Source organism: Papio anubis, chromosome 3 (genome assembly GCF_008728515.1).
Source record: "Papio anubis isolate 15944 chromosome 3, Panubis1.0, whole genome shotgun sequence".
Taxonomy (NCBI): Eukaryota; Metazoa; Chordata; class Mammalia; order Primates; family Cercopithecidae; genus Papio; species Papio anubis.
This window is the reverse complement of record NC_044978.1, coordinates 33,826,954-33,899,042: the sequence shown is the minus strand read 5'-3', so window position 1 is coordinate 33,899,042 and position 72,089 is coordinate 33,826,954. Positions and strand designations below refer to the sequence as shown.

Here is a 72,089-nt window from a genome sequence, read left to right as displayed (position 1 = left end):
ATCCACTGATGGTAGAAACAAGTGAATATTCCAGAAACAAAGTGGAGATGGTAGGAAAGGATTGTTTGCTTCTAACACATAAAGTAATGTAAGAGGATACTGAGTGAGAACAAAGGGGGAAATATGGTCATAGTGTATCATTAGAAAATATTTATAGTAAACTTTATAATTGTCTTTCTAGATTGTAAATGCTGTCCTCCTCAAGAGATAGTTTTTATGTCTTGATCTTATTTCTAGGTAAATATTATTTTCTATGGTTACATAGAGATATCAAGATCTATTGGAAACTCTTGATCATTACAGTCAAGATTCTGTTGACCAAAATGGACAAAATCATGTAAGCAGATTGTGCTACACAATTTTTATCTACAGGAGTTATTTCTATCCAGATGCATTTTTCATTACATAAGAAGACAAGAAAACTGAGAAAAAACTCTAAAAAATAAATTCTTGCTCAGCTAAATTATGCTTAGAAAATATTCTGTCATTTCAACTAAAAATACCTTGGTTTTTATGTATGGCTTTTTCCCTGAAAATGACATTAAAAAATCGTGGCAAATATATAAATATTTTAGTTGTATATTGCATAGTAAAAGTACAATTTATCATAGAAACCACTCACTTCTATCAAAATAGTCTAAGGAAACAGGTGTAGAATAGATTATATTCCATTTAAAACATTGCTTGCTTTATTGTTTTTAAATAGGCTTCTGTGAAACTGCACCCGCTGGGAAAAAAAATGAAATCAGAATGAATCATACATCCAAAGGTCATTGATCTAAAAATATAGGTCTTGTAAAATGAATAAACATATTCTATTTTGTGAAAGTATCAAGTGAGAGGATTTTAGGATCCTTCCAAATCATTTAAGTCTCCCAGGTTGTTAATTAATTTATCAGGAACAGAGAAGGTAGCCACTGTAGTGCCCTGTCCTCCTGGGGAAGCAGAGTAGATAAAAGGTGATCCTGCTGAGGAAGGATGGAGATCAAAGGCCTTAACCTCTCCCTAGGAGAGAGAGAGAAGCATATGTGCAAATCAAACAGGAAAGCTCAGCCCTAACTCTTGATTGCTTCCATTGAAAGCAGACTTAGTAGGCCCTCAGGAAATACCGCCTATGATGATGAGAAGCATGCAACACTTCCGGCCCAGAACAGAAAATTGACTAATGAAAACAGAACTAGCAGTTGTTGACATCCAAATATTAAACAAAATTCTGAAAAGAAATGAAAAACAGACGTTTCTCATGTAGAGCCTTCCACAGTTTTTATAGAGAGGGAGAATGATATTAAGAATACCAGGGGTCTACCTGTGTTGCTGGAGGGAGCTAACAAGAACGTACTATTTGCCAAGTGTATTTTTCTTTTCAGATTTTTTAAACTGAGCCCTTAATCAGCAGACAACTTTCTTTGATGAGTATTAGAAGGTACATAAGGCTGGGCGCGGTGGCTCACGCCTGTAATCCCAGCACTTTTGTCAGACAACCAGGCGGATCATGAGGTCAGGAGATCGAGACCATCCTGGCTAACATGGTGAAATCCCGTCTCTACTAAAAATACAAACAATTAGCCAGGCGTGGTGGCGCGCACCTGTAATCCCAGTTACTCAGGAGGCTGAGGCAGGAGAATCGCTTGAATCCAGGAGGCGGAGGGTGTAGTGAACCAAGATCACGCCGCTGCACTCCAGCCTGGGCAACAGAGCGGGACTCTAGCCTCAAAAAAAACAAAAACAAAAAACAAAAAACAAAGAAACCCAAACAAACAAACAAACAAAAGTATGTAAGATGTATATTGTCGAGTTTTGGATAGCTTGATGTAAATAGCTGCCTTGCATCACTGAGACTTTTTTTTATAGTGGTGATTTGGTGTGAGAAAAGAAAGAAAAAAGTGTTCTAATAGTGTTTTGATAATACTGCTTATTCGTGAATAAATGTACATATTTACAGTGGAGTAATCAGTGGTCGGGGCAGTGAGATCTGTACACCCTGGATGCAGGCTATTTCAGGATATGCTGTCATTAGAGAATTAAAAACAATAATAAAACAAATAAAAGCCAGGTGACTTTTATTACCACTACGTGCTGGTAATTGTAAACATTAACAGTAATAAAATACTCTTCCCAGCCAGACTGAACCCCTCCCTCTACTGACTTCCTCACACCAGGGGATGTGTGTACATGTTTGTGTGTGTGTGTGTGCATATTTATATACATGAAAAGCTGCAGGCACACTCACATAAAACGACCCACATGAATATCTCACTTTATTAAGAAGGAGCTTATTCACATGTAAAATGGTAGAATGACCCTCTAAAGTTCAAGGATAACCTGGTCCAGTATTCAACACTAGCTTGCCACAAAAGCTTGTTATGTCATTGAAAAGATAACTTTAAAAAAAAAAATTTTTTTTAAAGAAAGTCTCTTTATAGCATTGATTTCTTAACCATGAGCTAAATCTCCATTTAGTATTTGAAATTGTGCAAGATCATGGATGCAAACTAATTTTCCCAATGTCACACATTTTGTAAATGGTAAGGAAGGAAACTGAATTCAGGTCATCTCAATTTAATACATTACTATGCTTCTAATAAAATACGATTATTTCAGCAAAGTGTTTTGTTTTCCCAAACTCAGTAAATGATTTCTTTTTGTTTAAATCTTATTAACTCTTAAATTAATAAAGGTAGATGTTTAAAATTCACTTAGAGTTCTTTGACTTATATTGAATCAAGAAAAAAACTATTTTAGCCAGGCGCGGTGGCTCACGCCTGTAATCCCAGCACTTTGGGAGGCCGAGGCGGGCGGATCACAAGGTCAGGAGATCGAGACCACGGTGAAACCCCATCTCTACTAAAAATACAAAAAATTAGCTGGGCGCGGTGGCGGGCACCTGTAGTCCCAGCTACTCAGAAGGCTGAGGCAGGAGAATGGCGTGATCCCGGGAGGCGGAGCTTGCAGTGAGCCGAGATCGTGCCACTGCACTCCAGCCTGGGCGACAAAGCGAGACTCCGTCTCAAAAAAAAAAAAAAAAGAAAAAAGAAAAAAACTATTTTAAAATTAATTTTATTTAAATTATTTTTTAAAAATTTCCTCTAAAAAAATGGGATACATGTGCAGAATGTGCAGGCTTGTTACATAGGTATATGTGTGCCACGGTGGTTTGCTGCACCTATTGACCCATCCTTATGGATAGAAGAATCAATATTGTGAAAATGGTCATACTGCCCAAAGTAATTTATAGATTCAATGCTATTCCCATCAAACTACCATTGACATTCTTCACAGAATTAGAAAAAACTATTTTAACTTTCGTATGGAATCAGAGAAGGCCCCATATAGCCAAGAAAATCCTAAGCAGAAAGAACAAAGCTGTAGCATTACACTACCTGACTTCAAACTATACTACAAGGCTACATTAACCAAAACAGCATGATACTGGTACCAAAACAGATGTATAGACCAATGGAGCAGAACAGAGACCTCCAAAATAACACCACACATCTACAACCATCTTATCTTTGATAAACATGACAAAAACAAGCAATGGGGAAAGGATCTCCTATTCAGTAAATGGTGCTGGGAAAACTAGCTAGTCATATGCAGAAAACTGAAACTGGACCCCTTCCTTACACCATATACAAAAATTAACTCAAAATGGACTAAAGATTTAAATGTAAAACCCAAAACCATAAAAACTCCAGAAGAAAACCTAGGTAATACCATTCAGGACATAGGCATGGGTAAAGACTTCATGAAAAAATGTCAAAAGCAATTGCAACAAAAGCTACAATTGGCAAATGGGATCTAATTAAACTAAAGAGCGTCTACATAGCAAATTTTATTTAAATTCTAATCCAAGCTTTCTTTGTACATACATGAGGACTATCAAATTGCAGTTCCCCAAAATAACTTGTGATTTGTCTCATTTGTTTATGAAGACATAAAAATAAAATACTCATGATCACAAGTGTCTACACACTTGCATGTATGTGTGTGTATATATTTGTGCTATCTATGATACACTTAATCAGTCAATATCACATGGGTTCTCAGTCATTAATTTCCATAAAACTGGTAAAAAGTAAAGTTCAAGAACCTGCATTTTCACTAAGACTGTCGGAGCATAATTTCCAAAATACCTAATTGACAAATACAAATATTTAAAATGTTTAGTAAGGGAAAATCTGTCTTTAATATTGAATTCTTTTTTTTGCTACAAAAACGGCCCTAATTTAATTAGTTTTAGAATAAACATGGGGATAATTTTCAATGTACTGATGGAAACATTATCTTACATAATCACCCTGATAAATACGTATTCAGTGGAATACAATTGACTGATATACAGTTATTGGAGAAAATGGACACATAAGTCTAGGTTTATATATCATTTTGTTCAGTGCTTCTGCAGGGTGCTGTGGGAACACAAGTGAAGGCCACCTATATCCAACTGGGTGTTTTAAAGTGTGGCCTAAAGTAGATTGTGAAAGTGAAGAATTTAGCTAAAGGAAGAAAGGGGGAGTAGAGCAAATGGTGACTCAAGCAGAGGGAAACATCCCGGGTGATGTCATGAAGGTACGATGGAGCATAACAAGGCTAAGGAAAGCAATCTGGTAATATCTAACACATAGGTTGCATGGATCAGTGTGGAGGAGTTAATGCTAGATGACAGAGAGTAGACAGATGTAGTGTGTTAACAAAAGAAATTTGAATTTATGTTGCATCTGTGGGGAAATAAGGCAGAGGCTAATAGTATACAACCCGAATCTTTTTTCTTCTTTGGTCATAGCTTGCCTATATTTCAACCCCGCTCAGAACAGGATGTAGCCATATGACTGAGTTCCAGGAATGAAAAGTGGCAGTGATAGGTGCCTCTCCTGTGGGAGTCATCTTCTGTCTCATTTGGATGGTGATGTTCTGAATAAGCTTGGCTGTCATGTGTTGAAGATGCCAGAGCTGCTATCAGCCTGACTGATACCAGCGTAACACTAGATGTAAAAGATGACATTACCAGTGCTCGGGTTATGACAGCTGTGTCTAATTGTTAAAGTAGTTTGGGCAATCCTAAATTGGGAATAAATTGAAGGATTGTAATCTGGGTTGTATTATAATCTGATTTATATTTGGGAGCTATATCTTTAACAGGAAGGATAAGGATGGAAGGAGTCATTTGGGAGGCTACTGTAGATAATCCATATTTGAGATGGTGAGGACTTGAACCAAGGAAGATGATTAGAAAGTTATATCTGGCTCACCTTTCCTTCCATCCTCACTCCCTCCTTCCCTCCTTCGCTCCCTCCCTCCCTCCCTCCCTCCCTCCCTCCCTCCCTTCCTTCCTTCCTTCCTTCCTTCCTTCCTTCCTTCCTTCCTTCCTTCCTTCCTTCCTTTCCTTCTTTCCTAATTTTTTCCTTTACTTCTTTCTAAATCTGAGGTAAGGTTGCATATATATGCCAAGTAAAAACACAATGGCAACTGGGATAAGTGAGTAATTCACAAACCCAAGACCTTTAGTAGGTAAACATGTAAGAGCTGGTGATTGATTAGGTGTGGAGGATGAATAAGAAGAAGAAACCTAGAGTGACTTACAAGCCTCTGACTTCAGTAATTGGTTAGATACTGTGTAGGGAATTTAGAAAAAAAGCATTGTTAGGAGGAACAGTAAAAATGTTCTGTATTAAGCATGTTGACTTTGATTTGGCTGTAAATCACTGAGGAACCAAGGAGGATGTCTAAGAGAGAATTCTATTTGGAGTTCAGGCTGGAGGTCTGGGATGTTGACAATTTTTGCACTGTCATTTCTGTATGAAGCAATAAAAACTAGGTGATGAGATGGTATGGGTCCTCAGACTGATGATGAGAAATAAAAATTTATAGATAAACAGAATAAAAAGAGATAACATCAGAGAGTGAGAAGACATGAACAGGGAGGTTAGAAGGAGAGCAAAATAGCATGGTAGTAATCACCAAAGCTGAAGAGAGAAGTTCAAGATTCAAAATTCCACAGAGAAATTAAGATAAGGACTAAGAATAATGCATTAGACAATACCTCAAGGAGGTTATTGTTAACTTTATAAAGGGCAATTGGAAAGAAATGCTGGTGACAAAGCCTGATTGCAATGTATTGAGCAATGAATGGATGGAAATGGAAACCAAAAGTACAGACACCCCTTTTAACAGCTAATGGTTGGGCAATAACTACAGAGGGACATTGCATCAAGAAAGAGATGGACTTTTTTTTCTTTTTTCTTTTTGGCTTTGGATTGAGAACCCATTATCATGATAATACTATAAAAATAAGAGAAACTTTTAAAGATATGGAGGGAGAGATGACACATGATGGAGTGAATCCCTAAACTCATGGGAGAAGAAAGGTGAATAGATTAAACTTGGGCAGGTAGTGCTGCCTCTTTCTCTGCTGAGAGAAAAGAAAGAAAGTAAGAACTGTAAGTTTATGCAGACTATGGAGCAAGCCACCCTTTGATGGTTTCTCTTTTCTGTGATATAGAAAATGAAACCATTTGCTGTGAGAGGGAAGGTGATGTAGTAGTGGATTTTGACTTTAAGGACAAAGTTTGGAGAAATCCCCTGAGAGTAGTGGGAAAGCACACAGACTAGGACCTAAAGGGAATTGCTAGGTTGCACCAAGGACCCAGGTGGAGTTGGATACCAAGCCTTTGCCGGGGCACCTACCTCTTCTCTTGTGTGATTTTTTTTCTACCCTTGGCAGCATTGTTGGGATCCATTGGCAGAACAGTCATCTGATTGTTTCAATCCAGGGTTGAGGCTCACAGAGCTTTGTAGATGAATGAATAACATAGCAAAATATATAGTAATGATGAGTGAGATCTCTGCTAAAATGTCATGTGTGGATATAGCTAATAATTTTGGCCTGTAAGTTACATTAGATTGTGTTATATGCAGTGTGGAAATAATGCTTTGGCACACAGTATGGAAATACGGTATCAAAGAGGCGAAAAAGAAAAGTCTGCTTTAATGGTTGACTTTCAGAGCATGAAACTTGATTTAAAATATAACGGTGTTACCTGTGTATTTTACTACTCTCTTTAGTCTTTAAGAGACGTCCTAGACTAACGTTTATCTGCTTAACCGATCTTCCAGAAGACAGCAGTGTGTTCCATCCTGACGTGCTGGTTTGTCTTCTTATGAAAACAGCCTAAGTTCTTGAACTTGAAATGGTGATAACATATTTTCACTTTTCACATCTTTTGGGTTTTATTTGGCTCCACTTTGCTCTTAGGAGGGGACAAAGCACCAGAGGGAATACACACATATATTTGAAAATTTTCCTCTTGGCTTTCTTAGTTAACCTACTGCTTGTGATGCAAAATCATTGTATCTGATTTAAAATAGTTAGAGTGCAAAACTTCATAATCATAAGAAACGTGGTGCTAAATTTAAACTGGGAAAGTACTTTACTATCAGAGAAATATTCTATTTTGTTCTCTTAGTAATAATAGAAAGTGACATGTCTTTGCCACTAGCTGACTTTTGCATGTTTCTTTTCTTGCCAATAGCCACAGGGTTCTATGTTGATCCTGATGGATGGTGACACATATTGGTAATTATGTTGACATGAATTCTCTTGACCCCCCCCTTCATGGGTAGAGTGTGGGGTGGGATTTTTTTTTGTAGTTTTAGCTATGTGCCAAACTAAATATTACATACTTACTTAGTGATTTATATGAGAGTCTTTTCACATTTGTGCTGTGATGGCTTAGTGTTTTTTGTGTTGAAAAGTATATTTATGAACATATATCTGTATATATGTAGGTAGGTATGTATGCTTTGGGGCTAACATTGTAACATTAGCAAATTACTACAATTGATAAAAATAACAGTGTGGTTATTTAGTATTTCTGTGGCAGTTGCTATGCTAAGTAAATTATATATGATAGAATTTCATCCTCAAAATAAGCCCAATAGTTCAACTTTATTGATACAGAAGCTAAGACTCAGAGGTATTGTAACTTGTCGAGGACATATACCATTAGGTAGACGGGTCAGAGATGACCCTAAAGTCCAGATTTCAAACACACACTCAACTACTCTTCTTAAATTTTTCTCAGAAAACCTTGTAAGAGTGAGTGCAGTTAATTAAGCAAAGAAAATGTACTTCCAAATGGTATATATTTGAATTTCATAATTTATGGCATCAAATGGCAAAGCTTTGTTAACACTTGTCTGTACTAAATGATTCCATGAACTGTTCCTTAGGAAAAATAGTTGTAATTGTAAGCATTCTTAAAGCTATATCCTTTTTTTCCCGTTGTTTCATAGATTATTTGATACTTAGCTTATATGTGTCATTTATGTTTACTCTTTATGTACACGAACAAAGATGAAGAAATTGTAGATGAGAATCAAAGGTCAGTAAGAGGTAAATATTATCTGATCAACTTAACTGTTATGTTGAAGGTTATTGTATGGAATTCTAAGGTCTCCAAGAGACAGTTGCTTTCTAAAAGAAAAGCTAGTAAGAAATAATACTTATTGAATGAGGTTAATCAATGGAATATTCCACAGTGAACTCTGATTTATAACTCTATGGATGATTTAGATGTGGAAATACAAAAAAATAAGGGAATAGTGTCTCTACCTTCTGAATGGAGTGAATCAGATACCACTGTCACAATGTTCTGCATAAAAAGGAAGAAAACCACTTTGTTATATTGACACTAGACTAAGCATTTCTGGTTTTGTTGTTGAATTTAATATTCTCAAAACTCTGTGAAGAAGGTATTATTGTACCCATTTTAGGTGAGGGAGTTGAAATTTGTAGAGATTATAGTCAAGATCGTACGGTAGTAGCAGAATTTGACTCTAAAGTCTGGTCTTGACCCTATGTCATGCCATCTTCCAAGGATTATATAAAAGAAGCATTTCTTGGTAAGAATTGATTATTGTGTCTTCGGCCCTGTCTATGAGAAGTATTCTAGTTTGCTTAGCAGTCACCTCTGCTGCCACACTAAAAACCCATGCATTGATTTTTATCAGCTTGATGCAATTGCCCTTTTGTATCCCCTGATTCTAGATCTACAAAGCAATCTTTAAATGATAACTTCATTTTCACTATATATGTTTCTTATTAGGTGAACACTACATAAATCATCTATATGAGTAAAATTTGGGATTGTCTTTATGCAACAGTGTTTTATACATTTGGGTAATGTATGTCAGTTTTCCATTGACTTATCAACTCTATGATACATGACAATGTTTTTATACCTGAAAAGGTAAGAGCCAGCTTCTGAACCACCATGATCATCATGAAGTCAAAACACCTGTGAAGGTTGGCCTGCACCAAACTGCCATGTTTAACTTATCTTCTTATCTTAACACATCGCATAAATAATTTTGAAAAGAAGCCTGAGACAGTCGTTCATGGTTGTTAGTCAAAAAAAACCAAATCACAAATGTGTGAGAATAAAAGAATACGGAGAATTATACTTGGAGTCAGAAAAGCAAGAACCAAAACTTACAAGCCTTATTTAGATTCAATTATTTTAATCATCTGCTCTCCAAACTGGAATTTCCCACGACACTGTGAGAAGTTCCTTGTGGATAACATACCTAAAAATGTTATTATAGGAACCAAGCCCCTTTAACACTGATAATTTAATTTCTGAAGTTGGCAAATTCCATAGAAAATATTACACACTTGCTTGTCAAGTTTATTTGCTGGAAAAATAAACTCTCCAAAGAAAATAAAGTTCAAGATGACATTGAAGAGAATTTTTCTTAAATGAGGTTAATGATATTTGATATGGATGTACTTTACATTCTCCAATTATAAATAAATTATAAATGATTTGCACCTACTCCTCCCTCCACCTCCGATATTGGAAAGAAAACAGTAAAGAAAAATAATTTAGTTACCCATGCTGTGCTATTTTTATTTCAATCTATCTAATAGATAGAGAGTATGTTAGATTGAAAGTACAATAAATAATTAGAATTATCCTGTTTAAACAGACATAATTTTAACCCTAATCCTCATTTTCCCTCCACATAATTAAAACCAAACTAAGCTTCTTGACAGGGGTAGGCAATGATAGATTGTGGTGAAGAGACAAAAAGCTCTCTTATGTAATAATTGCATCACCTTAACTAAGTTTCTTTTTTCTTTTTTTCCTTTGAGATGGAGTTTTGCTCTTGCTGTCCAGGCTGGAGTGCAATGGGGCAATCTCGGCTCACTGCAACCTCCGCCTCTAGGGTTCAAGCGATTCTCCTGGCTCAACCTCCTGGGTAACTGGGACTACAGGCATCCACCACCATGCCCTGCTAATTTTCTTGTATTTTTAGTAGAGATGGGGTTTCTCCTGGTCAGTCAGGCTGGTATTGAACTCCCAACCTCAGGTGATCCACCCGCCTCGGCCTCCCAAAGTGCTGGGATTACAGGCATGAGCCACCACGGAGAAGGGCAGGGAAAGGTCAGAGAGACCTTCTAGCTTCTGCCATATTTTCAAATTCCTTTAGCTTAAAATATTCAGTATGCCAAGGTGTCATCTTTCAGGGTAGAGTGCCCTGAACCCTATTAGTACATAGAAAATGTTCCACTCAATGTGAGATGTATAGCTCATGGCTTTCTTTCATTGATAGCTGTACAGAATTTGTCTTTCCACTGATTTCCCATTTGATTTCCACTTCTCTATCAGTACCACTTTGCAAGAATTCATTGTAACAATGTATATGCAATGGTGCTGTGGCTTAGTTGTGTTCATTACTGACTCCGCTTCAGCACTCTCCTCTACTCCCAGTTCTCCCTGCTCATCACCACTTATGGTGACTGATATTATTGAAAATGTCAAGATTTCTCATCTGTCAATGTATACAAAAGCTGTGCTTCTGCCACATTCAGGTGCTTTGGGGGTTAGCCAAAATAAGATAAGGTTCTTATATGCAAAGAGCTCACAGTCTAATTGGGGGGAAGGAGACACTGAAAAACCATAAACAAGTATAAGAATGCTAAACATACAATGGGAAAACTCAAGAAAAGTGCTCCCTTGGGGAAAAATAGTATTTCCGAGCACAGTTGTGGCTAAAATTATTTCTATTATTGAAGTTATATCAAGTGTATATATTTCTAATCAGTAACTACCAAAATCTTAATAGGCTTTGAAGGTAATTAGCCTGAAATGTGCATGATATATAATTAAGTTTTAAATTTTAGTGATCCTAAAGATCCTAAGATCCTAGCTCTTTGAGATATTATACAGAATAAAGGCCTCTGTACTTTTCTTGCTTAAAATTTTTAAAATATATTTTCTAGTTCTTTTCTGAGGTAATAGGCAAGCATTTTATGACTTGCTCTTTTGGCTTATTACTACGTATTCCCACTTTAAAAAAATTATTATCCCTTAAAGGAGAGGTGGCCTGTCTTACAGTTTCTTCTTTATCTTCTGCAGCCATCCACTAGTGCAGATTCAAGTGTCATGAAATCACTTTCATCTCTTTTATTATGATTTTCTGATAATAGTCCCTCTCATGTGGAGAAATGACGGCACTTCTCTCCTGATAAACCATTTAGAATTCTGTATTCCTAGAGGCTGAAGGGCATTGAAGTTCAGCTCAGACAGGCCACTTTGGTTATGGGAACTAGACTCTGGTTACTTTTATATTTTCAAATATGATACTTTTATCTCTCAGTAAGTTATTTCTAAGTGTATACATAAAAAGGATAGCTTTTTAATCTGTGGCTTTCAAACTTACTAGCATCATTACATCTTGACTTTTGCTAGATTTTACGATACTTCTCTTAAAGAGATCTCCTATTCTTAGTGTCTTTCAGTGACTTAAATGTCTCACATGAATCTAAATAATAACAAAAACAATGAACCTATTTTGTTTTCAATATTTTTGAACATTCATGAGGATACTTGAGATGGATAATAAAAATCTTTCATCATCCCACACCTGAAAATAACTTGTATTTTTGAACACCTACTAACTGCCACATAATACACTGTGTCTTAGGTGCACTGCAGAAGGTAATTGTTAAAGGTGCACTACACCTAAATTGTTTTAGGTGCACTACAGGTGGTTCTTATGTTAAAGATGAGAATACTAAGGCTCAGAGAAGTTAAGTGATCCATCTGAGGTCATTTAGATGGAAAGTAAAAATGTAAATTAGGAACCATTTTCCCATTTATTATTTCATGTGGCATCTATTTATTGAGTATGTAATATATGATAGGCACATTTTTATACATTGGAGATATAAGGGTGAGTAGAAAAAGATATTGTCCCTTCCTTCAGAGGTTACAACAGAATACAGAGGTAGGGGCATTATTCAGGTCATCATATGAGTAAATGTAAAATTTCCTCTGTAATATGTGTTAAGAAGAAAGGAACATAATTGTGTTTTAGGAGGATTGGTGACATTCCTAGAGAGGAATCACAGAAGGCTGTCCAGGAAGTGGCTCTTTAAGGGTAGCAATGAGAAGGAATTTGGAGGGTGTTCAAGGCAAAGGCATTGCTGTGAATTGTGTCCCCCTAAAAATAATATTTTGAAGCCCTAAACCCCAATGTAATGGAATTTGGAGATTACCCTTTGGGAGATACTTAAATTTAGATGAGGTCAGGAGCAGCCATCATGATGGGATCAGTGCCCTAATAAGAAATAAGGAAAGGTACCTTAGAATTCTCTCTCTCTCTCTCTCTCCCCGCCCCCCACTCCCCCCTCCCACCCTGTGCACACACAAAGAAGAGATCATGTAAATGAGAACATACAGTGACATGGCAGTCACTTATAAGTCAGAGAGTCTTCACCAGAAACCAACCATGCTAGCACCCTGATCTTGGACTTTTAACCTCCAGAATTTTTAGGAAATTAGATTCTGCTGTGTAAGCCACCCAGTCTGTGGTATTTTGTTATGGCAATCTAAGCTGACTAATACACATGTATGCAAATATTCTGTGTGAGAAGATACCTTGGCCTGTCTTGAGAGAGAGACAGCCAGTGTGAACAATGCAGAGCACAAGAAGTAGCATGGTTTAAAATGAGCTGAGGAACCAGATACAGCCAGTGCATGGAACCACTTTAGGAATACAGCTCTTTATACTGAAAGCACTGGAAAATCACTGAAGAGCCCATAATCTGATACATTTGTATTCTGAAAAGATCATTCTGGCTGCTGTACTGATGGGGAATAGGATATAGGAATGGTGAGGAGCTGGGCAAGATCCAAGACTGATTCCCAAGTTTCTGTCGTGCACAGTTTGAATTCATTGAAGAGGAATACCGAACAGGGAACAGGATCGGAGAGAAGGATGGAAGACATGAGACAGTATATAAACTCAAACTTGCCTTATTTATACCCTCAATAATAATCTCTTATAGCTCAGAAACAGGAGCAAATTTAAGGGGGAACATCAAACGTTCATTTTGCAGGTGTTGGTTCTGAGATAACCTTGGAACATGCGAATAATGATTTCAAGACAGTAGTTGATATACCGGTTTGGAGCTTTGAGAAGAGTTTAGGGCCAGACATATGTTTGTGGGTATTTGCTGCTTACATAAGAAAACTGAAAGACTGCTAGAAATCTTTGCTTCTCTTTGACATCAAGATCTCCATTAGAGTATATTATCTGAATTGATTCAGAAATCTCACTGGCACAGCTTGGTGAAGCAAGTTCTGACTACTGGGGTTCAATCCCTGCTCTACCACTCATTAGCTCTCTGATCTCAAGTTTTGGTTCTCATGAATAACAGAGGATCAGTTTAACTTAATTCAGGACATTGTTTGAGGATTAAATATGAAATATCTGTTTCTGAGTAGGTGTTCAAAAACATCATAGGTTTTATTGGCATGACTTGATAGAAAACTTCAATTTTAAGGCTCAGGGCTTATCTTTCCTAACTCTCTCTCCTTGCATTCTCTATCAAGCATTCCTTTCTCAGCACGTTTCAATCTTCTCATATCTCTACTCTTTCGGAAGTGCCTCATCTCATACCACCCCTTGGTTGTACAAGTCTTCCATGAGAAATTTTACCCATGTTCTTTAGAGTTCCTGATCTATCCCTTTACATCAACATTTGAGCATGATCAGTGAGATTCCAAATTAGTTTCTCAGTTTTCTCTGTACATTTATAGCTATGACTTAGAGGCAAATATAAGATTTACTACCTCCCCTTTGTAGTACTATAAAATTGGTTACAATTCAGATTTCCCGGTATATCTTACAATTGTAATTATAATTTGTAATGCTTTAGCAGAACTCTTCTTATTTTTTTTTATGTGAGCCTTAATTTTTTTCCTTGAAAAGATTTTTAATCTTCTAAACATTTCATAAGCTACTGCTCCAAAGCTAACTATTATGATGCTTTCAACTTATGCTGGGTGATTTTATTTTTTTATGTTTGTACCTATCTTATTGGGTGTTTGTGCCATTCTGCATACTGCACATAGTTCATCTCAGGCCGACTCTGGCTCACACTGACATCCTCCTCAGGCACTCATTTCCTGTGTAATGTACTCTCTGCACTCAGTTTTGACCCTATCATACTAGCTCCTCACTTTTCCCATTCTGTCTTCCCTATTGCTGCTCATGATTTTGTTCTAAAACACAACTTAGGCCACTTCTTTGATTAAAATCCTTTATAGTTCCTCCTTGGCTTCAGGATATAATCAAGATAATATTACGAGGCATACAAATCCCTTTATTCCCTGACCTTTGCCTCCTTCCTTGTTCTCATTTTCCTTTTCTTCCCATCCATCTTTCCACCACCCCAAATTTATATGGATATATAGTAGAAATGCAACAGGAAAAGATAAAGCAAGAAATAGTGAAAGTAAATGTTAAGGGGCTGAAATGCTAAGTGTCCATGAAACTCTTCATTGAAAAAGTGATGTTTTACTACATAGGTGAAGGAAGTGAGGGAGTGAGTTGTTTGGCCATCTAGGGGAATAGAAGCAGAGACAAAGAGTGCAAAGGCCCTAAAGTGGGATCATCGCTGGCGTGTTTGAGTAAAGCCAGGAGGCCAGATGACTCAAGGGGGTGAAGGGGAGAGGTATAGTAGTAGGAAGGGAAGAAAGTGGGATGAGTTCATGCTGGCAAGTAGGTCAGAACAAGGGCTTTGGATTTTATGTAAACGAGATGGGAAGAAATTAGTGGATTTTCAGCAGAGGAGTGGCATGGTTTGTTTTATATGTAGGAAGGATAACTGCCTGCTGAATTATAGGCTGAATAAAGATTAAAGGGCTGCAAGGGTGGAAGCAGAGAGAGATTTAAGAGGCTTTTATAATAATCCAGGTAAAGTGGAGTGTGTACTGGACCACAAGGGTAGAAGGAGAAATTGTTATAAATAGAAAACTCTGGAATTATTTTTCCTTTGGAGCCAACAGGATTTGCTGATTACAAATGGGGTGGAGGGAGAGGAGTTAAGGATGATTGTGAGGTTACTGACCTGAACAACTAGAAGTATTGCATTGTAATTAGCTGAAATAAGGAAGACTGCAGATAAGGGAAGTTTTGGGGGGAATATTAGAACCCAATTGTGGAAATGTGAAGTTTCAGGTATTTATTAAATACCCTAGTGGAAAGATAAAGTAGGAAGTCAGACAAATGGGTCTAGACTTCAGATCGAGGTTGGAGATACACATTTGACAGTAATCACCAAAAAGATGGTATTCAAAGCTATGTGAGTAGGTGAATATGGGGCATGAATACACAGAAGTGAAAATGGTTCAATGACTGAGTTTAGGAGGACTACCAAATTCTAAAGTTGGAGGAATGAAGAGTAGGTAGCAAAGGAGCAGGAGCAGGAGCTGCCAGAGAGGTAGGTAGAAAACCGAGAGAGTATGATGTCCAGGAAGCCAAGGGAAGAAAGCATTCCCAGGTAGAGAAATATTCACTGTGCCACATGCTGGGATGAGTCAAGGATAATGATGACTGAGAGCTGAATTTAGGAACATGGAGATTACCAGTGACTTGATAACAATACTTTATGTGAATTGGTAGAGGGTCAAAACCTAACTGCGATGGGTTCAGGAGGCAACGGAAAGGGAGGAATTGGGGATACCAACTATAAGAAACTCTATCCAGAAATGTTGCTATAAAGAAAGAGTGAGAAATGGGGAGATAGCAGGATGGAGAAAGGAATTCAGAACAAGATTTTTGTTTGAAGATGGGAGAACTAACTGTACCTTTGTATATTCATGGGAATGATTCAGTAGAGTAGTAAACAGTCATGCCATCAAAGATAGATGAGTTAGTTCATTCTCACATGGTTATAGAGAAATACTTGAGACTGGGTAATTTATAAAGACAAGAGGTTTAATTGGCTTATAGTTCTGTAGGCTGTACAGGAAGCATGGTAGCTTCTGCTTCTGAGGAGGCCTCAGGAAACTTTCAATCATGGCAGAAGGTGAAGGAGGAAAGATGTTTCAATGGCCAGAGCAGAAGAAAGAGGGGCTGGGGAGAGGTGCTACACACTTTTAAGCAACCAGATCTCATGAGAACTCACTCACTATTGTGACAACAATACCAAGGGAGAAATCTGCCCCTATGATCCAATCACCTCTCACCAGGCCCCACCTCCAACACTGGGGATTACATTTCAACATGAGATTTGGTGGGGACACAGATCCAAATCACATCAATAGAAAACAAAAACAAGAAAGAGGGAAACAGATCTAATGGACACATGAAAGGGTTGGGTTTAGATAAGTGATTCCTTCACAGAAATAGGAGATAAGTTAGAAAATTACAGGCACAAAGAGAAGTAGAAGGAAACAGAGTAATAAGAGCTCTTCTGACTGCTCCAAGTTTCTTGGTGAAAACAGGAAACAAAGTCATGAGCATTGGAGAAGAGATTGTGGCTGCTTGAGAAGAGAGGGGAGTATGACATCTAGAAGAACAAGACAGTGAATAAACTGGCAACATATAGTATAACCACCAGGCTGCATTCGGGGCATGGTTTTGGTTTTGGTTAGGGTTCAAGAGTTCAGCACATTTGCATACTTTCCTTCTGCTACATTTACCTGGATGGTGCAGGCATAGAATAGGGAGGAAGCTGATTTAAACTGGGTTGAGTTTTTGCCAAGGCAGTGCAACTCAGCCACAGTTTGACAGAGTTGAAGATGAGAGCAAAGGAATGATCTGATGACAAAATATAAACCAAGTAAGGAGGAAAATGAGGACACAAAGGGAACAAGTGATAGTGAATAGCAGTAGAATCAACAGACCGAAAGTTGCAGCCGGACAGAAAGTTTTTGGAAGGTGAATACTAGAAAATAAGATGGAAAAATAGGAGATTACATTAGTCAGGGCCCTCGTGGAAAACAGTTGGAATACTCAAACTGGGCAATTGAGGAAGTTTAGCAAAAAGACTATTTACAAATATAGGTCAGAGCTAATGCAGCCTACGTGGCACAATAGTGTAGCACCCTGAGAATACCAATGGGTCACCACCCATAAGCCTGAAGGGGCAAGAGGACAAGGGTGCAACCTGAAGAAGGTCGCTGTAAGGAGCAAGTCCTCTGCCAGGATCCCAAGATGGCCCACATTATTGGGCAGTCGGGGATTCTGGGAATACAAGACTGATTTCACTCTCCTCCTGCCCTCCATTTTTCTAAAATGATTCCCATTAGCCCAATCCATCATGGAACCAGAAGGCAAGAGAGCTTTTTGATGTAATCTGTATAAGACACAGAGCAGGAGAGGGGAGTAAATTTAGGTTCAAGCAGTGGGGAGAATAGATGTAAGGGTGAGATGCTCTCTAGTGCAGGGGTGAAAGTTAGGATAGTTTTTGTTATGGACTGAATTCTGTCTCCTCAGCATTCATATGTTGAAGTCCTAATCCCAAATACCTCAGAATGTAACCGTTCTTTTAGACAGAGTCTTTACAAAGGTAAATACATTGAAATGAGGTCATTAGGATGGTCCTAACACAATATGACTGGTGCCCTCACAAGAAGAGGAGATTTGGACACAGGCATGAGGATAAGGGGGACAATGTGAAGACACAGAATGAAGATGGCCAACTGTAAGCCAAAGAGAGAGGCCTGAATCAGATCTTCCCTCATGACCCTCAGACAGAGCCAACCCTGCTGACATCTTCACCTCAGACTTCTAGCTTTCGGAACTGTGAGCAAAGAAAGTTCTGCTGTTTCAGCCACTTGATCTGTGGGACTTTGGTACAGTAGCCTGAGCAAACTAATACAGCTTGAAGGTGAGATTGTTGATTATCAGTTATTAGTAATGGTGATGGTTATTGGAAAGAGCAGCACAAGATAGAGAGAGTTAGGAGCATGAGGAAAGGTTAAGGTTGTAATTGTTTAAGATTCAAATTGTAAGCAATAATTAAGAACGTTAAACTGCCAAAAGAAGAACTCTTGGATAAAGTGTTTTTAGGTATCTAAAAAGCTACTGGGTGAGATTACTCTGAGCTTGGGAGAAGAGAGGCTTACACTCAGCAGGAAACGTTTCATAAGGGAGGAGAAGGGAAGGTGAAGGCCATTCGGTGGGTTGAACGATGCTGTGAAAACGGGCAATCCTCACCTCCAAACTCCTCTGAAATAACCTCTCACTAAAACCCATGATTTTGTGACACAGATCCTGCTGCCTTTCTGGTCTTTATTGTCTCTATTTCTCTACTAGTTCCCCTGCCTGTTTCTTTGAGGTTCATATTATACCAGGATCCTCTTTCTGCCAGATTCCCTTCTCTCAGTACAGGTATTCCTACCTGGCTTCACCTATCCACGGTATTCTGATGGCATCGGAATGTATATATTTACCTCTTTTTTAAAAGAGATTGGTGTCAATCTGCATGGTTTTGGTCCTTCAAATGAAACAAGTACACATGTGAAGTTATTGTTTTTTCCTCAAACTCATTTCTCCTCTTTTATTATCCACGTCAATAGCTTTACTATTCATCCAGTCACTTAAGCTAGAAACCATGCTACCATCTTGAATTCTCCCATGTCTTCACTGACACTCTTATTTTAGCTCCACTTTCCCCCAACTTGCCTTTATCTAATTGATTAATTAGCTTTAGAAACATCATTTATATCTCTTTGCTCTACTGTCTCTCGACATTCTTCCTGACATTCTTTACTCAAAGCACTAATCAGCTTTCAGATTCACATGCATAGGCCAAGGCAAATTTTAAAAAGCAGATGGTGCTATTCAGATATGCTACCATAATTACTTTCTTCTTCCATCATGAATTGGCCACCCAAGAATAGAACTATAGTTTCTTAAACACTAAATAATTCAAAGCAATATGTTAAATATTTTAAATATAGAAATAGTAAAGATGATGCATTCCTTTCCCCTGCAAGTCCTTTGCTTGGTAAACATAAGGACTAAAAAGCATATAATTTTGAGGTTCTAGATCTAGCATTTAATCCCTTGTTTGTATGAATTCACTTCTTTAGGAATTTATCTTTCCATGAAATCATCAATTCCAGGTTTAGAGCTATGAGAAGTATTATGACTGGAAACTAGGTGGTTTATAGTTCAACTCTGTAGAAATGCTATCTTTCCTCATACTAATTTTTTAAATCTAATGCTTTATGAAGATTAAATAAGATGGCATTCAGATTAATATGCACCCAAGGAGAACAATGTAAATATTTCTCTAATGTCGGCACTGTGAACACTTACTTCTTTCAAAACATTCAGGTTTGGCATCACTGGGAATTACTGGAGAGACTAAAAAGTTTCAGAATATGGATTCAGATTTCACATCTCATTTACCTTGAAATGAGATCAAACGTTGCACAAAGTGTTATTCCTAAAAATAGACCTTTTAACATTCTGAATTAAAAGCATAAAACCTGAAGCTAGAAACTGGTTCTGTAATACTGATCCCAGGAAAAGACTTTGCTTATTCTGCTAAAAGTCTAGAACACAGTTTAAAGTGGAAAAAATTAAACTTCACTACAAGAACCAGTGTTTTCATTGGAATCTATTCCTATCTTTACTGGTACATTTGTAAAAGTGTGTTGCATAACTGTTGAGAGACCTGACCAGGTAAAGCTCTGTATAACCAAAATATAAAATCAAATAAATATAGTTACCTGTTAGTCCATGACAGTATCAGTACCTCTCAGTCTGACAGGTATTGTCATTGTAGTTTGAGATATCAAAAAGCAATAATATTCAACTTTTTATCTGTTTTTATAAAGATTACAATATTTTAGTAATTTAGGAATGGCTATTAATGTTCCAATTTTTTTTCAACATTTAGTCCTATATGCCTTTGAACTTTCATAAATGGCTTCAAACTATTTAAAAACTAAAGCTATTTTTTAATTAAAGTAGAAAAATTGGGAAAAGGGACTAGAGTCATCCAGTATAAATGATCTTTCGAAAAATTTTGGCACAAAGGGGAAAATGGGGTCAAATAAGGTTTTCTTTTCTTTTTTTTTTTTAAGATGGGAGAAATAACTGCATACTTGTAGGCTGATGGAAATAATATAGTAGAGAGAGGAAAATTGTAGAAATAGGAGATAGAGGGAAGAATTGCTGGCGAATGGGATCTAGGGCACATGTGGTGGAATTAGCTTTAGATAAAAACACAGATGTCTCACTAAAGACAGAGTCCACAGGTGCGAATGCTGTAAAGATACGAAGAGGGGAATTGAGAAATACTTTTCTGATAGCTTCAATATTTTCTTTTTCTTTTTTTTTTTTTTTAAGACAGAGTCTTGCTCTGTCCCCAAGGCCGAAGTGCAGTGGTACGATCTCGGCTCACAGCAACCTCTGCCTCCCGGGTTCAAGCAGTTCTCCTGCCTCAGCCTCCTGAGTAGCTGGAATTAAGGGCACATGCCACCACGCCTGGCTAATTTTTGTATTTTTAGTAGAGACGGGGTTTCACCATCTTGGCCAGACTGGTCTTGAACTCCTGACCTCATGATTCACCCACCTTGGCTTTCCAAAGTGCTGGCATTACAGGCTTGAGATGCCTCACCGGGTCTTGATAGCTGCAATTTTTTTTCAGTGAGGAGAAAAGAAGTTTCTCCGCTGAGACCAACGACGGAGGAAAGCACTGGAAGTTTGCAGAGAGGATACATGGGAAGGCGTCCATTGAGGAGAGCGGGAAAAGGAGTGGACTGGGGAAGCACAGTGGGACCACCAGGCCACTTTATGGAATGTTTGAGGTTCACACACAGCAAGTATTTCACCAACCCCATTTAACTGCTCTGGTGCAGCAGGGAATAGGTGGAAACTTGGATTAATTAGCGCTGTGACTTGCCAAGTGAGATAAAAGCAAGAGAGTTAAGGATGAAAGCATGGGAGTGACTATAATGACATTGGAATTTAAACTGGATAAGGAGCAAAAAGGTAGAATCATAGGAATGGTCTTTTCAGTGCGTTTTGAGGATTTTTGAAGTCCGAGACGTAAAGGGAATGTGCAGGAAGGAAAGGAGATGGTCATAAACGAAGTAAAGGAAATAGAAATTATAACAGGGCTGTGTTTTTTAGTAATGGCAAGTTAGGGTTGTTGAGACAGGTGGAAGACAATTTTTTTTTTTTTTTTTTTTGAGATGGAGTCTCATTCTGTCATCCAAGCTGGAGTGCAGAGGCGTGATCTAGGCTCACTGCAACCTCCCGGATTCAAGGAATTCTCCTGTCTCAGCTTCCCAGAAGAGATCTTCATGGGAGAGAAGCTCTAGGAACTGAGAATGCAGGAAATTAGACGAAGTATAAATTAATAGCCAAGAATTTAGACAGGATTGGGGAGCCAGGAACAAACATTTCAGATATTGGGCTTTTGATGGAGTTGCCACGGATGACAGCATCAGTGAGAAATGAGATTTAAAAATGGAGGATTGTTCGAGGACGGAGGAGGGATGATCTGAAAGCCACAAGGAGGACAAATGGAACACCTACCCCTATTGCAGGCTGGAAGGTAAGAAGGTTGCAGGAGAGAAACAGACAAAAAACTCATGTCTTGAGAGTGCTTTGGGAGAGACATTTCCTCAAAGAGGAACATTAAGAGTAAAAATATAATATAATTACTATTGTCAATGAAACTGTTAACACTTAGAAGATAGGACAGGCTTGTAAATTTTTTTTTCTCCTGCAGCATCTGGCATAATATGTTGCACTTAGTAGGAAATGTTTGTTAAATGGATTTCATTTTATTGCACTATCACTTTACTACTGCTGTTTAAACAATAGCTGGTTACATTGGACTCAAACTCACAAGGTAAAAGTATAATATAATGAGTATTTTATTTCATGCTGCTAGAAATATTTAGTAACCACTGAAGGGGCAAAAGGAAGATGAAAATACGGCTGTAAGGAATTTTTGGTTAATAATGTTGCTGGAAGGATTAAAATGACAAAGTGAGACTAAATACTTTGCAAAGAAGGCTATCTCAAAAATTTTGTAGGTACGGTGGTAGGTGAATTAGGTGGAGATACACACTGATAGAGAACAAATTATACTATGATACATACAATAAGTTAAAACTGAACTACAATTATAGAAATCCTAAGGATAGCATTCACAAGGCATAAGATCAAGCAGTAATCCTGATGAATTTGCAAAGACAAATAAATAGAGCTAAGAGTAAACTTCCTCATTTTCGCCCATGATCTTCCTCCTTAAATATTCTTACTAAGTAAATTGCATAAATCTATATATTTTTGTGAGATATCAGTGAGAAATATTTAAGTACATATAGTTACATTTTTTTCTTTTTTCTGTATCCTAGGAAAATTGGATTGAAAATTGATAAATCCATTTCCATTCATTAGATGGAGTCTTAGTCCTTTCAGTCTGCTACATTAAAAAAATATCAAAAACTGGATAGCTTATAAACAATAGAAATTTTGTCAGAGTTCTGGAGGCTGGGAATTCCAAGATCAAGATTTTAGCAAATCTGGTGTCTGGTGAGGGCCTGCTTTCTGGTTCATAGATGGCACCATGTCCTTGTGTCCACGTGGTGGAAGGGGCAAACAGCCTCCCTTGGACCTATTAAAATAGAAGCACCAGTCCCAAAAGACCCTGCTTCTAATTCCATTATCTGAGGGTTTAAGATGTCAACATGAAAATTTTAGGGAGACACAAACGTTGAGCCCATAGCAAATGGTATCTTCAGTGGTAGCTCTTACTGAATGGTAGAGTGAAAGCAAGGCAAAAACAGAAACATAATAAAAAGGCATTCATATATAGGCTTAGGAAAGGATGAGAAAATAAATAATATTTTAGTTTTTTCCTGCCTCTTTGATTTCTTTAAGGTTTGTTGATAGGATTGATCAATCATTCCAGACATAAAACATCACTGTTGTAAATATTTTCGAGTATCTTTTTATTCTCTTTTTTTATATACACATTTCCAACAAAATTGGAATCATAATACTCATACCAGTTTTGTATATATCTTAACATTTAATAATTATTTTTCTCTTAAACATTTACATCATATGATTTTAGTGACTAAATATAGTTATGAGTTTTAACTGCTTTCTGTTATTGAGTGTTAAATTTGTTTCCAGTAATGGGTATTTATGGCTTTTCCCTAAAATGATTTTCTAGAAGTATATGCCTTTAAATAGATATTTTTGAATTATATGCGAGAAAATTTTAAAAGATTAAAATGTGAAATTCTTTTTAGCTCAAGGGGATATTTTTTTTTGAGTGTACCTAACGGTAAAGAATTGAGTGAATGTACCCATCAGTTCATTGCACATTATCATCATTAGTATTAAGAAGAAGCCAATCTATTCTTTTTGGTATAGTCTTCATCCAAGATTTCAACTTCATTTCTCTCTTCCATAGAAAACAATTCTTCTGGTTTGATATATGTTTTGAATACATATGCACTGTTTAAAAATAATCTTTGTTTCATATCTAGCTGGTAATTTATTAATTTAATCTGCTATTTACTTCATATAAATTATATCCAAGAAATATTTCATATTCATTTGCTGTTCAGGCAAGTGTGCTTATATCTATGCATGTTTATGTATGTCCATCTGGTTTATTGGTTCTAACTGCATTCTGGAGTTCATAATGTATATCCACCACGTTTTAATCTTAATTTATTTAGTAATAAGCACTTTGTTTCCCTCCAAAACACCAGCTCATAAACAGTGCTCATGTATTCTCAGACATGCTCCGCCTTCTTATTACGACAGTCAACGCCCACAACAGTCATGAATCTCATTGAGAATTTCTATGGGACATAAAACCTATAAATTGGTAGGGTAGGTCATTGGATACTTGCATTCTTAATTTGACTAAATATTACCAGATCGCTGTTCAGAAAATCTTCACCAGTTTGTAAGAACACAAGCAATGCCTAAGAATTTGTTTCCTAGTGGGTGATATTTTGATATCCTGTTGTTTTATGGTTCTGTTTTGGCAGTAAAGAATAAAATTTATATTATATTTGTTTCCTATATAAAATGAAGAGAAGATTTGTTGTTACCCAAGGAATTCTAGCTCTGTAAGATTAATTTTAATGCTTAGATTGATTTAAGCATTGCTTCACTGGGGATAATGAAGATATCCATGAAATTACTAAAGATGTTGGCTAAATCCGATCATATTTTAAGAAAATAATTTTAACAATTGTTAGGCACACTTCATTTTCTGTTTCCTTTGGTAATTTTTTTTGAGACACACAAACACACAGAAAAATGATGAAAACCGCAGTTAAGAGAAGCAGTAAATAGAATCCAGCATTAAGAAAACTCAGAGGTTGTAATTGACAGAAAAGGACTTTAATGTAGCTATCATAAATATATTGAAGCACAAAACAACATGCAATGATTGTAATGAATGAATCGATATGAAATGTCATCTGAAAAATAGAAACTAAAAGAATCATCAAATAATAGTTCTAGAACTGAAAATTGCAACACACAAATAAAACACTCATTTGATGAGATTAACTACAGATTGGAGAGAACATAAGAGACGGCCAGGGAATGTGAAGATAAATTAGTAGAAATTATCTAATATGAATGACAGAAAGAAAAAAAACTAAGAATATGAACAGAGTCTGCAAACTGTGGATATTTTCAAATAAATGAAAGCATTAAAGAAATGCTACAGTGAGTTACGATTATGCCACCACACTCCAGCTTGGGTGGCAAAGTAAGGCCATCTCAATATAAAAGAGTGCTACACATAGGTTTTCAGGCTGAATTAAAAAATAACTCTGGATAGTTACTCAAATCCACAGGAAGAAATGAAAAGTATTACTAATAGTAAAAACATGAATATTTTTTCTTTTTCTTTTCTTTTATTTCTTTGTTTCCTTTCGCTTCCTTTCGTTTCCTTTCCTTTCCTTTCTTTTCCTGTCTTTTCTATTTTTTATTTTTATTTATTTTTATTTTTTTGAGGTAGGGTCTCACTGTGTCACCCAAGCAGGAGTGCTGTGGCACGATCAGGACTCACTGCAGCTTTGACCTCCTAGGCTCAAGCAATCCTCCTGCTTTGGCCTCCCAAAGTGTTGGGATTACAGGCATGAACCACCACACCTGGCTCAAATATGCATGTTTAGAAAATATCTTTCATACTTCTCTTACTTTTAAAAAAGTTAATTTACTATAAAAATAAAAACCGATAATGTGTAATGGGTTTGTAACATATACAAATGAAAAAGATGACAATAATACCATCAGAACTGTAAATGCAGATACACTGGCTCAATGTTCTTACTAATTTTTTTTTTTTTTTTTTTTTTTTTTAAGACAGAGTCTCACTCTGTCACCCAGGCTGGAGTGCAGTGGCGCAATCTCGGCTCACGGCAAGCTCCGCCTCCCGGGTTCACGCCATTCTCGTGCCTCAGCTTCCTGAGTAGCTGGGACTACAGGCGCCCGCCACCACCCCCGGTTAATTTTTTGTATTTTTAGTAGAGACGGGGATTTCACCGTGTTAGCCAGGATGGTCTCGATTTCCTGACCTTGTGATCCACCCGCCTTGGCCTCCCAAAGTGCAGGGATTACAGGTGGAAGCCAACCACGCCCGGCCTCAATGTTCCTACATTTTTTATGAAGTAGTATGACAATACAACTATGAGTTCTTACTAAAAAGTCATTAAAATAATTAAAATAGAATACAAAAATACTTCGTTAGCTAAAAGTGGTAGAAGAGGAAGAACACAGGACTAAAAAACAAATAGGACAAATAGAACACAATAGCAAAACAGTAAACCTAAACCTAACCAATGATTATGTTAAATGCAAATAGAATATACATTACAATTAAAAGGCCAGCTTGTCAGACTGTATATAAAGTAAAACCAAATGGTGAGCTTCGTTCAGAAGAAAGCAAGTAGCTTAAAAGAAAGGAATGTAAAAATATATGCCACAGAATAGTAAGTATCAGAAAGTTAAAATAGCTCTATTATTATCAGAAAAATCAAGAAGGAAATTTCACAGTGATAATGGGCTAATTTTTGAGGGAGACGTATCCATTATAGATGAGTATGCACCTAATAACAGAGCTTCAAAATACAAAAGCAAAATGGTTAAGATATAGGGAGAAATTGAAAAATCCAAACATATATTTGAATAGCTTACACTCCTTTTTAGTAATTATAGAAAATTAGACCAAGATTTCCTACTGAATTCTTGGTCTAATTTTCTATAATTTCAGTGCAGGAATAAGACATCTGAACAATTCTACTAACTGTCTGGCGTAATGGAAAATAATACAATAAAAATCTGAATGTATATTATATGCAAATTAAAAAGATTAATAAGAGATAGGATATTTACAGAGTCTTAAATATCTCCCTACTAATTACTTATTAATTATATAGGGTAAATAGTTAATTTATGGTTAACAATTTCAGTGGTTGACATCACCTTAATGAAGAGATCAATGTTCTCTTCACCGTATCAGGACAAACTGACACCAAGTGCTTACTGACATGATGCAGTGAAAAGAATACAATGTCATTTTGTGAATCAAATTATAAGGAATCATCACAAAGAAAAAACATTGTGAGACATATTCTTTAAAATAGCTGATCTACACTTTTGAAAACTGTCAACATACAGAAAGCAAAGAAAATCTGTGGAACTATCTTAGAGTAAAGGAGTGTAAAGAGACATAAGCATGACATGCAGTGTGATCCTGGATTGGAACCTAAACTGTGCAAAACAGCTCTGTAAGGCATTATAAGACAGTTGATAAATTTGAAATATGATTTGTGGTTTTATACTATTGTTTTTGTGTTTTATTTCCCAATTTGGTTAATTTTTCTCTGATCATATAAAGAGAATGTCCATGTTCTTAGGAAATGTTGTTAATAATTTCATCTTCCCTCTTTGAATGCCAAACCTCTAAAATAACTGATATTTATACTTTGGTATTTATCATTCCACATATTTTACTGGGTCAGTGCAAAAACACATTGGCATACATGCACATATACATTTTTTTAATAAAAGTGGCACTACACTATACACATCTGTTGGAAATTATCTTTTCATTTTTCACATTTAAAACATATATTGGGCATCACTTCAGATAAAAAAATCAATATCAATCTTTATTTTTAATCATAGTATAATATGACATAGACTGAGTAAACCTTAATTTATTCAAGCAGTGCAATCTTAATGGAATTCAGTTTGTTTTCCAGACTTTTGCTATTATAAACAATACTGTAATAAACTCCTTGCATTCAAGTGATTTTGATTCTTTAGGGGACATATCCCAAAGTCTGTTCGGTTGATATGCATATTTTAAAATTGTCTGTGTACTCATTTTTAATTTTATAATTCAACTTTGGCAAAAATATGTGTTACAAATAGTGAATTTTCTGCAATTATTAATTTAATAAAACAATGACAATCAATAATTAACTTTGTATACTGAACATATTCTAAATATCCCTGGCATCAAAACCCTATAATTAGCTAAATAATATCTAATTTTCTAAAGAGAAAAAGAGAACAAAAGTACAGTTGAATGAGAGAAATGTTTTGGAAAAAAATATTTCTTTATTCACAAATAAATGAATTTTTTTTACTAACAATTTAACCTTTCACCCCAATCACATAGATCAATATTGAATACTAATTTTCTCTTGGTAGATGATCAAATCTCATTATTTTGGCTTCTGCATTGCAAACATGAACATCTGACTGGAATGTCCACTGAAATCATTTGAAAAACTATCATTTTGTATTTCATTATCAGTTTTTACACTTCTCTTCTCCATTATGAAATGTTACGGATTAAGTTCTGTCTTCCCTCAAAACTCGTATGTTGACATCCTAACCCCCAAAACTTCAGAATGACACACTATTTGGAAATGAGGTTTTTGCACATGTAAATTATAGTTAGAATGAGGTCATACTAAAGTAGGATGGGCCCCTGACTGTTGTCCTTTTAAAAAGAGGAAATTTGGATAGAAATACACACAGGCTGAACATCATCTAAAGAAGTCAAAGATAGGAGTGATGCTTTTACAAGCCAAGAAATGCCAGAGATTTCCAGCAAATCACCAACCAGACGCTAAGGCGTGGAACAAATTTTCCTACAGAAGGAACCAAACCTTCTGTCACCTTGATTTCAGGCTTCTAGCCACTATGACTGTGAGACCATAAATTTCTGTTGTTGAAGCCACCCAGTTTGTGGTACTTTGATATGGCAGCACTAGTCGACTAAAGCAGGAAGCAAAGAAGAAAAGATGATCTAAGTTGTTTCTCAACATTTGATTCCTAGTGCATATTAGCATTTGGCATATTTAAACTAGAAAATATCAAGCACCATTTTAAACTTTTTCTAATATAATTTACTTGCATCTGCTTTATATTTACACTTTATCTAGTATCATCGGTTTGGATTGTAGAATCCCAAATAGTTTCACAGAAACTACATAATTGAGTCTTAAAATAAACGTTTTGGCTATTAAATCACAGATGGTCACCAGAAAGCTTACTGTGATTTTCTACCCTACCACAAAAAATTAAATTGGTGTTTTTTCCATGGTGTTATAATTGTGGAAGGGAAATGAGGGAACACGATTTATAAAAGTGGTTTTTACAGGTATTATTTTTTAAGTTGCCTTTAGTATTATTTTCTTTCCTTCAGAACGTTTACTCTTTTTGTTGTTGTTGTTTGTATTGTTTTTAGATTTCAGTAGCATACTGTAAAGGTTTTGGAATGGTTTGTAGCATTTTAGCATATAATGGGGCACAAAAGAGGTTGTCTTCCACCTATTTAACTCAGGATCTTTTGTTTTGTTTTGTTTTGTTTGAGACGCAGTCTTGCTCTGTCGCCCAGGCTGGAGTGCAGTGGCGCGATCTCAGCTCACTGCAAGCTCACGCCATTCTCCTGCCTCAGCCTCCTGAGTAGCTGGGACTACAGGTGCACACCACCATGCCTGGCTAATTTTTTGTGTCTTTAGTAGAGATAGGGTTTCACTGTGTTAGCCAGGATGGTCTCGATCTCCTGACCTCATAATCCTCCCTCTTCAGCCTCCCAAAGTGCTGGGATTACAGGCGTGAGCCCCCGTGCCTGGCCCACTCAGGATCATTTTTATCTATAAGGCTCACATGCGAAAAGGATGTATTTTAGGCAAATGCTTTATAATAAACAACTCTGATAGTTTTCTAGGACCTGAGCTCTCATGAACACTGATGGTGATAATCTGTGATAATCTGTGTAGACACAGAGAGAGGAACATGTTCATAACAAGAAGATAAATAATTGAAGAAATGATTTTCGAGTTTTTTTTTTTTTTTTTGACATCTCCATAAAATCAAATCTGAGCTTTATTGTGGTGAGAACTGACATTGTGGGAAAAAAAAGGTAGAGCTTTCCTATTCCCATCGATATCTCTTTAAGATAGCAAAGGAGAACAGGAACACAAATGACATCTCCAAATAATTTCTAAACTTCTTGGCATACATTTAATTTTTGTCACTTTCACTAATAATTTTTAAGCTTTCTTCCCTAGTTTATTTTCCAGAAGAGACTTTTCATGAACAATGTGAATACCAAATTATAGTAGAATATGCAAAATGCAACTTGAATTGATTCATTTCAAAGGCAAATGTGTAGTTAAATATTTTCTCTTATTGATTCTCATTTAATTATGAAGTACTGTTTTAATTTAATATTTTGTGGCCTAAAGACTTTAGAGTATATCATATTACCGATTTAATTGTTAGTTAGAAACAATATACTGCACTATGCTTGAATTTAAGCAGTAATACCTCATTTTAAGAGCTTTTTATAAGTGTTTTGCTAGAATAATTTTTCAATGACAATATATCAGAAGAATATAAAAATTATTCTATGGATTCACTCATAGTTAGACCTTTAGTGTATTTTAAGGTCAATACATAAAGTAAAACAGGAACCATTTTTAAAACATAAAAAAGGCTCAATCATCTATAGTCAAAAATGGCCTTTATAGAAGCATAGAATACTGACTTATTATATTTTAACTGCATCAATAACAGCAGCAGCATTATCAAGTCATAGGTCACATGTTTAAACTTGCTGGCCATGTTTTAAACTTTGCCAGTTCTTGGAGATGGTGTTTAATGTAGAACTTATATTGAAATTATGTTGCACACACTGCTTTATATTGGGTGTCAGCAAATCTCTTCATATGGTATTGCTCCTCCCACCATGTGAGCAGTTTGCAAGAAGATTCATCTACGCGTGCTCCATCAAACTCAGCACACAGCCATCCATGTGTTAGGCCCTCAGGAAGTGCTCATAGAACAGAATGTTTCTGGGATGGAAGGAACTGTGAACAAACTCTTAAGAGATCAGAGTTTTCAGTCTGGTTCTCCCCCAGGTGAATTTCCTGTCCTTGTTTTGTTTACAATATCTCCTTAGTTTGTAACCCAAAAAATCTGAGACAGGTCTCAATCAATTTAGAAAGTTTATTTTTCCGAGGTTAAGGAGGTGCCGGTGACATAGCCTCAGGAGGTCCTGATGACATGTGCCCAAGGTGGTTGGGTTCAGCTTACTTTTATACATTTTAGGGAGACATGAGACATCAATCAATATATGTAAGATGTACACTGGTTTGTTCAGTCATAGGTAGATAAAAGACAATTCTTTTTGACAAGTCTTTTGCGTTCTCTTGAGTCTCTGATTAGCTTTTCACTGAATACGCAATTTACATGTGAGAGGAGGGTAGAGGAATAGTCACTTAGGCCTTAGGCTGGCTTAGTGAATCTGCATTTTTACGTAAACAATAGGGTAGAGGAAGCAATCAGATCTGTATTTGTCTCAGGTGAGCAGAGGGATGACTTCCTGCCCTACAGCTGTGAAGATGAGCTATCAGTTAAATTGCCAGGGTGAATTCAACAGAACTGGAATTTCACCCTGAAATGTCCTCAAGGTCTTTACCCTATTTCTTGTGAGCAAATTCCTTGTGGGCGAATTGTCAGGCAGGCAGGTAGCTTTCTTAGCTATCTTTTTTAGGAATAAAATAGGAGACAGGTTTGCCTGACACAGTTCCCAGCTTGACTTTTCCTTTTGGCTTAGAGATTTGGGGGTCCCGAGATTTATTTTCCTTTCACAGGTTCCATAGCTGGAAAAAGCAGAAGAGTGTACTAAATAGTTTTAAGTTACTTTCAAGTCTGAACGGTGATTTGTGAGTAGTCCTCTTTTGTACTGCTTCTGGAAGTTTTTTTGTACAGACTGTTTCTTGCAAGCTTTCCCATTACTTCGAATATGCATATCTTCAAACAGGAACGGATTCTGTGTATTTTTAAAAATCTTTTGTAATTGTCTGTATTTAGGCTCTCCTGTGGAGAGTTGGTACCAAATTATAAGCTTTTATTCTCAGCCTAGCATTTGTGTAATCTATAAGTATATGTAAATGTCGGTTTCCTTGAAAAACTAATTTGTCAGTTCCTTCTTTATTTTTTTAACTAATGAAAGTTTTCTCTAGCTTGTTGCCAGGAGAATTTGGTATTTCAGATGTCAACTTTTCTGAAAGTAGTTTTGTTCCTTTAACAGGGACTTCAGCAGTTGTTTTCAATACTCAAACTGATGGGGAGAAGCATAATAGTCTCAGCTGTGCTCCCACAGCTGGTAATTGAATGTTTCTAGCTGGCCTTGTGATGAGCAGGGCAGCCGATCTCTGCCGCCAAAGGATGCCGAGAGCTGGAAACACAACCACCAGCTTCTCTACATGCTGGTGAAAACAATAACGATGCTTTCTATGCTGGTGAAGATAGAGACTGCTTTGCAGAAATAGTATGCCTTGAATACTTTTCATTCCAGTTTTATTTATAAAATGTGTGTGAAAATTATTGGAACGATTAGTTTGCTATTTAAAAATATGGTCACATTGAATCATACAAAGAATTCTATCTATCTGTCTGTCTATCTATCTATCTATCTATCTATCTATCTATCTATCTATCTATCTATCATCTATCTAGAATCTTCATCAGGACTTCTGAATGTAAGTGGTTTTCCAGAGATAAGTGGGTCTAATTCCCTTAGTTTTCTACAAAGACTGCTTAAACAGAAGTCAGGAAACTTATCCTTATTACCCCTGAGAGAAATGGTGCATGAAGGAAGGACAGGTAGAATGAAAAGGAGAGAAAAGGAAAATAGCCAAGAAAGAAGGGAGAGATTTAAAACGATTTAAGAATATGTGGTAAGAATGATGGAAGGCTGTATTAACTGTCTCATTGATGTTCAGACACAAATTTTATTCCTCATTCTTAAAGAACTGAATAAGATAAACTGCAAGAAGTTATCATTTTCTGGAAATTTCCTATATCCTTATGTATAAATGTCTTATAACATTCTTAGGTAAGTTTTTTTTCATCTACATGATGTTTGCAATTATGCCTCTTAACAAATGCACCTATAGTTCAGTAACAGCGATTCTGACACAGCTCAAATTAAAGATTTGTTATTATTTCAGCAAGCAAAGTAGATATCCATCATAAGATTTTTGGTAATTTAGACTGAATGATTTACTTTAGAACTATGTTTAACTCCCCTCCCACCCCACCAAAAGAACATTTTAATGGCATTATATTGCTTTCAATAAACCTTTTGGAGGTAAGGAAAAGATATCCTTAATCTCTGTCCCTAGAAAGTGAGCTCACTGACCTAGTCTCCTGGGTATTAAAGAAGGCTGAATGTACACATCATACAAATCTGGTCAGAGAGAAAAATTCAGTGTGATTTGGGATTACTCAATTACAAAGGAGTGGGTGTCACTGTAGGTATTGAAAGAGGGATCATGATTATTCCATTAACTCTAACCATTATGTTTGGAAAAACGTATCAAGGCAAAGAAAAGAATAAGCAGAAACTTCAGTTTGTTGTTTCAGAATTGTTGACTTTAAAAGAACACAAATACATTAAACAAACAAACATGGAACCAAACAAAACTTTCAACACCCTTAAGACATCTGTCCCAGGGTATTTGTATTATGATTCAGGACTTATTCCTATAGTGATTTTCATTTTTAGGTTAAAATTTAAATGAGTATCATCCCCTCCCCTTAGTTTATTCTTATAAAGATACCAAACTCAGCCCTCTACACAGTGTAGGAACACAGTGGTCATTGAGAAGTCAGCTCCCTGCAGATGTAAGCACCCTTTCTTACCGTGGTTCTTCTTTCAGCACCAGGCACCTAACATAATACTTTGCAAGCAATATAGACTCTTGTGTGAGTAATGTTAGAAATTGTTTTATATTTTAAGTTAAAACAAAACTGCTTATCATTCTGACCCTCAGGTTCTTGCTTTACCTCCTGAACCCTCAGCAGATAGTTCTAATCCGCATTCTTCCAGATGACTGTGCTTCAACCATTTGAAGGCAGTGGTCCTTTATTTTCATGTTAAATCCACTCATGTAGATAAGGTATCCCTATTTCCTTTCATCTTTCCCTATAAGGGAATTTTCCAAATTGTCACTGTCTCCATCCAGAGAACAACTCATTGAGCAAGCAGGACTCTCGGTAATAGAACTGCCATGTACTTTAAACCTATGAATTTATTAATAAAACCTACAATAGCATTTTCTTTTCAAAGATCTTCATTACAGTAATTTATTTTAAGCCCCAAATTAAATATCTCTACTTATTTGTCACAAGCCCCACTCTTAGACTGCTTTTTCCCACTGTGACTTTTCTGTGGCCTAAATTTAGAGCTGTATATTCCTCCATGCATTTCTCTCTAATTTCATCTATTTTGTTTTAGTCTATCATTTCAAGCTGTTTGTTTAGTGATGGCAAGTCTGCAATTTACTTCCTACAACGTTTTACAGTAAAAATTGCAAACGTTCCTGTGAATTAGCAGTAGGAGATCATTATCCTTGATTTCTTTGGCCCTTTATAGAGATTAGTGCACTGTTGGTAACAGCAAGTGTCAGGAAACATGAAAAAAATATGATTTAATTATTGAAACTGTTTGGATAAAAATGAAAAGTTTCTTGTACAATGTCATAATTGAATCCATTGATGTCCATAAATGTAATTAAGAAGTTTTGAGTTTTGAAGTCTTTTTCACTTTTATGAGATTTTAGAAGAATTATTATTTCTCATTATTTTTACAAGTCTTGCTGGTCTGATGCCAAAAATTGAATTGTATACTGTAGAATCATGGATGGCTCTGCTGGATTCTGACTCATGCCCTAAATTAAGAAATGGCTCTGAATGTTGTCTCAAGGGTAAGTTTTGCTTCTGCATTTGAGCTACAAATTAAGAGACAGATTTTGAAAAAGATGTTGGGCCTTGAAGAACATTTTCAAGGACAGAAGGGTGAAAAGACAAGTGTTGTTGGTAGATCAGAAATGAGATGTGAATGCTAGACTACAAACAATTTGTCTTTCACAGAAAAAACAACTATAAGCAAACAAAAAAGGCCACTAAACAACCTTTCGGATTCAGCCAGACTCCAGAAAAATGTTGCACATTTTGGTTGTTTGTTTTTTTCCATATCTCACTTTCAGCATTAAATATATACATATTTTATTGACCTGATTTTAGTCTTGCTAATCAAAGCATCTTACAAAATGTCTTGATTTAGGTTCCTCAGCTTTTGTCTGATATTTCAAAAGCTATTGTGTGAGAGCAGAGGTTTTACACAGTGTTACTGGACTCAAGCATCTGTGTTTAAATCCTTTCTTCAAAGCCCAACAACTGAGACTTTGAGCAGGTTAAGCTCATCCCTGAACTTCAGTTTTCTCTATGTAAGATGGGGTTTTCTGTAGGTATAAAAGAAAATAATACATACAAAGCACACAACAAAGTATCTCTTACATAGCAAGTATTAGCAAATTGCATCCTTCCTTTTTAAATTTAAGCATCCTCCAACATTCTTCTGATACTTTACCTCACTACAGATGAATACAAGAGATTAGTTTTCAAATACTTGTTGAAAACTGTTAGCAGTGTTACTGTAATACCAGTGAAGACTCAGTCTAGTACCCAGTTGAATTCCACTCAATTTTTGTTAGTTGCTTTGGTTTGCTTTGTTATTGTTGTTTGTTTGTTTGCTTTTGTTTCTTAGTGACATGAAGAAAATTAATCTGACCCCTTTAAAAGTTAGGAGAATTTCTTATCTGATCCAGAGGTTCATTAATATTGAAATGAATTAGATACTATTTTAAAATAATTGATAGAAGAAAAAGGTCTTCTCTCTGCAGGGAGGAAAACAATAGAATCAATGAAAGGGAGCCATAAAGTGCTGTGCCTAGTGATTGTCGGTATGAGCCAACCACAGGTGGGAATCTCTTTGGGTAATAGAAATGACTGACTTCTTGACATCATTTAGTAGAATAAAGAGGAGGAAGAACTGCCTACTAGGGTTTTAGACCATTGGGTAGAAACCTAGAAATAGAAGTGCCATTGATTGCCTTCAGAATGATACTTCCAAGAAATAGGTAAGAGTAAACTAAAAGTTACATCTTTCTGAGTCTTAATCCAATCAGACTGTAACTGATGACAGAAGCTACTCAATTGTGACTACATGAGTTCTAAGATTAATTTTCAAAAAACTGCTCTCCTTCTCCTAATGGTTTTCATCACCATAAATGCTTTTTCTTCCCTAGATTTTCTCTCCATATTCCAGAAATAGGAACAGGCAGCAGGATGTGGGCTCTGACCTCAAACCACACAGGCTTGCCCACTCCAGCTTCCCAGAAGAAAGTACCTGTCTTTGACAAAGAAGTCAATGAAGGTTACTTTAGAACCCCAAACTTTCCTGTTCTGAAACAACATGACTCATGCAAGACACAGAAGGACTGCACTAGATTACCATGGGTGTGCTCTTAGTCATTGCTGAGGTTCCCCATGGAAGAAAAATGATGTCAGTCATCTCACCTGCTAGGGAGATTTGAGTCCTTTCTGGGTCCTTTCCCTTCTTCATGACGGTCCTCAGTGTGCTCTTGCTCAAGTCACCCTTTCTCAACACAAACCTCTCAGGGGCCAATTTAATAAATTCATTCTCAATTACCAACAAAACTCTGGGGTAGAAGATACATTTATACATCATCAAAATTTAAATCATTGAGTGACATGAACAGGCTAAGAATATTTTTCGAGACTAATGATCTCCCTGTCACTAGAGACACTGCTGAAAAGGCAGCTCTCCTGAAGTGTTAGGGTCCATCCTACAAATTTACATAAATAGAGGTTGTTTCCTTTGGTCTTTAAAAGACTCCTGTACTACATCGATTTTATAACCTGTTAGGGAATTAAATAGTATCCTGTTGGGGAATGAGTCTACTCTGCTCTCTAGCATTTTAGTGTACTGATTTATATCATTTTAACCCAAATAAATAGTACTTCTTAACTTTTCTGAGTCATGGGCTTTTTTTTTTACTAGAATCTGGTGAAAATTACAGATTTTTGTCTTCAGAAAAATGCACATAGATAATTTTGTAATGAATTTCACATTGTCATTGGACTCTCTCAAGTATATCCATGAGCTTCAAAAGAAACACAGCCTCCGCTATTTCAAAGGCATGAAAAACTTGTGTCTAGGACAGGTAGTTCTGACAAGTTTTTCTCATAGGAAACAAAGGGCTGATGTTCACCCAGACAATGGTGCTGGCTGTTCAATGTCAACACCCATTTTAACTGCAGAGCATCCATTCTGATAGTTCTGTGCCTGTGCCTTTCTATTTTTAGGTGTGTTTAATTTTGTCTTTGCATACAGGAAACATGGATGAACATGGCCAGGGAGAGAGTAAAAGGATGAAAGAACAAGGTGCCTACCATGGAGGATGCAAAAGAAATTTTTCCCCAAGGACTGTAGTCCCAGGTTAGGCATGCTCCAGCCAAAATTTTTCTCAGAGTTATCCCACTTCTCCTATATGCCAGGAATCTCATTAGGCCTGAAGCATGCAGAAAGGGGCATAATTAGTCTTTGTTCAATAGAAGATCATCTTCTGGAGGTGATGGGGCTTTACTTTAGGTCCATAGAACCCATTTACTAAAACCAAATTGTCACACTTCACACATTTCGGTGTCCTTTATTTCTAACTGGAATTGTACTTGACTAGCATTTTTGGAATAATTTTGTTGGCAGTAGTTCTTCTGAGTGAGTACTACAACAAAGTTGTATAAGTCTAACCATTTTAGAATCTACTCTAACCCGAATGTCAACTCCAACAAGAAAACCCCTAAAAGGAAAGAAACTGCTGCCAACTATTTGATGGTTTGACAAAGTGTGGCTGTTTTTCTAGGCTGTGATTTATTTAAATTTTGCAAGCCCTTATCATCTTGCAGGTTTTAGGCACTTTGGTGGTGATTCAGATAAGGTTAAATGAGTTGCTTCCAAAACACAAGACTCTTGGGTGGAAATACGGAAAGACTTAGCGCCAGGATTTCTGATCTTTGAACCAATGCTCTGCCTCAGAGTTATGGGATTCAGGAGGAATTATTTGACCTCTTTGACCTGGTTTCCTCATGGGAAACATTTTGTTGATGGTGATTTGCTTGCCTCATAGAAGGAATCATGGAAAAAACAATGTTAAAAACTTTGAAAGTTCTGTTTCATTTTACACAATGATGCTAATTTCTTTTAAATTAACTTGAGTTTTTTTTTTTCCTCCATCTACACAAGTAATTACCACTGGATAGCTAGATTGAATGTCCAGCTCTCACATTAGGTAGAGATGTTAAACACGCACGCACGCGTGTGCACACACACACACTCACACACATTCACACACCTCTGCCTATCATGAAGCACAACCATACTCATTTTAAAATTACATTTATTTTATTTTTTACTACATTTTTTGAGAATGTGAGGACAGAGGTTAAGGGCTTGAACTTCCTTGTATCCCTCAGTAGTAAAACAAGACCCCTGGGGACATGTGTGCCTGTCACAGCCTGTACCCCACACCCAATGCTCAGACTTAAAGAAAATGAGAATGGCTTCTTCCATCACCCTTTTGACCTTCTTAAATAATACTAATGTTCATTTAGAAGCTTTAAAATGGCAAAGAGGGACAATGAATATGCTAAAATATTGCTTTGTCTGTAGTTGTAAATGGTGAGCATGAAAGCAACACAAATAATAAATCTGGTTTCATATATTTTGTCTTGGTCACTGGAAAGTCAAAAGTCAATCTTGGCCCAAATTTCTCATCTACAAGATAGACTTGGAAGAGACAATTACTATTTTTTGCTATTCTTTTTTGAGCTAAATGTCTATGCATTGCTAGGAAATGTCAGGCTTTTTGGTCTTTATATGGTAATAATTTATTTAAAGACTTTAATTGAAATTAAAGAATATTACTTAAAGTTTTTTCCCATCTTGGTACTTTACAGTGTCAAAGAATGAAGAAGAAAGAAAATGCAAAAAACAACAACAACAACAAGAACAACAACAACAACAAACTATACGAAGCTGAATAAACTCAGTGTCGTGGCAAATGGCAAATGCCATGTTCTTTCCTTTTTCCTTTTTTTTTTTTTTTGAGACAGAGTCTTGCTCTGTAGCCCAGGCTGGAGTGGAGTGGGGTGATCACGGCTCATTGAAGCCTGGAACTCATGGATTCAAGTGATCCTCCAGTCTCAGCCTCCGGAGTAGCTGGGAGTACAGGCACACACCACCATGCCTGGCTAATTTTATATTTCGTAGAAACAGTTTCACTATGTTGCACAGACAGTGCATATGTTCTTTTCATATGTCCTTTCTTATTGAACACATAAACCAAGTACAAATTTACCAGATGTCATAGACATGTAAATGTGATTTCACTTTAACTATGAGCCATTGATTCCAGGGTATTGTGTTTTTTAGGATTTAGGTTTCACATTCTGATTTTATCTTCAGGAATTAATTGATGTATACACTATATCACAAAATACATAGAACCTATGGTCAAATATCAGAATTGATATTCTCTGAACTGAGTTACATTGGAGAAAATCTCAGAGCTTTATGTAATGGCTCTGTTGCAAATTTACAGTCTTGAAGCTCAGCTGAGCACTTTAGACTGCTTATAAATTATGGAGAGTTGGGAAGAATATTTGAAATCTGGACTATCCTAGAATAGCTGGGAAGAAGTTTAAGGTTCAATGTAGGGTGGGAGGAAGAGACAGCTGTCAAAAATTCTAGCTTGGGTAACTGAGACAGAAGATGCCAGAAGATGAGGTATTTTTAGAGGAAGGATGATGAGTCAATTTGGGACACACTGGATAGGAAGCACTTGTTGGACATCTAGATAGAGATGACCAGTTGAGAGTTATATAAAATGTGTAACTCAGAGAAGTGGTCTGGGCAGCCCTCAGAAAATGAACTTGACTTAAGCCATTTGAGGAAGAAAATGAACACAGTTTAACAGTTGCATTGAGCAGGGCTCCCCTGTGGGCACAAAATTAGAATGAAAATCATATGTAATTATTCCCTTAGCCTAGCCTTCCATCGGAGCCACTGACTGCAGTGTGAGGTCTCTTTTAGTCTGGATTCTGAGTGCATAGTGGAACTTCAGAGGAGAGCAGAGTCTGCTCAATTCCTCTTTGGGCAGGAGAGGGCACAGAGTTAGCAGTGACCTGCAACCAAAGGATAGTTTCCTCACTGTAAGGAAAATTCTGGACAATAATATTAAATGATTGCTCACAGAAAGATGGATTTAAGTGCTCTGAAAACAATAACAGCAATGCTTTGGCTTGAAAAAAGGTAAACTCTTCCGAAATTAGAGAGATGTTTTATATAGACCAAAAAAGGTAGTGAGAGAAGCTGTCACACTGACTGATAGTAATAACTGACATTGGACATTGCTAGGTCTGGGAACTATGCTGAGTGCTTTATGTATATTAACTCATTTAATTCTCACTAAACCCCGTGGAGTAGGTACTGTTATCATTTTATAGTATGAGGAAACTGACACCCAGAGATTTTAAATATTTTACCCAGGGTTAAACAACTAGTAAGGGGCAGAGCAAAGACTTGAATTTAGGCAATCTGGGTTCAGAGATCATGACCTTGTAATACACTTCCTGTGTTAAATCAAAACAACCCACTTTGGTTTCAACATACCACATGCAAGGTTCATACCAGTACAATTTGCGCCATAAATAGAGCAAATGCTATGAAAAGGCTGATAGATAATAGGAAGCTTTAATATCTATACTCATTTAATCCAGAGTTTTACTCCCCCTCACCATGGAGAAACTATGCAGCGCTATGAAAGAATGCTCAACAGTGTTTTGTTTTGTGTTTTTTTTTCCCCAACTATCTCCTCTGCAGAACTCTGTGCTAATGACAGAATTTGCATACTAATGATAATTGCAACCAAGAAAGCTGTATTCTCTTTCTACTCGAGGCAATTGAATAAAGAAGTGCTGTGAGGCAATTATTGCAGTTAGTTATAGAAAATTCTCTGAAAAATAAGACCAAAACATATATACTCAAATTCAGTATGATTGCACTTATCAAAATTATTTGCTCCTTTTAAATCATCATAATAGAATTATTGCTCTGGGTTCTTTGACTGTGTTAACCCAGTCCTCCCAATGGCTCTATTATTTAGGTTTATATTTTTCCATTTTATGGATGAGAAAAAAGAGAAGTTTAACTACGTGCCCAATAATTCAGGTATAAACTTTAAAAAGGTTATTAAGAGATCATTTAGATCGTATTTCTATTCTTTTATTTTTATTCTATCTTTTGATTATTATAAAACTAATTGCAAATGCTGCTAGACATACTTTGCTGTTATAATTTTACTACATATGATGGAACACTTTTACCCTACAATTTCAGTGCCCTTTTACTTGATTGTGGCAAAATTCTTTGCTAATGACACCTGATTTTCTAATTATTCTAATGACACCTTAACATGCATGACTGTGCTGTTGGGTTACTTTTTCCATGGGAGTTTCACTAATTCCATTTACTTGCCAGTCGGTGTACTTCAACACTGTTAATTTATATTAGCATTAGAAACCCATTGAGAACACAAGTCAATACTCAATTCAAAACAAGGTGACTTTAATTTAATTTCTTTAGGTATAAGAAATCCTGAAATCTGAACCACGATAAAAAACTGCAGGATTGGAAACCTAGATTCAGGACAAGACAACCAAAATCATAAAGACTCCTTTACAACTTCATAGTTTGTGCAGTCTTAGCAAATAATATTATTTTCATGATCGGAAAGTGTATTTAAACTTTAATGTAAGGTTTTATTTTATTTTGTCTATTTTTTATTGGCCTTACAGACAAGATAATTTTATTCTTTTCTAGTTGCTTTAATGTCTTTCTTGTTTGATATTTTCTTTTTTTTTTGTCCAGTTATCATGATTGTTATTTAGAAACAGACTTTTGAAGTGTGAGTCTTAAAGGTGACTAAGTTCAGAGCATAGCCAGTCCTCGTATTTATTGGTAATTGACTTTTTTTTTTTTTTTCCTGATAGGGTCTCTTACCTGTTGCCCAGGCTACAGTGCAATAATGAGATCACAGCTCACTGCTGCCCCAAACACTGGGCTCAAGGTGTCCTTCTCTCTCAGCCTCCTGAGTAGGTGGAACTATAGGCACGTTCCATCACACCCTGCTAATTTTCCTTTTTTCTTTTTTTAGATATGGAGTCTCACTATGCTGGCCCGACTGGTCTCAAACTTCTGGGCTCAAGTAATCCTCCCATCTGCCTCAATTTCCCAAAATGCTGGAATTACAGGCGTAAGTCATCACACCTGGCCAGTAATTGACTCTGAAAGTAATACACAAAGATTGGAAAGTGATCTAAGTTCTGAATTCAAATATTAACACATGCATTTTGCTATTTCTTTGTTTTTTAATTGCAGTAAGAACAAATAACATGAGATCTGTCTTCTTATCAAATTTGTAAGTATATACTAGAGTAATATTAACTACAGGTGCAATGTTGTACAGCATTTGTTCTACATGATGTTCTACAGGTGTCTGTAGAACTTATTCTTCTTACCTAACTCAAACTATGCCTGCTAAATGACAAATACCCATTTTCCTCTCACCCAGCCTCCAGCAATCACTATCCTACTTTCTGTTTCTGCCACTTTTACTAAATTAAACTCCATATATAAGTGGAATCACATAATATTTGTCCTTCTGTGACTAGCTTATTTTACTTAGCATAATGTCCTCAATGTTCACTCATGCTTTCTTATATAGCAGGATTTCTTTGTTTATTATGGTTAGATTATATTCCATTACATGTTTATAACACATTTTCTTTATCCATTCATCTCTCAATGGAAATTTTGGTCATTTCCACATTATGGCTATTGTGAATAATCATTCAAAAGAACAGAATAGGGAGCCAAGAAGGAAACTCATGCTTATATGGTCAATTGGTGTTTGGCAAGGGTCCAAGAATACTCAATGGGAAAAAGAGAGTCTCTTTAATTAATGATGTTAGGAAAACTGAATATCCAATGCAAAATAAGAAAATTGAACACTCCTCTCACACCATACATAAAAATCAACTCCAAGTAGGTTAAAAATTAAAAGTAAGACCTAAAACTGTAAAACGCGTAGTAGAAAACAAAGCTTCATGACATTTGTCTCAGCAATTATTTCATGGGTATGACACCAGAAGCATAAACAACAAAATGAAAAATAGACAAGTGTGATTACATAAAACTAAAAAGTTTTGCAAAGCAAAAGAAATAACAGAGTGAAAAGTCAACCTATGAAATGGGAGAAAACAATTATAAACTATATATCTGATAAAAGATTAATTTCCAAAATATATAAGGAACAACTTAATAGCAAAAAAGCAAATAAGTCAATTAGAAAGTGGACAAAGGACTTGAATAGACATTTCCCCCAAAACGATGTAAAAGTGACTAACAGGTATATGAAAAAGATATTCCCACTAATAGTTAACTATTCTCACTAATAGTTAACTATTCCCACTAATAGTAAAGCATCACTCCGCCGCACACGGTGGCTCACGCCTGTAATCCCAGCACCTTGGGAGGCTGAGGGGGGTGGATCATGAGGTCAGGAGATCGAGACCATCCTGGCTAACAGGGTGAAACCCCGTCTCCACTAAAAATAAGAAAAAATTAGCCGGGCTTGTTGGTGGGAGCCTGTAGTCCCTACTGGGGAGGCTGAGGCTGGAAAATGGCATGAACCCGGGAGGCAGAGCTTGCAGTGAGCCTAGATCGTGCCACTGCACTCCAGCCTGGGTGACAGAGCGAGACTCCATCTCAAAAAAAAAAACATAAAATAAAGATATCATCACTCAACATCATTACTCATCAGGGAAACATAAATCAAAACCACAATGAGATATTGTTGCATAACTGTTAGAATGGCTATTATATAATTTTTAAAAAACTGGTGTTGACAAGGATGTGGAGAAAGTGGAAGACTTGTAGACTGTTGGTGGGAAAATCAAATGGTGCAGCCACTATGAAAAATAATTTAGAAGTTCCTCAAGAAGTTAAAGATAGAACTATCATATAATCCAGCAACCCCACTTCTGTATGTTTGTGCAATTGAATTAAAATCAAGATCCTAAGAGATATATGCACTCCCATGTTTATTGCAGCATTAATCACAATAGCCAAGACATGGATTTGAAAGTTATTAATATGTCAGACAAATTGTCCAAAAGGAGCTTTGCTCGGTAAAGAAACAAAGGGAGAAGGGTGGAATTTGTGTTTCTCAAGTTACTTCAATTTTAACTATTACAGTGTTTTGAAATTTCTCCAGTGTAAACATGCATTAAACACAAATATAACAGCCAACAAGTTTGACGGAGAGTTAACCAACTTTAACTCAAAGCATCATTTTCAAATGCCTCCTCTACAGTGTTCTTTCTAGTGAAGTAAATGTTTGGTTATATGAAGAGGTCCTTTAGTGATAAACTTTTACAATAAACATGAGTAATCTACATAATCAAATAACTATTGAAGAGTCAGGCTTCTAATTTCATAATATTACCAAAGTAAATGTTGATGTCCTAAATTGTACTCAGGTTTTGTTCAAATATGAGAGAAGAACTTATAATGTAATGGAGAGAATTATTGGTCCTGTATAGATGATCTGAGGAAACAAGATGGAGACTGCCACAGCAGCAGGATACTAAGGAAATTAACTCAATCTTAGCAGAGAGTTCTAGTTGTCTCTTCAGCATTCCTGACCCTCCACTGTCCTTCTTAAGAAGAGAAATCAATTTTTAACTGAGTTCCTTGTCAGCTAATGGTCATATGACTATGTTCTGACCAACAAGATACAAGTGGACATGTATGAGACTTCTGGAAAACTGTTTATAGAGAATCTACTTCTAGAAGGAACATATTTTTAATTCTCTTAGCTTTCTTCTACTTAATCTGCAACTCAGATATGAGAGCTCAAGTTTCAGCAGCTATCCTGGTCCATGAGGAGATTTTGAGGGTGAGAACTATGTGGAGGGATGGAGGGGGAGAATGATTGGCACTAACCTACTAGCTCTGAACAACCTATTTCCAGACTTACTGTGTAATGTGACATTTTTACCTGGATGGCACTGTTTGTGCAGTTATTTAAATATTTTATTACTTTCCACTCTCTTTACTTAGAAAGTTCTAAAACATGAACAAATGAAAATGTGATACAAATGATAAAACAATACAATTGACACAGTTCTAGGAAGAAGCAAATTCTTAGCTTTAATTGTCTACCCTTTAGATTGATGTCATCCAATTGTCTGCTTAATTATGAAAGAAAATAAATATGTATAAATGGTAAACACAAATATATATGCAGTGCTTAAACATATTTTTGAATATGTTTAAAATTGTTTATAAGGAGTAGTTTATCTTTTGACTTTTTATATGGAGTTTTTCATAGAAATTTTTAAGAATTAATTATAAATGAAAACAGAAAACTCCTGTAGTTACTTCGGGAATTTCATGCTTTATAATGATGGTGTGACACTCAAAACAATTTTGAACATTTCTTCAAAATTAAAAGAATATTTTGTGAAAACTTGTAAGTGGTGACAAATACTCATTCTTTAGAGTGGATTTGACTTCAGAACCAGCCTTCAGTCACAGATCAAAGAGGAATGTTACTGAAGAAATCAGACAAGTTTGGTCACAAAAGTATGCACCTGCATGTCTTGTAAAAGAGCTCTGAAATTGCCATGAGAAAAAAAAAGCATTTTTTGAAATTAGTGTCTGGCTTCCAAAGTGAGTCTTGTGAAGGAATATTCATTTGGTTGTATAATTTACAAGCACAGTGTGATTTCCAGATGCAGTTTAGTAAGTTTCATTTTTTAAAAACAGGCTTTTGTAATGCAACTTTTTTCCTCCTGTCCCATTGCAATGTCTTTATTTATTTATTTATTTATTTATTTATTTATTTATTTTTGAGAGGGGGTCTTGCTCTGTCGCCCAGGCTGGAGTGCAGTGGCACCATCTTGGCTCACTGCAAGCTCCGCCTCCGGAGTTCATGCCATTCTCCTGCCTCAGCCTCCCGAGTAGCTGGGACTACAGGTGCCCGCCACCATACCTGGCTAATTTTTTGTATTTTTAGTAGAGACGGGATTTCACCGTGTTAGCCAGGATGGTCTCGATCTCCTGACCTCATGATCTGCCTGTGTCAGCCTCCCAAAGTGCTGGGATTACAGGTGTGAGCCACTGCACCCAGCCTGCAATGTCTTTATCTATAGCTTCCCACACCTCCAAGATTTTCCCACATTTAGTGTTCAGCATATCCGAGTTACTGGCCAAGGGTAGCAATTACAGAAGAGCTGTCAGCATCGCAAACTTATGAGGACTTCAAAATGTCATTGCTTAGTAGACCCCTGCTCTCTCTACTTGTTCTCTCTCAGAATCAATTTGACTTAGGATCCAAGATTTCTAAGATAGCCACCAAGGAATCATTCTGCCTAGATTCATAGTTCTTTTTGTTCTCTCCAAAATTAACTTATTCCATGGGGTCATATATCATCTTTGGTCCCTATTCCTAAGTTTTACAACTTTCTATTTGCCCCTCTGGATCTTTGACTTCTGTGAATAAAGATTCCATTGTCCCTTTATATTCACGGCAGTGCCCTCATGAAGCCTGAGTTGTTTCCATAGACAAGAGATACACTGACCATATAATTCAAAATCCTAATGGCATTTATTCTCCTGGAAATATGACTGAGTCTCTTGTTTCAACTCTCTCTGTCTGTCCCATGATGGTTTGAGGTAAAAAGAGTCTGTTTCCTCCTGTCTATACGATCTTTTCTTCACTGATAGTTGTTCACGTTAAAAAGTCTGTGGCTTTCTTTAGAAACAAAATAAAATCCAAATTTCTTAACGAACTCCACATAACCCTACATGAAGTGGTCCTTGTGTTACCAAAACACATTTGGTCTAGTTCCTGCTGCTCGCTGCAGAGAAAGCCAATCACTGAGATGATGAGTATTGCCAAGGAAGAAGGCTTTAATTGGGTGCTGCAGCTCAGGAGATGGGAGATCAGTCTCTAATCCACCTCCTGACCCACCAATAGTAGGAGTTTAGACAGCAAGGAAGAAATGTAACAATGTATAAGAAAGCGGGAACTAGGAAGGGGCAAGGAATCAGTCATGATGAGTGAGGGGTTGGCAACTCATTATCTGGATGTGGTGATCTGGTGAGTCTCAGTTGTTTGATACTTCTTGAGATTCCTGGGGACCCTTTCCTGAGGAAAGAATTCAGATAAAATAAATATAAGTTTTAAGCTTTAAGAACAGAAGGGTCAATTTCTATGTTTATCAGAAAGAAAAAAAAAAAAAACTATTCTATGGGACTATTGGATGGGTTTCACTTTCCTATCACTTCAACCTTAAGTTCCTCCATCCTCCCTCTTAGTCCCTAAACTCCATGTATTCTGGCCTTGTTTTCTGCTGCTAAACACACCAAGTTTGTTCATAATTTTCATGTTCTGTACTCACTGTGCCTTCTGTTGGAAATGTCTGATTTTCAGATCTTCTCTTAGCTGCCTCTTCTTAGGATTCAGATTCCAAGTCTCACCTTCTCTAAACATTGTAGGTAAAGTAGTTACCGATCCTGCCCTCTCATTTTTCATCTTCTTTCTTCACATAAACCAGAGGCAGCTGGACACTTTAAAATGTTTTTTTCCCAAGTTTTTATGGCCTGCTCCTCTGTTAGAATTTGTCTGTAAATGATAACACCAGCTTTTTTTCTTCCTCCTGTTTCTGGATTTGTCTTGATTTTTAAATTCTTTCTTGGCTTTGTAAGTTAAGCGCCTGAGCTTAACTGTCTGGGTCTTGAAATTTGGACAACTTCCTTGAATTCTGAACTACATAGTTTTATAAACATTGCGTGGGATTGTTTATTTGGTTGGTGTGAGCAATCAGTCTATACCACAGCTCTTTAAGTAAGCACTAGGCCTCTTTCCACTTATCCCCCTCTGAGCACCACCATGTAGCCCCACAATTAGGAAGCAAGATTTGACAAAGCCTTAGGTGTCCTCTAACAACCTTCTTACTAAATGCAAGAAATTTCTGTCACTTCCTGGTAAGTAGATATCCAGCTTCTTCATGAATGACTGATAACATGGAGTCCGCTATTTTACTAGACAGGTCATATCAACTACATAAAATTCTAAGACTCCTTAGAGACTTCTTTCTTATATTTATCTTAAAATGTTTCCTGGAAACCTCTACAGAATAGTTCAAATTTTACATTCTAGATGACACAAAATAATTATTCACCATGTGCTAGCTACATGACCTGGTTAAGAATGGTCACAATCTAGGCATAGATTTGAGGAGCTGTGGATAAACCTAGCTATCAAAACCAAAAAACTATGGCAAGATCACTAATATCACAGTGTGGCAATCAAGTGATCAAGAAGGCACATGCTTCTTTCTTCACCATGCCTACTAATACCATTTATTTTCCACTGAGAATCCAGGAATAGATAACACCTCTACCCCTGAAAGGAGAGAGTTTTCCAAGAATTGTTGAAGGGTAAAAGGGAAACATAAAGCTTTAAGTCTTTCTAAAGATAATTTATGATGCCCTCAAAACCTGCTCTCTTGTGCAAACAAATCCCAGGATAATTTCTGTGTTTTCTAGGGAGCTTTACAGACTTGTGCCTCAGTTGTCTCTGATCAATGTTCCCCAACAAGTTCCCAAACAATTATTATTTTTTTTTTCTGGCTGAGTTCTCACAATATAGCTCTTGAATATCTCTGCTTTGGAAAAATTGAACATCTGTAGCTCTCCTCCCTATTCCATTACCATGACATTTATTGAGTGCTAAAATGTACAAGATTGTATTTGTCTCTGTGGTGTTAGGGCCCATACACTGGTAGTCTTTATCCTTTTTCTTCTTTGAAGGTGTCCCTCCTTCACAGGGCTCACTGAAATGTAGAACAGGTATTGTAAGTTCCTGTGCATGACTATTTTTATCTCAGAGGGAAGGATTGTGGTATACAATTTATACACAAGAGATAAATTATAGACACACAGTCTCTGGTTACTCACTTAGCTTAAGCAGGTTTACATATGTTAAAGAGTATCTTCTAGGCATGTTCTCCCTCTAACTCCAATCGTTGATTCCTCGATTTCATTTTCTTGCTATTTCACTGGGACATTTCACCTGGTAGGACAAGACTTAATTTTTCTTTTAGTACCCTTTAAGTCCTGGAACAAAGTTCTCTCAGGGGCTTGAAATCCAAATTTCAGAGGGAAACTGCTTTCCATAGTCATCTAAACAGTTGGCAAAGATACAGTCCTGTGATCTTTCCACTTACAATTTTACTACTAGTTTTCCCTTTGTTTAAGAAATAACAATCTGATCATCATTCTTTATCACCTACATCTAGATTCAGTCATCATATTCTGAAAATCCTCCATCTCCTATCTTATGTCCATTCTTCTTTTTGCCTTTCTTTACTACAAAACAGTTAATTTCTTGGGACAGTAATTTTGCCTTGGTATTTTTGAATTCCTGTCCACAGAACAGAGAGAAAGTGAATAAATGCCCATCTAAAAGCTCTCAAATGCTTGTTGCTGCATCTGTACCTTCTAACATTAGCATCTTCTTCCAAAATTACCATAGGAATCCTTGAAGCCTCATCTTTGAGGAAACCATTTGCATTAATAGCAAGGTACATACATGCTTATCTTTATTATCATTTATCATTATTATTATTGTTATTATTATTATTTGAGACAGAGTCTTGCTCTGTCACCCAGGCTGGAGTGCAGTGGTGTGATCTCAGCTCACTGCAACCTCTGCCTCCCAGGTTCAAGCGTTTCTCCTGCCTCAGCCTCCCATGTAACTGGGATTTCAGGTATACACCACTGCACCCGGCTAATTTTTGTATTTTCAGTAAAGACAGGGTTTCACCATGTTGACCAGGCTGGTCTCAAACTCCTGACCTCAGGTGATCTGCCCACTTCAGCCTCCAAAGGGCTGGGATTACAGGTGTGAGCCACCATGCTTGGCTACACGCATGCACGTCAATTGTCAATAGACGATTGTTTTGTCTGGTTTGATGTGGTCCACTTCCACCGAGACACCTCTATCTCAATTATGATGCAGGTCCTTTGGATCCAGCCTGATGGAATGTCCTCCCTTTCCTTCTCTTTCTCCTATATCAACTGTATACGTTAGCATGCATACAATTCCATAGTCAAAAACATGAAAATAAACTAGGAAAAAAAATGTTAAGTAATGTTTCCCTTCAAGAGTCTAAAGAATTAGAACAGTTCCTAGGTAACCCACAACAGATTAGCCCCAGGATATCTGAACAAAAATCTTTATATTACAGGAACTAAAAAACAGTGGTTGAGTTTATTATATACCAAAGGTCTGCATCTTGTCACTTGAGACAATTCACAAGGAGAACAGAAATTTGAAAGAATAAACCTGACTAAGCCAGAAGCATTTTCCACCAGGTGTCAACACGTTTCCCATCTGTTGGGGATGAGGAAAGCTTTGTATCTGCTCCATCTCTGTACTCTTCCCTTCTTCAGACAACGGGACAAAACTTAACATTGTTGCTAAAGCAATTTTTATTTTGACAGCTTTAGCATTTCATCATTATGCCTTTGTTTCAATGGAAAAAAGTTCTCCCACGCTCTTCACTGGAGATGACTTTCTTACTAAGCCAAAGCTTTTGCCTCTTCTTACATAACAAATGTGTACACAACCCACCTGCTTCTGGGTTACTTTCCATCTGTTCATCAAGACAAACCCTATTACATATGAAAACAACTTTTTTCCTTTTTATGTACATTATGTCTCCATGTAAATTGAATTTGTAATCAAGTTGGGTCTTCTTTTTAGACAACAAAAATATTGCAGGAACTTCATGACAATTGATTTACAGAATATCCTGGTTAGCCAGGATATTTGTCTTATGTATAGTGAAATATTTTTATAGACAACGGATAATTTTGATTTTAAAATAATCACTTGGACTGTCAATTCAGCGAAAAAAGCCGTCTCTTCCTTTAGCAGAAGCCAAGTGGAATTGCAAGTCATACGAACCTTAGGATGTCAGAGCAACTGAGACACTGGGGATCATCTAGTGTGTTCCCAGCTTTGGACCTCTGAGAATTTGAAAAGAAAGCTATAAACCCTCCTCGGAAAAAGTATACATGCATTCAGAATGTTCATACTGTATCAGGGGCCTTTTGTTCTTCTGGGCCAAAAATCATAACCCAGGTAAGGAACACTTGATTTAGTCCAACTCTTTCATTTTGATAACAAACTGAATCTCATAGAAGCCAACTGATTAACTTAAGATTCTATTTAAGCCTACAAATTATATTATCTATTAACAGAACAATTTTTTTCTTACCATAATAGACTATGTTTTGTTGTCTTTCAAGTATATTTGAATTTATTTCTGCTTATTTTATTGATGAATACATTATAATAACATTAAACTCAATCACTTACTTTTATAGGTAAGGAAACCATATCCCCAGAGGTTAACTGGTCTAAAAATCAATTTCCTAAGGAGAAATATTCAGAATATTTCCAAATTTCTTTTATTTTGCCCTTTATGTGTCAATGATCTTGGAACTTGAACACGTGTGTACTATTATTATCACATTTGTAATTTTATTTTATCATCAAGAATTTAAAGAGACAATAAAACCGCCAAATTGATTTCTCCAAAGGCAGCATTGACTTTTCTCTGAAGTTGTGTATTTTATTTTTTACTATTGGATTACATAAAATATTAGAGGAAAAAAGCATTTGGAAAAATACTAAAAGAAAAATGAAGTGGTAATTACAATGTACCCAGTCTTTTTCTGTTTCCTTCTGCACATAGTCTAATTCCTATCTTTCTAACATGAGATTGTTGAGTGATTTAAAATCATGTTAATCATTTTAATGTTCTCAGTTGTAGGGGAAAATGAAATAGCTAAATTTATGCTAAAAATAAACCTTGCAGATTTGCTGGATTGCACGACGTTTGAGTGTAAACAACTGTCGTCCCTCTTGGAAAGCTAATCCTGCCTGGTTTTGACTTTCCTAAGGGAGTATTCTAACAGGTTTTTAAAGCTGCATGTTGAATAATTGTTTCCACAACTAGCACAGATTGGTTTTCTCAAAAGAAAAAATGAAAATGAAAGTTTCATCCAATTAAAATAGGACTATTAATAGCATATTGTGTGGGAAAGGAAAAGCCTGCTCCTCAAAGGCCTGTGCAGTTCATCACAGAAACACAAATTTTCACAGCAACTGAAAGAGCTGGGTGAAAGTTTAAGATTTTATGAAGAAATAGAAAAGCAAATGATTTCGCTTTCTTTAGCTGGCACAAGTGAGAGTATTAACATCCCTGCCAGAGAGGAGTAGGTGCCTTCACATTGGCTCCACTAACTTCACAGTGCACAGAAGATAGTTCAGCAGAGAAAGCTCCAAATTCACTTGACCTTTAGGTTATTTATACCCTACTGTCAATAGGAGGCAAGGTTAGCACCATATCATAGGGTATCAACCTTAAGAATGCCCTTAACTCTGTTCCCTGATCTGGCAGATCATCCTTTCATTAAATAATTCCACATTTTTTGAGGAAAAACACTTTAAAATTTTGGATTGTTAGACAATCTAGTCATTTAGTATGTTTTATCCCAAATCAAGAAAAATACATTTGTGAATTTATATTCAAAGTTTAAGACTTGGGATTTCAATAAATGGCTGTTGATGCCATCATGAGTCAGCGTATTTCTATTCCAGCAGCCCACTTTCCATACTGTTTGATGCCAAAGACCAAGGGTCCAAGAAGGACAGATACACCAATATGAATTCAAACATTGTGCTAAGTGAAGAATTCTGGAAATCGCTTTTCTCACATGTAGCCCCATAACCACCTGTGTATTATATGATTCCATTATATAAAATTAAAAATCAACAAAATTAATCTAGAATATTAGAAGTCAAAACACCATTTACTTTTGGGGAAGAGTGGAGTATGAGGAAGCTTACGGCACGCTGACAACATTCCTATGTTTGATCTAAATGGTGATTTACATGGATTTGATTGCTTTGTGATAATTCTGAACTATGCACATAGATGTGTATACTTCTCTGTTGTGTGTTACTACATATAATAAGCAAATAAGAAAATCCATGTTAAGGATTCTATCACCAATTTTTTAAAAATTATCCTGCCAGGCACAGTGGCTCACACCTGTAATCCCAGCACTTTGGGAGGCGGAGGCAGGCAGATCACGAGGTCAGAAGATTGAGACCATCTTGACTAACACAGTGAAAGCCCATCTCTACTAAAAAGTACAAAAAATTACCCGGGCTTGGTGGCGGGCGCCTGTAGTCCCAGCAACTTGGGAGGCTGAGGCAGGAGAATGGCATAAACCCAAGAGGCGGTGCTTGCAGTGAGCCGAGATCCCGCCACTGCACTCCAGCCTGGGTGACAGAGCGAGACTCCATCTCAAAAAATAATAATAATAAAATAAATAAATAAATAAATAAATAAATAAATAAATATCCTAAACAAATGCAGAGATAAACAAATGTTCATGATTGGTAAAATTTAACATTGTAGGATGCCATTCTTCTCAAATTAACTTATGAATTCAGTACATTTTCTTTTTCTTTTTTTTTCTTTCTTTCTTTCTTTTTTTTTTTTTTTTTGACGGAGTCTTGCACTGTCCCCAGGCTGGAGGCAGTGGTGTGATCTTGGCTCACTAAAAGCTTTGTCTTCCAGGTTCAAGCCATTCTTCTGCCTCAGCCTCCCGAGTAGCTGGGACTACAGGCACCAGCCACCATGCCTGGCTATTTTTTTTTTTTTTTTGTATTTTTAGTAGAGATGGGGTTTCACCATGTTAGCCAGGATGGTTTTGATCTCCTGACCTCATGATCCACCCACTTCAGCCTCCTAAAGTGCTGGGATTACAGGCGTGAGCCACTGCGCCCGGCCGAATTCAGTACATTTTTTGACAACATTTCAGGAGAAGTTTTTGAGGAACTGAGTAAACTGATTCGAAGATCATATGGGCAAACAAAGGTCTGTGAGAAACAAAGATTACGAATAAGAAGAGCGAAGAAAGAAAGAGACTCAACCTAAGGTGTGTGAAGACATGTCACAACGTCATTTTAATGATACAAAATAAAGTAGAATACGTAGTATGGTTCCCACATGGAAACAAAAAGACCAGTGGAATGCAATATTGAGGCACCAACAAAGTATCATTTGGATCGAAAGTTGGAGCATAATAGAGGTGAAATAAATCTGTTGTCATTGACAGAAATAAAAAGAGTATTTAAAAGTGGATAATTGTATGAGATTTTTTTATATGGAGAAAAACTAAGTTGCACAAAATATAAACAAAAATAAACCCTAGATGTCCTAAACTTGATAGCTAAAATTAAAAGGCTACTAGAATAAAGGAGGATATATTTGTAATAGATAGTTGGGAAATCTGTCACTGAGAAAAAGGGGAAATGAAATAGAAAAATCAGTCAAATCTCTACATAGATAGTACCAAAGGGGAAACTTGAGTGGCTAACAAGGGTACAAAATGGTGAATACCACCAACAGTAGCCAGAGTAGTTAAATACTCCCTTTTTTACTCTTGACTCCTAAAATTATACAAATGTAGAAAGTTAAATTATAGTAAAATTCGGCAATTACAGAAGGAAAGGGGAATCCTCAGGCATGTCTGGTGAGAATGCAGACTGAAACATTTTGGATCTCAATCCAGCATTCCTTAATGAAAAGAGTGGTGTCTACTCAATGACAAATATGTTGAGAAAGCAATTTCTCACATCTCTTAAGGATATGACTATATCCTAGAGCATTCATTAAACACATTTGCAAGGATGAAGAGAAAAATAAGAGAGACAGGCCTTACGAAGACCACTAATACCAGTGTGCCTTTAATTGAAAAGTACAATGAACTCCAGTTTCTGCACCTTAAGTGCAAGTGAGAAAGGGGAAAAAGTAGAAAGAAAAAGAAATCCTATTTATAGGCCAGGTGCGGTAGCTCACGCCTATAATCCCAGCACTTTGCGAGGCCGAGATGGGCGGATCACGCGGTCAGGAGACAGAGACCGTCCTGGCTAACACGGTGAAACCCCGTCTCTACTAAAAATACAAAAAAATTAGCCGGGCGTGGTGGCGGCGCCTGTAGTCCCAGCTACTCGGGAGACTGAGGCAGGAGAATGGCGTGAACCTGGGAGGTGGAGCTTGCAGTCAGCCGAGATCCCACCACTGCACTCCAGCCTGGGCGACAGAGCGAGACTCTGTCTCCAGAAAAAAAAAAAAAAAAAAAAAAAAAAAATATATATATATATATATATACATTCTTATTTGTCAATTATTTTCTCACAGAGACAATTTCTATTTAAATAGAAATCAAATCAAAGTAATGATGATTTTATTCTATTACTTCTATGTTTCTCCAAGGGAGAACAAACTCCTAACATCTGCATGAACTAACTGGTAATTTTCCCTATACACACAAAACTGCAAAAAATTTTAAACAATCTTATAGCTCTTAGGATCTGGCTTTTAACCTCCTTTTCTCCAGGTGGCATTATTGCACAGTGGTCATGGGGCAGGCAATAAAGTCTTAATTTTCCCAGCTGTGGTAGTTTAGGCAATTTATTCTGTTTCTCAATTTAATAGCTACAAAATAAACATAATTGTATCTACTATATAAAATTGAAGGAAAAATTAAATCAAAGCATTTATGTACGGGGCTTGGCATATCAACCACTACATTTAGATCTTGCTAAGAATGCCTTTACTTCCTGAATTCTTCCTAGTACTCTACCTGTCCTGGGTGGATTTATTTATTGTTACCATCATGAATCATGCAGACCTCCAAGTTTCTCTTCTTACTTGAAACAGTCTTTCTTCATCTACTCTTCAAAGTTTTTCTTTTTTCTTTTTTTTTTTTCTATCTCTTGTACTTCCTAAAATTTATCTTTTCCAGGCAGGCGTTTTGAAAACCAAATGAAGAAAAACTTTGCAGTGTTAGTTAATTTTTAGCAAAAAATAAAAGTGAAAAATGTTTTCTGACCATAGCATACTTTTATTATCAGTATAACAACACGGTAGTGGTTCAGTAAATGCAGCTCTTACTAGGAAATGCAAGGATTCCAGAAGCAGATAAGTTTTATTGCAAAAAAAAAAAAAAAAAAAAAAACCCCATAAATGTTCTTTAATCTGGAAAGTATCTACATAAAACAATAGCCCAAATTTTTTTGGTCATTTTGTACAGTCACCTAATATTTCAAAATTAAAGTAGGGAGGGAAAAAAACCTCATAAATGAGTTGAATCAAAGAGAACCAATTCTATTAAGTGCTTTCATTTCTCTGTGAAAATAAACTTGATGATAAATATTCTAGAGGGGGAAGAATTGTACTATTGTTTTCAGAAACAAAAAGAGTTTAAAGAGTGCGGTGTGTGTATTTTATCTTTTAAAATTAGAATCTACATTGATGAGTAAACACCTGAGGTAGTGATTACAAGCTTCTTAACCAAACCTCATGGAGGTGCCTTTGCAAAAGTGATTCTTTCTGCTAAGTAATGTCACAGTGACTCTGAACCCCACTGGTGCTATTGAAACCAGTTTGCAACATGCCATTCGTGAGAACTTTGTATTTCAGTGGGCATTGTATTTATTCATGGAAGAATACCACTGGAAATACCTGTTCTAAGACAGGATTCCTGTTGAATAAGCCATTGTGAGTGTTTGTGTATAATCATTTCCTGTAGATAAATTGTCTGCTGGCAAATAAATAATATGGTCCATTTTCAAAATAAACTAGCTCGTTGTTCTGAAAAGCTGCAAGCAACATCATTTGTGTTGGAGTGTTTAAACAGGTGATATGTGCTTCCTTGAAAAAGGAGAAAGCTAAAAGTGTACTAGTATGTTGAGCATGCAGTTTTTTGGTTAGTATTGGTTGCATATTCAGTTTTTATTCCTTAGAAACTAAAACTTCCTAAGTAAGCCCACCTTTTATATTAATTTATTTTGATAACATGAATCTCTTGCAGTACCATAGGTCCAAAATTATTATCTATTGATCTGACTCCCCCAAGTTCTGTCCATGCTCTGTATAATATCATACTGCCTGCCCACCATTCCACATGTACTCTCCAGACTGCCCATTGTTCCACACATAATAGTAAATGCATCTTTCAGATCTGTTTGCTTCCTTCCACCCACCAACACCGGGGCTGAGTGATAGAGGAAGGGCCACACATTGGCTAACCCACAAATGTAGGCAAAGCTGAGAAAGCTAAACACAGGGGCGCTGTCAGAGGAAGGTTCTCCAAAGACTATTACACAAGGATGTAGGACTAAGAACTGAACCCAGGACTGACAGCGTTTCAGTACTTTAAGGCGAGATCTGAGCACAGCTACAATTTGGATTTCAGTCCTGTTCTAACTGAAATAAGTAACTAGGAAATTCTTGAGGTAGAGTGTTGGCAGGAATTCAAGCAGGTCAGCCTCCAGTTTGGGAGACCTGATAGTGGAGCTCAGGGGCCCAGGCCCTGCTACTGTGGACTTCACAGGCAACGAAGTACAGAAGTTTTTAGTGGGTGGGGGGAGAGATCAACATTCTCAAATTCAGAACAAGACTAGTTTCAAGATGACCACCAATGGTGGGCCAGATAACTAGGATTACAAGGCTCTTCCTCTCCCTTGTCTACCTAAGGCTCAAGTTGTTCAAAATTCTTTATCAAGTCTTCATTTATTTTTATATCTCATTATTTTCTACAGACGTGTGATTGTTCCACTTTTATATACAGCATATTTCCCTAAGTGTTCCTTGTCATGGGTTAAATTATATCCCTCCACGGAAAGATATTTTGAAGTTCTAACCCGCAGTACCTTGGAATATGAACTTATTTGGAAATAGGGTCAGTACTGATGTAATTATTTCTGATGAGGTCGTACCAAAGTAGAGTGGGCCCTAATCAAATATGATTGCTATCCTTAGAAGAGGATGGTGTGAAAATGCAAACATAAGGAAGACAGCCATGTGCAGACAGAGGCAGAGATCAGAGCTATGTTGCCACAAGTCAAGGAACACCTGGGGCTACCAGAGCCTGGGAGAGGCAAGGAAGCATTCTTCTCTAGAGGCTTCAGAGGGAGCATGGTCCTACCAACATGTTGGTTTCCAACTCCTAGTCTCCAGAACCATGAGAGAGTGGATTTCTCTTGTTTTAAACTACACATCATGTGGCATTTTGTGTTACTATTAGCTGCTGTTGTATCCCCACTGCCTGGCCTGATGATTTACATGTAGTGGGTGCTTGGTACCAACAAGTAGATTTGCACCTGCCTTTCTCCCACTTCTACTAGACTGAAATTTCCATGAAGCCAGAAACTATGCATGACTCATCTTAGTCACCCTTAGAGAAAGGATACTTCACAAAATGAGCCCTAAGGTATTTGTTGAATAGAAACATGGAAGACCTCAAGTTTTATGTTCTTATAATAGCCCATTTTTATTAAAATAAAGTTATGGACAAATAATGGAAACAAGAATACTCAGGAAATACAGATGAAGTCTATTCGCATATCTTCCACAGCTCTATCTCCTCATAGTTGACTTCATATTTATTACTGTTACTGAAATATTGAAAACACAGTTCACACTTGGGCTGCTTGTATCTGTGAGGATATACAGCGTGTTCCCACAGTTCTCAGCTGGCTTATCCCTGGTTAGTGTATAAACTCTGGACAGAAATGCTCGAGTGTGGTTTATGTTAGCAAACCCGGTTGCTTCCTGAGTGCTTCCCTTGCTCTCACCAACCATTTTCCAACAGGAAAGACAACAAACAGCTCTTTTATTGCTGTAGCTGCTAGCAATCCCAGTAGCATGAGAAAGTTCACTTTACAGAGTTTATTACTCAGTAATAATAAAAAAAAGAACAAAAGAAAATTGCCAAGGAGAAGGCAATACGGTCAGTGTCAGTATGATGATTATTCAGAGAACAGAAGCCATGGAGCTGCCGTTACTATAAACATGTCTCCCTTTTATTGGCAGATGTTTCACTAAAATAAACATAATCAGGATTTGGGAAGATTCACCTTGGCAGCAGCTAAAAGTAATGAATATTCACTAATCTCCTTGTGTCCTAGTTGTTCCTCCAACTGCTCTGGAAACTGTATTTATGGCGGTGCACTGGAGATAGGCAGCAGAGAGCATGATGGGCCACACGTTGTTTCCGATCTATCCACAGCTCCACACATACAAGGAGAAAGTTTATTTCCTTTTTTTATCCCTCATTATTATAAAACACTGTAAGACAAAAATAAAATTCTAAGGCCCCCAACCACTTGAGTGGACCCCTCCTCTGAGCCAGGACACTTCAAGGTTAATCTGAAAAATGGATTCAGGCCATGACAGGATGGGAGGATCAAACATGCTTCATTATGTCCTCCTCCCTTTTGGAATTCAGGAAAAGGCAACCAGCATTTAACATCAACACATACTTTAAGTCTGATAAGAGACATTTACAGTCTATTCTCTCTGAAGCCTGCTACCTGGAGTTTTCATCTGCATGATAAAACTTTGGTCTCCACAACTCCTTATCATAACCTACACTTTCCTTTCTATCAACAATAACTCTTTCAACCAATTGCCAATCAGAAAAGTTTTAAATCTACCTATAACCTGGAAGCTCCCACTTTGAGTTGTCCCCCATTTCTGGTCTGAACCAATCTATATCTCGCATATATTTGATTGATGTCTTATTTCTCCCTAAAATGTATAAAACCAGGCTCTGCCCTGACCATTTTGGACACATGTTCTCAGGATATCCTGCGGGCTGTGTCATGGACAATCGATCACTTGTATTCGGCTCAGAATATGTCTCTTTAAATATTTCTCAGAGTTTGACTCTTTTTGTTGACAATATGTATAAGTACCTCTTTAGTTTATTTCATAGTATTCCAGAATCCCTCCAAAATGCTGGTACTGAGAGAAAGCTAATAGCAATTCTATATGCCAGTCACCTTAACTTTGAATTCTTTGTATCAACACGACAAGTTTGGGAACGTATTATCATTTTAGTCATCAAAAACGAACTTAAAGACATTTAAAAGAAAGAGAAACTCACTCACGCCCACTTAGGGAAAGGAGTGGGGTTTACCATGACTATTCAATAGGTTTTGGGGGTGGGGCTGGTTGAATCTCCCAGAACTCAAGAGATAATCTATAAAGAATCAAAGTACCTCCTTTCTCTGCCTCTTATCCCAGCTCATCCTGTTTCCTCTGCAGGCCATCTCTCTGGGCTTTCTCCCCAGTATGGCCCCAGATGACCTCCTTATTCTCAAGTCTCTGTCCATTTCTATTTCCAAGGATCCACTACCTAATGCTAGTCCAATTTTTAGTGTGTCTTAGTCCAATTCCTGAGAAGGCCAATCTGGACAACTCAGCTATTCTGCCTGGCCAGATGTCCATGCTGTCCAAACAGGCAAACAATAGAACAGAGGCCCACTGCTTCCATTGCCCTGAGGCAAAGAAGCAGACTTGAGAGCAGAGGATGCATCTGAAACATACTTCAAAATGTATCCTAAAGATATTTAGCAAAAATAATACCTTCTGGTTGCAAAGTGTTAAAAACATAAGTTCCACCTTGACTCTCACCCAATCACACCTTTGGTTCATTTAGCAATTGCTTCACGATTCTGACATAGCACTTTCTAATACCTGGAAAAAATTATATTATTTTGGATTTATAAATCTGCGAGCAGAATACTATCCCCTTTTGTACCATTTCAGTTGATAATTAGCAGTGATGTGCTGGTAGGAGTATTCTCTCTGTAAAAATAGATTAACAAATTCCCATGATGCCTGACAATTAGTCAGGAATCTTCTGGTATAGAATCTTACTGTTCTTGCTTCTATAAAAGTTAAAAAACCCTACAGGTTACTTTATAGTTTATGAGCAAATTTAACTTAGTCTCTTTATGTAACCCATTTCTGTTATATGCTAGGTCTTTACCTATTACTTTTTTGCTATGTTGCCATTAAATTCAATCTCATAACTCTAAAATAGGATTTGTAAGCATTGTTCTTAAAAAAATGTTTTATTTGATTAAACTATCCTCTTCTTGGAATCGTCTAAGGCTATCAACTCAGATTACAGAACAGTGATTTCACTTTGATTCATATGCTTCACATGGAGACAACAGCAGGTGTACAATACATTTTTTATTAATGTACAGAGATTCAGAGTATTCAAGTATGAAGGGCTACATGAGAAAGGTCATCTGTCAATCAGACACTAATCAGAACTTAAAGCCAACCAAAATACATACTGTTTATAAAAATAGTAAATATAAATGTATTATCCTTCCTCAAGTGTTTATTAGTATATAATTCATATGATAGTTGACAAACAGAAAGAAAGCCCATACAACTCATTTGTGCAAGGCAAGTTTTGCTTATCATTATGTCCATCCAATATAGTGCCTGACACCTCGGAGGTGTTAACTCCTAGGAGGTATTATCAATATTTGCTGAAAGAATACAAGTGGATGATTTAGGACTGTAATAGGAATGGCACAAACAGAATAAGACCATCATAAACTTCCTGTTAAAAGGCAAGTAGGCAGACTATGGCATCAATGTGGGACTGGAGTTGAAAGCAGGATTAAACAGCAGGGCCTGTGTCACAGGAAGAAATGCTGGGACATGGATTCTCATCTCCGAGACTCTGGAAAATAGACTCAGGAACAAAGCCTCAGATCTGTAAAAGATGCACCTCAGAAATTCACATTCACAAGGGACTGGAGAAGACAGAGTCAAAGAAAGGAGCCAGCTCTGCTAACACCACTGTGGACCACATAGTCACCATCCTGAAAGCAGCAGTGCTATCTTCTTATATCCAAAAGGCACAGCATAAGACACTTGAGTCAAATTCTTTCATTCTGAGACAAGGAGTGTAAAGATTTAGCTCTGGATGTAGAGGACTACGTGCTCGCAAACTGATAAGTCCTGCTCTTGCAAACGAAGCAGGGTGTTCCTTCCCTGTAAACAGGGAGGACAAAGGAGCCAGCTGCAAACAGCAGACCCTGGGGGCTTGTTTATGTGTAAACATCTTGAAAATCCAGAAAGTCAGGGAAAGGTCAGAAAAACAACAATGTGTCTTGTGACTTGGCAACATTCCACAAACAACTGTATAAAATAAAGCAGAGCGAGCCATTCGAGGCGGCCGCCATGTTTGTCTTGTCTTGTGTTGTCTTGTGTGTTCATTCCTTTGTTTAGGAAACACAAGGACCCTAACACTGGAGGTCAGGATATGTGAGCCAAATAAGAAGTGCCATCAGCAAATAACTCTCACAGTGAATGAAAGGAAGGCGTGAAGAGAGTGATGAGGCTCAGATCTTACAAATCCAAGCTGAAGTAAAACTATTTAGAGCTTTGCAAATAAAGTTAGCCTTTTAAACCTGAAGGTAGGACTCAGTAGGGTCATGTTGATTGAAAATCACACAGCAACAGGGAGATAAGATGACAATGGCATAAAGCTGGGTCAGGCTGTCTAGAGGGAGATGCAGAATAGTGACACTAATCAGGTGTTTTGGGTGACATTTATATCTAAAAATAGTATGCAACCCACACAAACATATTTATATCCATAGAAATTAGTATTAATAAGATTAATATCTTAGCACTTAATTAACATATTAAGCACTTCACAAAGATTAATTCACTATTATTTAGATTATGAGTGACTAACAGATATTGCTCAGTTGTGAGGCAGACTTGCTGATTTATAGTCATTTATTGTCCATGCTTGCTGACCTGCTAAGCTGCTCTGTTGTGCTCAGGGGAAAGGAAGTGGAAAAGCTTTTGATGTATTTCTGTCTTCCCAATATATACATAAGGAGAATGGATAGGTAGATAGACAGAGAGATGATTGATTGATACACAATTGATTGATAGACAGTTAGATAGGGTAGATAGATTAGATAGATGATTGATAGATAGATTGATAGATATACAGATAGATAGGAGAGATGATAGATGAGAGATAGATAGATAGATAGACAGACAGATAATAGATAGTGATACAGTTTGGCTGTTCCCGCACCCAAATCTCATCTTGAATTGTAGCTCTCATACTTCCCACATGTTGTGGAAGGGAGCCAGTGGGAGGTAACTGAATCATGGGGTTGAGTCTTTCCCATACTGTTCTTGTTGTAGTGAATAAGTCTCATGAGATCTGATGGTTTTATAAAGAGTAGTTCCCCTGCACAAGCTCTCTTGCCTGCCGACATGTAAGAGGTGACTTTGCTCTTCATTTGCCTTCACCTACGATTGTGAGGCCTCCACAGTCATGTGGATCTGTGAGTCAATTAAACCTCTTTCTTTTAAAAATTACCCAGTCTCAGGTATGTCTTTATTAGCAGCATGAGAACAAAGTAATATAGATAGATAGGATAGATAGATTAAATAGATAGATGATAGATAGATAGATAGATAGATAGATAGATAGATAGATAGATAGATGACAGGATAGAGAGATAGGATAAACAGATAGGTAAACAGATAATAGAAAGATAGATAAATGATATATAGATACATCTAGACATCACTCAGCTAATGCTGTTTAAGAAACTGAAACAAAATAGACCACATATTCTTGAAGATATCCTTCTAGTTCTGACAAAAGAGACTTGAGGTGAGGCAACTAGTAGTGGGCAGTGGGCTGTACTAGAACGAGCATCAGGCAAGGAGTTCTGGCTTTTATAACCTTGGTAATTCCCTGCCTTTATAAACTCTATTTGACTGATATAAAAATGCTCTGTTTAATCTTGATAATCTCTAGGTTTCTAGGTTTTCTTTGGTATAAATTTCAAATGTGCAAGTGCAATTTTGTTACATAGATATATTGTGTGATGATTAAGTCTGGGGTTTTGATTTATCCATCACTTGAATAAAGTACAATGAACCCACTAAGTGATTTATCATCCCTTATCCCCCTCAACTCCTCATCCTTCTGAGTCTCCAGTGTGTACCAGTTCACACTCTATGTCCACGTGTACACAATATTTACTTCCCACTTCTAAGTGAGAATATGTAGTACTTTTCTTTCCATTTCTGAGTTGTTTTACTTAAGACAATGGCCTTTGGTTTTATCTATGATGCTGTGAAAAACATGATTTCATTTTATGGCTGAATGTTATTCCATTATGCATATATATAATTATATATGTTTATATATTATATATATTTATATATTATTATTTATATATTATATATTTATATGTTATGTATAATTATAATTATATGTAATATACATTGTATATAATATATACACTTCGATATATAATATATAATATATAATATACAATACATACAATATAATTATATACACAATATACAATTATATAATATGTTATATTGTACATATAATTATATATTATATATAATATATTATATAATTGCATATAATATATAATAATATATAATATGCAATTATATAATATATAATTATATCGATATATAATTATATATAAATATATAATATATAAAAATATGTGTAACTATATAAAAATATATATTTAGATACTAATTACATATTATATATAACTATAATTACATATAATTATATATAACAAATAGAGTATATAATAATAATTACATATAATTATATATAATAGATAATATTATATATAATAATAACATATAATTATACATAATAGATGGTATTATATACAATATTTCCTTTATCGAACCATCTGTTGATAAACACTTAGGTTGATTTAGAATTCCACAATATTAATGGAATTTGGAACATCATTGACTGCAATTTTAAAATAATAATCTGGCAAGCCGGGCACAGTGGCTCATGCCTGCAATCTCAGCACTTTGGGAGGCCGAGGCAGGTGAATCACGAGGTCAGGAGTTCGAGACCACCTTGGCCAATATAGTGAAACCCCGTCTCTACTAAAAATACAAAATATTAGCCAGGCGTGGTGGCACACACCTGTAATCCCAGTTACTTGGAAGGCTGAGGCGGGAGAATAGCTTGAATCTGGGAGGCGGAAGTTGCAGTGATCTGAGATCGTGCCACTGCACTCTAGCCCAGGTGACAGAGCGAAACTCCATCTCAAAAATAAATACATACATACATACATAAAAAATAAAATAAAATCATAATCTGGCTATTCATGATCCAAACAAGATGGATTTCTAGAGAATTTAAGGAGGATTAAGCTTCAGGGCTCCTTCCTTATCTGGAACCCTCGAGCTCTGTGATTTGTCAGGTGGCCTAGCAGAATTTAGATGAGAAGAGAAGCCAAGTTGCAGTCAGGGATTATGGTTAAGAAGACATTTATGGTAAATTGACTGAAAATATTCCAAAAAATGAGTCTCTAAGACTCTGGAAATGGGTTATGTTTTCTATTGTCATTCTAAACTAATATTTACTTTTGTACCTACTTTTGTATTTGTAATTTTGCATTCTTTTTAAAAAGAGAACCATCCTTCCAACTGTATTGTGCAGTTTTAGGCCCCAGATAACTTGGATGGAGTTTTGTCAATAAGCTTTTGTAAAATCTTTGGCCCTGGCTTGCTACTTATGCCTGAATCATCGATAGATGTTTTTCTTACCTCCTGCTCTTGTAAATACTCCCTAAGTTTTTTGCAATATCCACTTCACCTTTCACTGAGATCTGGGAATCCAGGGCTGTCCAACTTTCTATTGCAGCGAGTCGTCAGGAGGACTGAAGCCTTTACCTAATGTATGCCCATTCCCAAACCCTGTGGAGCCTAGATCCTGTTCTTGGTGCTCCCTCATTTTCTCACACCTGTCCTGACTTCTTACCAGTCTGGGTACATAACTACAAAAAATTCTGACAGGAAATGAAAATCTTGCTCTTCCAGCCCCTCTTCCCACATATTTTAGTAACTGACCCATCAATCTTACTTTTCAAAAGTGAGTATGCAACTAAGTAAACCCTGTTGACAGTCATTTCAGGAACAAGTTGTATAGAAATTGATTGGAATGTGATGCTCAATGACATTCTTACTTATAACATACATTTCTCTCACTACCTAAAATCTAAAATTTACAGGATATTCTTTGATTTTCCTCTGTAAGCCTATTTTTGCTATTATAATGTCTGCTTTTAAAGCATTTGATTCTTTGCACCATTTTTAAGAGGATATTTAACCATAAAAGTAAACTTTTCCATTCCATTTTGCCCAGTGATTTCTTTTAGCTAAAATGGTCAATTTTCAATTTGATTTTCAGTTTATAAAAGAACACATATTGGCAATTGTTCATTTTATAGTTCATTTAATATGTTATTGTAGAAGTGTATTGTACATAGAATTATTATTTTTGGAAAAGATAAAGTTCATGAAGTCTTGTTAGAGCAATTACGAGAACACTGTGGTTTCCACTTCCAATTTAATACTTCTATTCTCAAGATTTAAGGTATAAAAATTACCAATTAAAATAAAAACATTATATTCTTTGGGAATTAGGTTAAGATTTTTTATTTTATTTTTATTTTTTATTCTTTTATTATTATTATTTTTTGAGATGGAGTTTCACTCTTATTGCCCAGGCTGGAGTGCAATGGTGCGATCTCAACTCATTGCAACCTTCACCTCCCAGGTTCAAGCGATTCTCCTGCCTCAGCCTCCTGAGTAGCTGGGATTACAGGTGTGTGCCACCACATCTGGCTAATTTTTTGTATTTTTAGTAGAGACGGGGTTTCACTATGCTGGCCAAGCTGGTCTCGAACTCCTAACCCCAGGTGATCCACCTGCCTTGGCCTCCCAAAGTGCTGGGATTATAAGCATGAGCCACTGCACCCGGCTAGGTTGAGATTTTTATAATATTCAAGAAAAGAAAAACAAAGATTGATGGAACTAGTGTCCTCTGTAATGGCTCAGAAAGAAGAAGCTATTTTTGCTGGACACCTCTTCTACCCTGTTAGGTCAGGACAGGTTTGAAATTCCCCTGGGTTTACAGAATAAAAGACCTCAATGTCCCCTGGAAAATGGCTAAGCTGGATTCCTAAGGGAACTCATGAAAATCTACTAAATGAAATCTGAAACCACTGGTACCACTGTCTAATGATTCATCTCTGAAAAGCAGATAGGTCAAATAGATTACTGTTACGCATTAAATTGTCCCCTCCACTGCCACCAAATGCATATGTTGAAATCCTAACCTCCAGTACCCAGAGTGGGACCTGATTTGGAAATAGGGCTGTTGCAGATGAAATTAGTTGTGATGAGATCATACTGGGGTAGGGTGAGACCCTAATCCAATATGACTGGTGCTCTTTTAAAAAGGGGTGATTTGACATAGACAGCACACAGGGAGAGCTCCTTGTGAAGTTGAAGGCAGAGATGTGGGTGATGCAACAGAGAGGCCAAAGAATGCCAAAGATCCCTAGCAAAACACCACAAGTTACAGGAGAGGCATAGAACTTCACAGGCCTCAGAAGGCACCAACCCCACAGACAACTTGATTCCAGACATTTAGCCTCCAGAACTGTGAGACAGTAATATCTGTGTTTCAGTCATGGTAGCCTAGCAAACGAATAAAACTATGGTGACTGTTTGCAAGAAATGTCTGTCAGGGTTGTTGCAAACTTTTCTAAAATATAACCAACTACATAGATGCACTCAGGAAAAAATGAGTAACATCCAAGGATATTCTATCCAACATCCCCTTCTTTTTAGTTCTTCTTGTTTCTTGCCTTTTTATCTTGGTATCTCCACAGTTATGGAAGACATGTATCTGTTTATATCTTAATAAAAAATATCTTGTAATTGAATTTCACTACAAACCAATAGTTTTTCTTGTGAGCAAAGTAATATTAAGTGGATGCAAAAGTAATTGTGATTTTTGCCATAGGCAAAACCTATGACCGATGGCAAAAACCGCAATTATTTTTGCACCAACCTAATATAAGCAATCATGAACTCCTTCCCCATCTCTGGAGGTGTCTACAGCAACCCCTAAAGGGGCACGGCAGCGTCCTGCTAAAAGACCTGTGCTAGTGCGCCTTCCCAAACCCTGAGTGAGCAGTGTTGCTTGCTCTGGGAGCTCATACTATTTCACATATTTAAGCTACCCTCCTTCAGGCAGAGTGTGGAGGAAGTGCAGGTAATATCTGGGTAATTTTTTCACATTACTTTTTGTTTATTTATTTATTTTTGAGTGGCTCATGCCTGTAATCCCAGCACTTTGGGAGGCCAAGGTGGGTGGATCATCTGAGGTCGGGGGGTTGAGACTAGCCTTGCCAACATGGTGAAACCCCGTCTCTATTAAAAATACAAAAAATTAGCCATGTGTGGTGGTGGGCGTCTGTAATCCCAGCTATTTGGGAGGCTGAGGCAGGAGAATTGCTTGAACCTGGGAGGAAGAGGTTGCAGTGAGCCGAAATCATGCCATTGCACTCCAGCCTAGGTGACAGAGTGAGACTCTGTCTCAAAAAAGTAATAATAATAAAAATAAAAATAAATAAAAAGAGGGAGAGTGGTTGGCTATGATGGTGAACTCATATAGCAAAATACTTTGGCAAAGACTCTTTTACTGGAGATAAATTTCTACCCAGCCCTTGCTATGGACAGGGCTTTTGCAATCTATGTCTCCAGGATTGCAAGCCTTTGACTGAATCTCAGCTCCTGCATCTTCTCACTGGTCCCTACAGTTGGCCTTTCCAGAACTGAATATTTTCAGTATTCACGGATCAGATGAATTGTCAGGATGTCCTCTTTCCTCTATCCCCTGAAACTCTGCTCTCAAGTGGTAGACATAACACTTACAGCTGATCACATGGAAGACTGCAGAATAGATGCACTCAAAGGATCCCACCCAGTCTGGCCTGAACTGAGCTTCTTGGTCTGACTCAGCTATTGCAGGATGTGACTCTTTGAGAGTCATTAATTTCTAGCCTTCCCTTCACTTCCTGTCTTAGTCCATTCAGGCTGTTATAACAAAATGCCTTACACTGGATACTTTGTAAGCAATAGAAATTCATTGTTCAGGCCAGCTGTGGTGGCTCATGTCTGTAATCCCAGCACTTTGGGAGGCCAAGGCAGGTGGATCACGAGGTCAGGAGTTCCAGACCAGCCTGACCAACGTGGTGAAACCCCGTCTCCACTAACAATACAAAAATTAGCCGAGTGTGGTGCTTTTGCGCCTGTAATCCCAGCTACTCAGGAGGCTGAGGCAGGAAAATTGCTTGAACCTGGGAGGCAGAAGATGCAGTGAGCAGAGATCGCGGGGTTGCACTCCAGCCTGGGCGACAGAGTGAGACTCTGTCTCAAAAACAAAAAAAAGAAAAGAAAAGAAAAAGAAAAAATAAATTTATTGCTCAAAATTCTGGAGGCTGGGAAGTATAGGATCTAGGCATCAGCAGATTTGGTGTCTGGAGAGGGCGTCCTCTCTGCTTCAAAGATGACACTTCTGGCTGGGTCCTCACACTGTGGCAGACATTCCCCATCAGCCTCTTTTGTAAGGACACCAGTCCCACTCACAAAGTGGAGCCCTCATGACCCAATCACCTCCTAAAAGCCCCACCTCTTCATAACAACATATGAAGGCTTAGATTTCAACATATTAGTTTTGGAGGGAAATGAATATTCAGACTATAGCACCCCCAACCCCAGAGAAAGTATATAAGCTACATAGGTGGCCTTGATGATGAAGTTAAAGATATAAACCACATAATGACTTTGAAGTTCTCACTGAAAATGGGATAGTTGATCTCTGCTGAAATTAGCTATCTGGAGAAGTAGATTTGATTTGCTCCAAGTCACACACCGAATACAGCTGTAGAGAATACAGTCTATGAGTCTAGAAATTTTAGCCACAGTTACTCTGAAGGAGAAAGCACAACACAGGAGCCAGCTGCCCTCTGAATTTTATTCTGGTCAGTGGTGGAGGAGCAGCTGAGAACAGGGGCAGGGTACCGGGGAACTCAGGATATGGAGCATTCATCCCCCCTCCATCTGTAGACAAAAAGCTCAGGAACCCAGAGCTAGAGGATACCAGCCTGGGGCTGGGGGTGGGGATGGCCTAATTTCCAGCAGCTGCAGCTGAGTAATAACTGTTAGAGTGCACTGCCAAGCTGCAGCACTGGACATCAATGTCGTGGGCTAGGGCAGGGACAGAAACTTCAGTTTTGTCTTTATCCATGAGACAATTGCACCCCAGGGCCCACTTCACAGGTCCTGTGGTCAGAGTTCTAGCTCAAAACCTCACACCCAGAAGCAGGCCCCTTTCTTGGGGTTTAATGCCTTTCTGTCTCATTCTTGAAATTCTTAATAATTTTGTCTTTGAATTTGTGTTTTATAAGTGACAGCTAATGGGGCAATCGAGCATTTGCTAGGGGCTTAAAACCCTTGCTCATGCTTGTCCCACCTCCTACTGGCACACTTTCCATTGCTGCCTTTCCATCTCTCTGTGATGGGCTTTTGCTGCTCCCCAGCAACCACTGCTGCCCTCTGCCCCCAGTAGGGGCCTGAGCACAGGAACAGGGAAGGTTATGGTCAGGTGTTCAAGGGCCCCAGGAGTCTGTAGTGATGTGCACTTAACTGGTGAGTATCCCCATGTCCAGGGAGCGTGACACTAAATAGCAGATAAAAAATACAATAACAGATCCAAAGATACTTGTAGAATGCAGAAGAAAGAAGGAGGTTTTTTTCCTGGTTTTGAATAAGGGACCACATTTGTATGGGTTTGGTGCAGCTGGAATGTGGATCTCTGCCACAGAAAAGTATCATTTGCAGGCAGTATCATATCATTTTGGTCAAGTACGAATACAGGCCACCAGAGTTGTTGCCTGGTACCCCAGACAAGGCGAGTGGCAAGTTTTGTCATCCACATCTAAAGCGAGTTTTCATTTGTGTGACACTTTGATGGAATTAAGAATATTAACAATTCTTACATAACAACCAACAGTATTCTACAGAAGATTTATATGACAGGAACGAGAAGCAGCTCCCTTTAATTATATCTAGACCTCGCTTTGGCACACTTCCACATCCTTCCAAAGGCAATTTTAACTAAATAGCACACTGCAGGACTGTGCAAATTATCTTATAAGAATTTATGATGAATAGACAGTCTATGGAGAGTAGCTCATTTTCATTATTGATTTCATTTTCTCCATATATTTTCCTTACATGTATTACTTTCTCTTATGTTTATAAAATGACGCATTGTATGATATATGCATTTATGTACATGTATTTTATATATGTTACACATTTATTTATATAAATTGGTACACAGTTACACAAGGTCCCATAAGAACAGCCTCATATGGATATTACCTAGGTTTATATCTTCATTCCTCTAATCCAAACTAACATTACTTAAGTCAAAAGAATTTTTCAAATTTTCTTAGTAAATCGATTGCCAATCCTTTTCAACCATTTTTCCTCTCTGAGTACTTCCACTTCTCTAAGATTATTTGCATATTTAAATTTCAAAAAAATAGTCTGACAACACTGCCAAAATAAGATTCTTTTAATGGACTCTTCTGCTTTTCTTTATGTTGAAAATTATACTCTTCAAAAAACTCTTCTCACACTTCCAGAGAATATGTGTCATGAGGGTAGATATTGTATCTTTCTTGTTTGCTATTTCAGACTTAGCACCTATCATCACAACAGCATAGAGTAAATGCTTAATAAATATTTAATGAAGAAATGAAAACAATATTTTAAGGAAATACTTATACTAATTAGCTATTCCTGTTATCATACTGTATAAAAACCATCCCAACACCAAGTGGTATCAAATGGCAAGCATTTATTCTTGGCTGCCTGGTGCAGCTATGCTTCAGGCTGAGGTGGCTGCAATAGCTCTGCTCACCCTGAGGGGCTGTGGTTCTAGCCTGCATTGCACATCTCTCAGCCTCCTACAATCAGGGGGCGACTGGAGCAAGTTCTGTGATGATGGCAGAGGCCCACATCATCAAGCCCATCATAAAAACACTGCAACATTTTGGTTATGTCGTGGTAAATGAGTCACACACCCCAGGCCCACAGTCAAGGGGTAAAGAATTACACATCACCTACTTTCCAACATACTATCAAAATTAGAATAAAAACCCATGTGACTCTCATTTTGGAACCTTATCCTTTTTATTATGTCTTGTTTTGGTTGGAAGAATGTTGTGAGGTAACATTACCTCTACCATAATGATAGCCATTATTATTATAATTGTTATTATCACTATCGTTGACATACTCATTAAAGTCAAGAAGATACTCATAATGCCTTC

General features: G+C 37.0%; 2 long non-coding RNA genes across 2 annotated transcripts; both read left to right on the top strand.

The window, feature by feature from the left end:
- Nucleotides 1-20,841: 20,841 nt before the first annotated feature.
- On the top strand, nt 20,842-41,996 carry LOC110743350. Its single transcript, XR_004182632.1, has 4 exons — nt 20,842-21,874; nt 34,495-34,607; nt 37,100-37,204; nt 38,722-41,996. It is a non-coding gene; the product is annotated as an uncharacterized LOC110743350 (long non-coding RNA).
- A 49-nt stretch (nt 41,997-42,045) lies between these two features.
- Nucleotides 42,046-45,156, top strand: LOC116274128. The gene is made up of 3 exons (XR_004182631.1): nt 42,046-42,077; nt 42,203-42,242; nt 44,365-45,156. It is a non-coding gene; the product is annotated as an uncharacterized LOC116274128 (long non-coding RNA).
- Nucleotides 45,157-72,089: the final 26,933 nt, after the last annotated feature.